Source organism: Protomyctophum bolini (genome assembly GCF_963924005.1).
Source record: "Protomyctophum bolini genome assembly, chromosome: 16".
Taxonomy (NCBI): Eukaryota; Metazoa; Chordata; class Actinopteri; order Myctophiformes; family Myctophidae; genus Protomyctophum; species Protomyctophum bolini.
Genome location: NC_137877.1, coordinates 34,652,165 through 34,709,664, shown reverse-complemented (window position 1 = coordinate 34,709,664; position 57,500 = coordinate 34,652,165). Strand labels below are relative to the sequence as shown.

Here is a 57,500-nt window from a genome sequence, read left to right as displayed (position 1 = left end):
TGGCTAAGTTTTAAATATGATAAAGGCTGTGCCAAATATATCAATGTGATAATTTGAGGTAGATTATGACTGTACACTAGTGCATTGGTTCTCAAAGTGGGGTCCGGGGACCCCCAGGGGTCCTTGAGTGAGTTCTAGGTGGTACCTAGCCCCTCTCGGAACCCCCTGGGTCAGCCCAATCCGAACCGAACCGGGCTGACCCGTAGGGTTCCTGGTCAAGCTAAGATTTTTCAATGCGATTGTTGGGACGCGGATATACACACACTCATCGTTTAGTCCATCGGCGCGGAATTAGGACGCTTTTTATTGTGTTTGTTTACGGATGTGCGAACTATAAGTACCTTACATACCTCTGATAAAATCTCCTGTGTCGCGGAAGCCGTTAAGTATTTTTAATCCATGTTTGATTAAAAATGTCGCTTTGATTTCTTCTTGTTTATTTACCGTTTATTGTACCGCCTCCCGATGTGCGGTTGGCTTTGCGGGCTATGTCCCTGCCTTTGATCTGCTCCGTCATAGCTGTAGCACCACTAGCTAGCCAGATAGGCGGTACATGAGGTGTCAATAAACAAGGTAGGAAGAAGCGACATTTTTAATCAATCATGGATTAAAAATACTTAACGGCTTCCGCGACACAGGAGATGTGTCGGTATGGTATGTAAGGTACTTATAGTTCGCACATTCGTAAGTCAATACATGAATAACCATGGTCAAAGCGCGCAGAAGTCCGTCTCATGGCGTGTTACATTGTATTTGTTTGTGCGTAACTGGCGACAGCCCCACTTGAAGCAGGACCCAATGCAGTAAAGTCATAAAAGTGTCAGACACTTTACTACATTCGGGTTCTGCTTGCGGGGCTAGGTGGTACCCAGCTAAAGGATAGTTAGGAACCAAATGGACCCTTATGGGGGATGTAACTCAGAGATTTGGTTCCATTTATACACTTGAGTTTAACAACATTGATTTGACAATATAAAATGTGGTCTCAGAAAACGGGGGTCCTTGGAATTAAAATGGTTGAGAATTACGTCAATCATTTTCTTTTCTTTTTTTATTTTTTATTTTACTATGTTTTATTTTGATTTGAGTTAGTGTTTGTAAACAATTGTAAGTATTGCCTATGTTAAATGTGTGTCTGTGTCCCCAGGAAGACTAGCTTTGTCAAGGCAAAAGCTAATGGGGATCCTTATAAACAATAAACAATAAACACTGCTTGAGTCATACAAATCTTCTCTTGTGGGGTCCCTGGCATTTGTTTTCAAATGGGGGTCAATTTGGGGGTCCTTGACATGAAAAGTTGGAGAACCACTGACTGCACTAGTGCATTGTCAAGTGCTGTCTGGAAACCACCAGGAATCTTTGATATATGGGTATTCCAGGGGGGGGGGGGGGGGTCCTATTAGTTGGTACAATACATTTGGCTAAATTAAGTGATGGTCCATAGCTTGGTTCATTATATTTGAGGGTCCTTGACTGGAAATGTTTTGACAAACAATGCACTATTGTGTCACTGTATCTGTCAATGATTTAAATTAATTTATGTGTTATCTTCCAAAATGATCATGCGTTGCACTTGTCATGTTGTGTTGCACAGAGAACGATGTGTTGTGGAACCACAAGGCAAAAGTCTACCAAAGGCGTGACCTGAGAGCCCGGGCCCTGGAATGCATTCGAGGAAGCAGCAGCTGGTGCCTTTCACAGGTAAGATCAGTACTTATGTCACTGCTGATCAACTTACTGTTGATCTGACCTCATCAAACCCTGTACACTCAAGACATGCTCCTTATTTCATGTTCAATGGGAAGTACAGAATTCATTCCATGTTGACATATCTGCCACATAAATGTGTCAAATAATGTCCTGAGATTAGTATTGAAAGAAAATGAAACATACTGGGGAATAGACTGACACCACGCTATACAGGAATGTCCACAAACGTTTCATGTTTTCCTGTTTAAAAAAGAAAGAAAAAAAGAGATGTATATACCTACCATGTATTTATCTGTAATGTTTTATTTTACCTGTTATTGTAAAGGGTTTTATTTTACTTACTTGAAGGAATTGTGTGAGTGTGAGTGATTGAGTGAGTAGATTGGGCACAGGCGTGGAGGGAGAGCAGAGCAGCACAGAGTGAAGAGAGGAGAAATGTTTGTGAAGATAAATTAACGTAACACACGTTATTTTATAAATTGACTAGATTAGTGAAAAAGTGTTGGACTGGTTGATGGACAGTGATTTCAACAAGGAGTTACAAGGATGTTTTCCAGCTTCACTGTGACTGCAATGTGTATGCTGTTAGCATGCTAGTTGGCTAAGCTAGTTGGACAGTGTATCATGATAGTGGGAGGAGGAGGTAGCCTGTTTAGCTAAAGCAGTCAACTCCTAAGCTACTAAACCTTCCTGAAGACTTGAGCTACTGCTCTAACCTTCCTCTGGCAACGTGGGACCTGCCACTCATCTCTTCTTCATCTCTGCCCAGCTAAGTCCATTGTTCACCATCCACCTGCATGTGTAGGCCCACTAGGCCGCACATGCATCAAAGACACAGTGCTCTCACAACAACAACACCACCATTCTCCTGAACTGTAAGTTGCCCTGACAGGAGTGAAGACATGTTTTTGGACAGCAGTATCAGGCCTGCAACGAGTACTAATTTTATTTTATTTTATTTTATTATTTTATTGTTTTTACATGCCGGCTTAGTTCATGTGTTAGATTTTTTGTTTTATAACTTTTTGGACTACCGGTACATTATTGAGCCAAAGCTATATTTGGTGTCACTTATTTTTGTTGTTTTGTTTAAAACTCATTTGTGTTCATGTGATGTTGTTATCGTGTTTATGTCAAGTCACTTTAGGCCTAGCCAGTGTCGGTCAACAAGGAAGCAGATGTATGCTGTATTGTGAACAATGAGGCTTAATACATTGTTTGTGTTGCAGTAATGCAGTTCCATGATGCGGAGGTCGAGTGGAGTTTCCAGAGTTTACCAGGGTGCTGAAATAAGCTGCTAAAAGACATGGACAAGTGAATGATCTCACCACCAAATAGGTGAGTGTTACTTCATCCTTAGTAGGAACCCCTTTAGGCCTGTCATGATTATGACGTTTTGCTGGCGATTAATTGTTGCTCAAATAATTGCAATTAATGATTCAATTGCACCATACTAACATTGCGAATAAAACTTTGTCTTTTTTAGACCACGAAAACAAAAAGGTCCACAATATTACAAATAATATGCATAATTCAATAACTTCATACCGTATACCTTAATAAAAAAAGCTCAGAACGTGTCACCTCGTGATGAGGTTTGAGCCTGTATAGATCAGCTATATTTCCACTACTTTTTAATGTTTGAAAATCTATGAAATGTTTTCAATATATTTGAAAACATTATGACGTTTATGATTAGTATCCCCGCATAAAAGTATTGCGATCTCAAATACCTGTGATTAGGCAATCACAGGGTACAGTATGTAATAATTGTGGCAGGCCTAATTTGTTGCTGGCTGTGGTGTATTGCTGTTGGATGCTAGCTGTGGTGTATTGCTGTTGGTGTTGGATGCTAGCTGTGGTGTGTTACTGTTGGATGCTGGCTGTGGTGTGTTACTGTTGGATGCTGGCTGTGGTGTGTTACTGTTGGATGCTAGCTGTGGTGTATTGCTGTTGGATGCTAGCTGTGGTGTATTGCTGCTGGATGTTGGCAGTTAAGTTGAAGGGGCTCGATCATGCATGATTAAACAACAGTCTTGTTTAATTTGCTATCGTTTTTGTACAAATTAATATAACGGGGACGGGTCATGTCCAGATGCTTGTACAGTGTTGTGATGTGAACATACTGTAACCGGGTCATGTTCAGGTGCTTGTACAGGTACAGTGTTGTGATGTGAACATACTGTAACAGGGTCATGTCCAGGTGCTTGTACACTACAGTTAAAGTGCTGAACCTGCGGTTCCTGAACATGCTGAACTCAGCCACCGTGAGTCGTCCCCTCAAAGGGAGCATCTCCCAGGGACACCAAGCATGATGAAATATACTGCTGCACTGTGTGTGAGAGAGATCAAGTCATAAGAACAAGTCACAAAAACTGTCTGTTTGGAGAAAAAAAATAAGTACTCTTTGGATAAATGAGTATTGTTCCACCGTCATTTGACACGTGATTTGTTTACATAACGCTCGGACCCCGGGGATAGCGCCCCCTAGCGGCAGTTATGTCAAACTTCAGTGCTCTAGAGAATATTTTATGATTGTGTAATTATGAAAAGGTTATTAACGTGTTTGAATGAATGACTTGTAGACAGAGCAGGTCCTTATAAACAACGTTGTCCGTTATTCCCTCATCTCCCAGAATAAAAACATAGATCTGTCTCAATGGCTCTGCATGGGTGCCCTTTGGGCAAAATATAGATTGAGCAATTTCAGATGAATCTGCGCCAAGTCGGTGGTGCAAAGGCCATATCCCATGTGACCGATATTCGTGCGAAGTTTGAATATTAAACAACTTCGGGGTGCTGTTGCAAATGCAAACGGAAAACCCACGGCTCTTGGGTTGTGTAGGATTGACTTGTCTTCTTCTTTACTGCTCACACTCGCACTCTTCTTGACCTTCCTATCATCTCATCATGTCTCTCAATTTCTCTCTCTCTCCTTCTGTGTTGTGCTAATCTGTGCTCAAATGTATCCGCTCTCTCTCTCTCTCTCTCTCTCTCTCTCTCTCTCTCTCTCTCTCTCTCTCTCTCTCTCTCTCTCTCTCTCTCCTCTCTCATATATATATATAGCATTGGCCTCAACAGAAGCCTCACATGCGCTTTCTGTCTATTTGTATTAAGCTTTTAATTTAAGATCTATCTCCCTCCATTTCTCTCTCCCTCTACACACATCTAAAGTTACAGAGAAGTCATGATGAAACATATTTTTCCCTGGTGATGAATGTGTGTTAGAGTCTCTATTGATATAAGACTAAGAAATGTCATAGATCTTTCATGGTGATCAAATCGTACATCACACAGATGAAATGTCACCTCAGGGATTATGACGAATAGGAATTTGACCCTGATACCACTCTCTTCTGTCCTCCCCGCTCACCTCCTCCAGAGATGGAAAGTACATTTAATCACTTTTAAGTACAATTGTGGGTGTCATTTTGGGATACTTTATACATTCTTCTCCACTACAACTCAGAGGCAAATAATGTACTGTTTACTCCATGTGAGAGCTTTAGCTCCTATATTGTTACTTTGCACATTTGGATCGTTAATACAAAACATACATTAAACACTTAAGCCATAGCTATTTCATACTTTGGTTATTTGGATATTCCCAATGACATTAAAAAACACCCAGTAAACATGTTGTTCTCTGGGTGAATAAATGCCCATAGTTTCCCATGTATTCCTCTTTTCACCCAGTGCTTGCTTGTAGATCAGCTATTTCTGAAAAGCGTTTGACACATTTTGGACAAATTTGAGTACTTTTTATGTTGGTACTAGAGTATAATCAGTATATGTTGGTGTACTTTAATCAAATAACATTTAACATTTGAGTGTACTTGTAACAGAGTAGTATTGGTACTTTTACTTAAGTAAAGACTTATTCCACCTCTCCTCTCCTCTTTTTTGTGCTTCTCTTATATTTGTGAATAAATTCCCCCGATGAACTTCGCCTTTCATCTCTCGCCTCAGTAGTGAGACTAGTGTTTATACATATATGTGACACTTTATACTAGCCTGTCTGTGTGCCTGCATACGTACATGCATTTTGACATAGTCTTTTAGGGTCTGTCCTGAGACTGCTATGGCAGAGTTCAATCCCTGACCAAGGTATATATTACCAAAGACTATAACAATTGTACCCAATGCCTCCCTGCTTCGTACTCGATACCAAGGTTTGGATTTAAATTAATTTAAATATTGTCATAATGCACTGTGTAGACTATTGTCTCCATGCATGCATTTAGAACAGTACTGTAAACAACTGTTGTCATAGCAACCATGACATTTGCATTTGTTGTGTATGTAACAACACTTTCAGGACAATATTGACATTCCATATGCACTTCATCTAACCCCAGTGTTGTCCCTAATTTATTGTGTCAACCCCAAATAAAAGGAAGGCAGGCAGACAGGCGCTCCTACACGCGCGCTCGCACACACACACACACACACCCATCACTCTAGTTTATCTTTCTTTCTGCTTCTATCACAATATCTCTTCTCACACCCTTTATTTTTCACTCTCTTCCTCCTCTCTCTCTCACACACACACACACACACACACACAGTCCTTCTGGGGATGAGCTCAGACTTACACCCTCATTTAGACTGAGACAAGGTGATAATTAAAGTCACAGCCTTGGTTCTGCTTGCATCTGTGGTGTGTGTGTGTGCACGTGCATTGGTCTGTGGCTCTGAGTGGATCAGTGGTGTGTGTGATGCATCTGTTCCGTTTTGAAGCCATCTGCAGAACCAGAACCAATCGTGCGTACACACAACGTCAGCACATGCACGCGGGAACAGAGACGCGCACGCACATACACATTCGTCAACATATATTCAAAACTAAATGCATAAATCACATGAAAACGCACCACTGTCACATCTGGTGACGCACACCCCTCCGTGAGTCACAACACAACATGATGGTCCTTGTGTCTCTCTTTTCAGAGTGAAAGCGGATCTGACTAGTTTCTCACTAACAGTCCACACTGTTATATGCAGGCCATCTGATGATCTGATGGGATTTGTGTATTCAGACATCGTCGACCTATATGCATTGGTTGCTGTGGAAACGATGCAACGCCATAGGCAAAATGAATGCTTGACTTAAACTCTGTTGATGGTGTCGCTGTCCCAAAGCAGCTGATCTAAGCTTGTAGATCGGCTATTTTTTGCAGAGCGACACCATTGGACCACAAACTATAAATCAGGCGTCAGCGTCTGAGTGTCCAGAGACTCCAGACTGAGACGACTTCTTTAGAAATCCGATGTGATTAGCAAAAATAAGTGGATTTGTTGCTGTTCAGACTTGGTGACAATCTGATTTCAATGTGAATTGGCCAAAAATCACATTATGGCCTCCAGTGTGAACATAGCCTAGCCCTAGAAGACAGATGCAGACAAATGAGCACACTCGAGAGACGAACCATGAAAAGAAAGAAAGAGAAACGCGTGACAAGGGTACAGAAACCGACCATACTTGTTCCTGTCACTGAAGACCAACACATGCATGACGACCACAAAGTACCCAGCAGGCTGCACATTATGTATAATATAGTGAGCCATTAAAACAGTAACACAGACATGCATGATGGCGTGTGTGTGTGCGTGCGTGCATGCGTGTGCACGCCAGCCCAACCATGCAGACATGTACAGTATGTGTAGACTGTGCACAGTAGGTGACACGAAAATATCTGAGCCAGCAAAAGAGAAAGTCAGGGACAAGGATAGGAGGGATGGAGGTAGAGGGAGAGGGGAGGTAGAGAGAATGGGGGAATAAAAAGGGATGAACTAAGGAAAAATGTGAGTAATGTCTTCTAACGGTATTGCTGGGTACTACAAATTCTTGTCTGTCCTGAGTACACTCTCACACATACTAATCTCTAGCTCGACCCCATGCTACACCTGTTTTTTGTGCTGGGTCACACTTGGTCCTGGGGGTTGGTGTGGGACTAGAACAACTATAAATGTCCTACCCTTTGGTTACCTTTGGGAATGTACTGTATAGATCTATGTTGAAGTGCAGTGCTGGGCAAATGATGGGCTATATTTATGAAATATAAAAATGTAAGGTTAGACCTTCCATCTTTATTGTACAGGCTGAAAATGTATACATTGCATTGCTGGGAGGATTGTGTTGATGCAGCGTGTTTGTTGCGACTGAGCTTGTAGATCTGCTGTCATTTTTGCATAGTAGTTAAAGGAGACATTCAGACAAACTCGTTTTACCTTTTTTCTTTTTTTTGTGTGATTTAACTTTATTATTTGTGTTTTTGTACTGAACACCAAAGCGAAAGAAAGGCTAGCATTAACTCTATAGTCAGGTGGGCATTCCGGGTCAATTTTCCACATTACTTTGTCCATCTAAAAGGCGTGATGTAAATGTTACCTGCATGTGTTTAAACCTGAGCCTGCCCTCACGGCCCAGACCACCAAACCAAAACAAAGCCAGTGGAAAGACGAGGAAAAAAACCCTCTTGGCCAATAATGATATTTAGAAATTCCTCCTCCATATTTTTCAATTTGACCCGGGCTGGACTAATGGAAATGTAAGCTGTATTTCAACATGGACGTGCCCTGAATACATAAAGGTTCTGTAAGTGATATATTTTGGTTTAAACAAAACCAAAAAGCTCTATATTGTGATAGTAATCATTGCTATACAGTGTTTGTTCAGTAACCACGGTTTCTCCCTTTAAGTGGTCAGAGGGGGGGCCCCTCCCCTGATACAGAAATACGTTTGGGAATCCATAACCGTTACGATATATCCCTGCATGGTGTCAATGATTTGGTGACTCCCGGCTTCATCTTCAAATTTGGGTGCCGTTTCAGCCCGATCTGAGCCTCATTGACTTCCATTTTCAGATTCAAGTTGCATATTTCAAAACATAGACTGTAAGACCTTTTAGCTCGAGACCCAAAAGAGAAATATGATACATATATCTCCCCGCGACCCAAAGTAGTGAACAGCTACAAGCTTGTACTTTCTACAACTTTCAATACAACTTTTCTTTTTAAGGAAAATAAATGAATTCTTAGGCTACTGCCAGAGCTACGCTGTAGTGGTTGAATTGTTCCTCCAGGCTAAAATGAGACGTTTGGGGCCTGCCCTTCAGTGTGTGTGTGTGTGTGTTTGTGTGTGTGTGTGTGCGCTAATCCCCTTATCCCTAAATTACTTTTCCTTTTTTACTATTTTGAAAAACATCTTTAAATAGTTACAGTAAAATATTTATAGTAAAAATGCTTTAAAAACAAGGCAAAGTAGTTTAGCATGGACGAAAATAGGGCCCCTGGTCTCTCCTACACACTGTCTCTCTCTCAGCTTTATACTCTGTCTCTCCTACACTGTCTCCCTCTCAGCTTTATACGGTCTGTCTCTCCTACACTGTCTCCCTCTCAGCTTTCCTACTGTCTGTCTCTCCTACACTGTCTCCCTCTCAGCTTTCCTACTCTCTGTCTCTCCTACACTGTCTCCCTCTCAGCTTTCCTACTGTCTGTCTCTCCTACACTGTCTCCCTCTCAGCTTTCCTACTCTCTGTCTCTCCTACACTGTCTCCCTCTCAGCTTTATACTGTCTGTCTCTCCTACACTGTCTCCCTCTCAGCTTTCTACTCTCTGTCTCTCCTACACTGTCTCCCTCTCAGCTTTCTACTCTCTGTCTCTCCTACACTGTCTCCCTCTCAGCTTTCTACTCTCTGTCTCTCCTACACTTTCTCCCTCTCAGCTTTCTACTCTCTGTCTCTCCTACACTGTCTCTCTCTCAGCTTTCTACTCTCTGTCTCTCCTACACTGTCTCTCTCTCAGCTGTCCTACTCTCTGTATCTCCTACACTGTCTCCCTCTCAGCTTTCTACTCTCTGTCTCTCCTACACTGTCTCCCTCTCAGCTTTCTACTCTCTGTCTCTCCTACACTGTCTCCCTCTCAGCTTTCCTACTCTCTGTCTCTCCTACACTGTCTCCCTCTCAGCTTTCCTACTCTCTGTCTCTCCTACACTGTCTCCCTCTCAGCTTTCCTACTTTCTGTCTCTCCTAAACTGTCTCCCTCTCAGCTTTCCTACTCTCTGTCTCTCCTACACTGTCTCCCTCTCAGCTTTCCTACTCTCTGTCTCTCCTACACTGTCTCCCTCTCAGCTTTCTACTCTCTGTCTCTTCTACACTGTCTCCCTCTCCATTATTTCTCTTTACTGAATAGGCATGTGTGTGCTGCTGTCTGATCCATTTAGTTGTGTAATCCTCTTCGGTAAACAGCGTGTCGTGTTCTCCTTTTTGATGAGACGATAATGCTTGTGAAATTGAAAGTAATCCTAAAAGCTTTTCATTCTTCTGCTTTGCATTCTCATCGCTCTCTGTATGTCGCTGTGACTCTTTCTGCTTCTCTCTTCTTCTCCCCTCTCCGAAAAACCGAACATAGACTCTAGGGAAAACAATCTGTTAGCCCTCCCTAACAATCGGAGGGGAAAGTGCCCTTATTGTTACTGATATTTGGCACAGGATATCCACTGGGTCCACAGGTTCAATATGTTTTCTCACCGGCTGCTGTATTTTACTGGCGGATTTAACTGCCGGGTTTTGAGAGAGAGCCGATCAAGGTTCAATGCATTGTCGAGGAGAGGGCCGCCCACATCGGCAGAAGGTCGACAGCAAAACGTGGATTAACAAAGTTGAGATATAGTTCAAATGTCTACTGTAATACACGGCCAATGTGGAGGCAAGTTCAAGATGATGAAGAGCTGCCTGCTCCATTTTAAAGCCAGGCAAAACAAAAAGTAAATTTCAATGTAAAAGTAAGTTTCAATGTAAAATAAGTTTCAATGCAATTATTTTTTTATTTAACCAAGATATATTTTTAAAGCACTAACTTACATAAACACATAAGATACTGTATCTTGCCGAACACTGGTCGCATGTAGAAAATGGCAGATACTGTATACTGTATACACTCACAACGTTTTGTGTCCTGCTATTGTTTGCCTGCAACGCGCTCTATTATGACGGAGCATAAATTAAGCCTGGCTAACACCGCCCTCTTCTTCATAATGTGCAATTTTGTCTCTGGTTGTTATGGCCCAGATGGGTCCAGAAAAGGATAGAAATTTGAAAATAGTTGTGGAAAGTGGGGACTTTTCTGGAAGATTGTGCTGGTGTGTTTAGGGTTAGGTTTAAGCTTAGAGTGTTTGCGTGTGTCTTCACGCCAGCGGTATGAGGTCACTGCCAGATGCCTGCAGGAGACGAGGAAAGGTCACACACTGCTGTCTGAAGTACTCTGCGCACACACACACTCTTGTCTCGCACCCACTCACTTGCACACGCACGCACGCACGCACACACGCGTGCACACACACACACACACACACACACACACACACACACACACACACACACACACACATACACACACCGGCTCCACAAAACCATTCCAATATACAGTGTAAGCGATACTGGCAGAGATTACAAACCACCAACTGAGCTCAGTTCTGCCTTTATTCTTTCTTGCTCAACACAATACAATCACAGTGTTCACTCTCAGAGTTAAATCAATAGCCTACTGAGGATTTCTTACTGCGTACTGCTTATTTAAATATTGAAAGCACTTGAGAAAGAATGCCAGTGATCAGTTTTCCCATTCTAAAGTAAAGCTGGTGCCTAATCACTATAATATAAGACATGAGGCACCAGTTAAATGGTGTCACGATACTGCTCAGGCACATTTAGGAGTCCTATTAGGACCCAACGATATGGCTCAGGCACAGTTAGGAGTCTTATTAGGACCCAACGATATGGCTCAGGCACAGTTAGGACTAGTCCTATTCGGACCCAACGATATGGCTCAGGCACAGTTAGGAGTCTTATTAGGACCCAACGATATGGCTCAGGCACAGTTAGGACTAGTCCTATTCGGACCCAACGATATGGCTCAGGCACAGTTAGGAGTCTTATTAGGACCCAACGATACGGCTCAGGCACTGTTAGGAGTCCTACTAGGACCCAACGATACGGCTCAGGCACAGTTAGGAGTCTTATTAGGACCCAATGATATGGCTCAGGCACAGTTAGGAGTCTTATTAGGACCCTTATTAGGACCCAACTGCAGAAATACTGGAGCCAAAGAGTTGTTGGAAACCCTAACTTTGCTTCTAAGAAGAATGTCATGAGTACAACTTCAAAGAAGGGCAAACACAGGAAATGACACAAAGTTTAAACTACAGGAGGTGAGCAGAATGAGGGGAAGAACACCCTGGGCAAAACGTGGGCAAGAAAGGGCATCAATGACAGGGAATTCAGGGGGACCGTCTGGGCAGGGATAGAGGTCATGATTGTTACGAAAAGGTGTCATGGTCTTATATTTTGTTAAAATAAGTATTAAATAGCTCTGTAACTTTCTGATAGTAATCATTAAGTGTTTGTTCAGTAACATATTGCATCTCTCCAGGTCTTTAGTGAACAGAAAATACATTACCAATTTGACCCAATCAGGAGAGAGAACTCGCACATCCAGGATACAGGATGAACAAGTACAATCTGAAGTGATGAAACAAGAAAGCAAAAAAAGAGAGCTTTGAATACTTAGCAACTTTCACTTGTAGTGGAGTGATATTTGACCAGGAGTATCTATACCTTGACTCAAGTAGCAGTCCAGTTGTGCTGTCCTGTCCGGTGTCCTCGCCTTTCACACAGCTGTAGTGCGTTCACAGCATGACACTAGTGAGCTAATCAAATGGTTTTATTGGACAAAAGAATGGCCTGTATCTGCTGTAAAGCAGAGCTGTGTGTTCCTTTATGCCCCGAGCCAACCTTGTCCTCCACACTGTTGAATAATTGATTGCACACCAGCGCATAACGGTCTCTCTCTACTCACTGTATTCTGCTGTAACCTAGAGCGCAGTGATTCATTCATTCTTCTGACTACACATACATCATGTCCTGCAATGAGCGAAGAGGGGAAGGGGATAACGTCACCGGATTTCTTTGTTTAAGTCGGATGTGTGTCTCAAGACTCGAGACCCCAATCGACACAGTACATCCTCTGTTAATTCAACTCTTAAGAGTGTACCAATGGAACCATTACGGACCCCCTGGAAACCCCTCAAGAACCCACCGGGGTCCCCTGTCCTCATGTTCAGAACCAGTGCTATAGGAGTCATTCCCCTGTGCGGCTCCGACTTCCCCGATGCAATTACGTCTCAACATGAGATCAATCCGGGAAGGGGGGCTCGTGTTTCCTGCAGAGCGCTGAGGACCCCCAGTCACTGCTGTTCTAGGCTCCTCTCTCCTCTGCCCGCATTCAGATAATTCAATCTCCCATCCCTGTTGTTTCGGAGGCCAAAAGGCCAACTCCTCTGGCACTGCTAATGCAATAGAGAGTGGTGTTGTGGGTGTTGTTTTTGGCTGTGGTGTGCCTGCGTGTGCACATACGAAAAAGCCCCACGCACACACACACATAAACTCTGCCACGCACGCACGCACACACTTCTATGCAACGTTACTTTCCACATACAATTCATTTGTCTGTCTTTCTGTAAAACATGCACACAGGCCCACGCACGCATGCACGCATGCGCACCCCCCTACATATCAAAGGACTCCATATTCACATGCAATTTCTTTATCTCTTTTCTTTCACACACACACACACACACACACACACACACACACACAGCAACAGGCCCACACACAGAGGCGCATGTTAAGACATTGAGGTTTGTGTGCGAGTGTAGTGTCCGTCCACTGGGAGCCGTTCCCTGGTCCTAACAGAAGCATGGCGGTCGTGGCTCTATTGTTCTGTTCGCCGTGGGCTTCCCCAGAGGGGCTGGACGGCCCCTGACTTATGGTCTGGTCTGCTGCCTTGCTCCCCACCACAGACAACCCATCATCATCCTCATTGTTCTCCCTACTGTCCTGGGACCGCCTGCTTTATGGCCTCTTATCAGTGTATATGAACACAGTAAACACAGTGAAGAAGACTCTTATCAGTGTGGCGCTATATGAACACAGTAAACACAGTGAAGAAGACATTTACTGTCCGTGCCGCTGCTGGCCATTTGGGTGCCCTAAGCCTAATATCTTCAGCAGGTATAGATTGGCTACACTTTATTTGACTCGCTGCCAGATCGGGCGGTGGAGGAGGGACCTCCACCATGTGGATCTGAGCAGATCCACATGGGCACGCAACTTGTGGAGGCGTGGACGTATTCCGTGATTATTTTGGCAGAGAAAATATCAGTATATATTGTAGGCTTATCTTACTGGCTATGGTGTTAAATAAAAAATAATTAATCATTTATGATGAATTACGATGGCCGTCTTGGCTCATTTTGGTGTCAACACCCCCACCCCCCACACTCTGCCATGCACGCAGACACTTCTATGCAACGTTACTTTCCACATACAATTTATTTTTGTCTGTCTTTCTGTGAAACACTTTACATTGGCAAGCTCACAACAATCTGCTACTTAAAAAAACAAGATTTTTAAACATGTTAACACAAATCTTGTATCCCTGGCACAACATATTTTGAAAGAAGAGATACAGAAAGTATATACATTTAAATAGGCCTGGCCTGGCACTCTCCTCCATCTGCAGTTTTGTGTGTGGGTGTGCGAGAGATGGTATACATGTGACAGGCTGCATTTTGGACCCAAATACTCGAAAATATACGATATATCCTGTCTTCCTTTGGAAGAGAACCACTGGCTAGACAGACAGACAGTTAGTCAATCAGACAGACATACAGAGACAGACTGGGTCTGGTGTTGGATCCATTTCCCCCTCTTGTGGACAGAACCACCGTGCATCCTGTTGTGCGACTGTGCGGGTGTGTCTGGCGCGCTGGAGTCCGACCAAACGCCTTCTGGCTGCAGGCCTGGTGTGTTTGTGAAGGAAGGGGTCAATGTGGGAGCCGCGGGCTCGCAGCACAGCGCTGCGCTGTGGCGAGAGAGAGAGAGAGAGAGAGAGAGAGAGAGAGCAGCTGCTCTCCACCGCTGGGAAGTGTGTTGTTTTCCAGCCAGGTTGCTGGCAAATTGTTCTGAGAATATGCTCCGCGTTCGTCCGCCCACTCTCCTTCTCCTCCCTCCTTACTATCTCCTCGCACTCACCCCCCCCCCCCCCCCCTCCCCGTTTCTCTCTGGGGTTGTTTCTTCCTTGCGAGGAGGCGTCGGGTCGGTGTAATGGTTGGACAGGCAGGGTTGTGACAGACAGTGGGAGGTATGAGGAGGGGAGGAGGCCGGTCTGGGAATCTGTGCAGGAGAGCAGATCACTTACAGTATATATGGAGAAGCCCTGTATACTTAGCTGTGTGACGAATCGTCATGCGTTACATTGCAACACTTGTGGATGTGCTATTTTCACTGCACCATTTCTGCCTCTGATGGCATGCAGAATAGGGATTCTATTGTTTGAAAATGTAGGCTCTATATACACACTGCGGGTGATGTGGCGAATATATTATATTAGGATGTATATTATATGTATAAGGACTTTAACACAGAATGTCACACATGGATATCATGCCGGAAGAGGCAGACACCGGTTGGGAACAAACTTGAATCTCCTCTAAAAACAAAGGATTGATTGTGTGGTGTGTGGCGTATTACTTATAACAGCAGTTGAGTGTTTTGTCATTACTGATTAGTCAAATAAAAAATGCCCATTAATTATACTTTACAACTTCCATGCTAATTGGTCTGCAGACAAGAATAATGAGCGCAATTACACAGTATATGAGAAGTACACTCAAGGTTAAACTGTTAAATATTGGCACCGGTGTGCCAAAATGTCACACAATATTACTCCCTTGCTTCTCAACTTCACTGGTCATATTGGGGGAGGGGGTCATTCCTCTGCTTTGTCCTCGTTCATTGTTATGGTTTCTTATGTTACGGCTTAATTCAATACATGCTTTTCCTTTTAAGAATGTTATGTTTAACCCATTTAGACGATTCTACAAATGTCTTCTACATTTTCTGAAAAACATTTTCATGTCAAGGACCCCCAAAATATATGCAATTGGCCCCCATCTAAAAATATGTTGTTCCAGGGATCTCCCCAGAAGCAAAGATTTAAGTTTCTCTGAAAGAATATACAGCTCCATCTCCATCTCAATGAATTAGAATATTTTGTAAAAGTTCATTTTCTTCTGTAATATAATTCAAAAATTGAACTTTCATATATTCTCAATTCATTGTGCATAAAGTGAGGTATTTAACTGGTTCATGGCCAAGGATGTGTTTTTTGACGTGCTATCAACAAATCCCTCAAGGCCAAGGACGTTGTGGACGTGGTAGACAATAATTCAAAAAAAAATTAATAAAATTATCATTTTTTTCCGATTTTTTTGCATTTTATTTTTTATTTTTATGTAATCTACTAAAAACCGGCCGAAATCCGCACTATCGTGCACGCGCGCCGTCTCTATGTGAATCGCGGCAAAAAATCGGACATTTTGAGATCTTCTGGGCCTTTTTTGAGCTTAATTTGAGTAAAATAAGAAAGAGCTAATGCTAGTTTAGCAATGCGGAAGAGTCAGGGTATCTTCTGAGATGTCAAACTTTCACTTGTTGTTTACACCCTTGAACAGGAAGTGATGTCAAGAGATTTGACTCTAACGGCATTTTCAGCATAATGGTGCGTTCCCGCCATCTGGTGGCAGTTTTGGGTGTTACAGTTAAACTGCCGGATTATATATATATAATTTATTTAGACCGCTGTTTTTTCTTTTTGCATGAAAATGACGAATTAAGAAATGGGGCATTGGCCAGCATTGGCCAGCTTTGGCGACTTTTTGAATGGCAATGGAAAAATGTGAGATATGACCACAATGGCATGAAATATCTCATTTTCAAGCTGCATGTCTCTACTTCACAATGAAAGAAAAATTATGACTCTAGCATATTCCATTGTTTAGTAATAAGCATTTTAATACACCTTGGTTTTCAGTGAACAGTGAAACCAAGTTGTACTAAAATGCTTATAAGTCAACGAAGGAACATGCTAGAGTCATAATTCCTTTTTCATTGTGAAGTAGAGACATGCAGCTTGGAAATGAGATATTTCATGCCATTGTGGTCATATCTCACATTTTTCTATTGTCATTCAAAAAGTCGCCAAATCTGGCCTAAGCCACAAAAAGATGTGATTTAAGGCTGGGAATAAGAGGGTTAAAACCTTTTTTTGTTTTAATCTGGATGATTATGGCGTACAGCTCAAAAATATAAACCTAATATAGAATATAAAGGTTTTTTTACTTTATTACAAATTACTTTAATTCAGGGACGCCATGAACAAACATATTTGACCTATGTTAATGTTATTGTTTCCAGGTGCATGCTCATTAAAATACGCAACAATGGGCATGCACAAATGATGTAACAGTTTCTCCAAATCAGTTTTACGTGGCTACCTGGTTTCACAGAAACAGATTCTTTTAAAGCTTTAGTTAGTGTTCAGGGCCTCGTTGTACCAATGCTTCATACAACTGCTATAGCTTTGCTCCTACTCCAATGTTTCATTGTTTTATACAGCCACTGTGTCAGTGCTCCCACTTCAATGCCCAATTGTTTCGACCCCGACAATGGCAGCTTGCAGCTATAGTTCTGTGTTATGTTCTACTTCTGATGCTTTAGTGGTTGGTGTTGAATTCCGGCGGCGTTAAGTGTTTCCCTTGCTTCTTTCTTCCCAAGAGACTCGTCAGATAAGCATTAGATTCACTTCAAACACGGATAACAAATTGGTGATTCAGTTTTAGTAACGGGAGACGACAGTTCCCCTCTCCTCTTCTGAGCATAATGACAATTGGATGTACAATATGGCATCCGGTCTCATCTGTTCCTCTACGCAATGGCTCAGATCGGCCACGACAAAACTTGAAGTGCGTCTCGTGGTTCCGCACAGATGGTACGCACAAACTGGCACACAAACCGAGCCTTGATGTCAGCTTTTGATTGTACACAAACCGTGCCTTGATGTCAGCTTTTGATTGTAAATTCTCTTGACACCCTGTTGAATGCATGTTATCATCGCCTGCATAGTCGCAGAGGAATCCACATTGAATATCGCACGCACGCACGCATGCACGCACAGAATGCATGCGTAGGGAGAGACACACACACAGTGACCTCCATTGACCTCTTTTGTCATGTTTCAAAAGCAGTTCTGTACAACAACTTCCTATTTATATTCAAGTTCAGCTCCCTCTCTGTATTCCTCTGTCTCCCTACCCCCCCATCTCTCTCTCTCTCTCTCTCTCTCTCTCTCTCTCTCATAGTGGCATAGTATCGTCCCTCCTGTAAAGTCTGTCACATTTTAATGAGACTCATCTTCCATTTCCATCCATTTCCATTCCAAAGCCGCTCAAACACATCCATCACACTGTGACACACTGTATGCCAGCGCATTTCAGTCGGATCTGAGGACACCTCAAAGTACAATTCACAGGCGCAGGGGCGGACACACACACACACACACACACACACACACACACACACACACACACACACACACTCTCACTCTATACCAGTAAGATGTCCTGAGGGCTATAAGCGACCTCGACCTAAAGGGTGCTGAAACAACAGGTCTGGGAAGGCCCATACTGTATATGGACCTTTTTTTCTTCATTTCTTTTAAAAGTATGTTTTCGGTCCGGGTAGCGTAAAATGTGTGCTAATTAGTAAGGCCAGGCGGGGCCTCGGGCCAGCCCAGGTAGGGCCGAGCCTTAATTTGCTGGCCTAGTTTTTACTCTAGTTTTTACCGGCTGACGGGCACGGCTGCTCTAATAACTTTGGGGCGGGCCCGTAGAATTTTAATGGACAGGTATCAGTCAAAAGGGAGACTTCGAAGAGGATGGACGGATGGGGAAGGATCAACATATGGAATGTCAGAACAGGTCAGCTCCATATTTTGGAGCTGACCTGTTCTGAGTACATGCAGTATATGGAGATCTAATGGTTTCATGAGGTCAGATCAACATGGTGTCTATGAGGTCAGATGTAGAGTTGCTGGCCGGCTTCATATGAAGATGTAGGTGATGATCTTGTCCATGTATGGCTATCCAGGGTTTGATGAGGTCAGTGTCGTGATCGTCATATATGGAGACGGCCATATAGGGAGCGTGTCACCTACGGTTGCAACAACACACTATAACACAATATTCCCTCTAAGCCTACTTTTTTAACCAAATAGACATAGGGATTTTAATCGAGTTCTGTTCTGTCTGTGATTTATTTAACCTTTAGTAAAAACACATTGAGACTGCGTCTCTTTTAGTGGGAACTGGCCCAGAGGCAGAAATAAAATTACACTTCCCTACTGCATCGTCAATGTTACATTTTGGCACAGCAAATAAAACACCATAATACACCTCAAAGTACCTATGAATAAATACAACACATCACCAAAGTCCTAATTTTTTAGTAGCAGGGCAAAATCCACAATATACAAAAACTGAACCGACATAATAAATATCTAGGCTAGTACATCCAAACATGTGCAGATGTTGGACTGTACATCTAAGATGAAGATGATGCTTTTGAAACTTCTCAAGGAAACTTTCAAAGCCAATTTCAGTCCGGACTGTAGATCGTTCCACGACCAAGGGCCAAGACATTTTTTACCCCCCTCGGATTTGAATGCAGCCAAGCATTTGACCTGAGGTTGAGACCATTTTGGACCAAGTCGAATTTGGTCGAATTTGGATGAAATGTAAGACGGCAGGTCACCCAGAATGGCTTTATAAATGAAAATATGCCAATGCTGCAGCCTGCGAGATGCCAATGAGAACCAACCGAGCATACAACGTACAGTGATGTGTTCTGAAAGGTGAATTAGTTATGAATCTCAGTGCAGCATGGTACAAGGGATCCAATTTGGCCAAGGTGGAGGAGCAGGCAAACCCATAAATGGTATCACCATAATCCAATTGGGACAGAAACGGACCAATGACCAGTTTTTTATGAGCTGAACAAGCAAATAAGCCTTCAATCTGTAGAAGAAACCCAGAGTGAATTTAAGCTTTTTGCACTAGGAATCAATGACATTTGAAATGAAGGTGTTTATCCAACCAAAAGCCAAGGTATTTGTAGCGCTCCACCCACTCGATGGGAGTTCCATCGAGAGTGGAGATGGTCACTGGAGCTGAAATAGCTTGTGGAGTGAACAACATAGCTTCAGTTTTATTGCCATTTAGCAATACTTTGCTCTTTATTAATCCATTCTGTCTGTGATAGAGAGAGAGAGAGAGAGAGACACACACACACACACACACACACACACACACACACACACACACAATGAAATTGGCGCAAATTGTGTATTTTTTCTATACCCAGAAGAGTCACCACAGCAACCCTGCACGGAGCATATAGTCATGTTTGTCCCCAAGTGGCCTCCTACGTAGGTGACCACACTGTTTACTGTCTGTCTGTCTCAACCCCCAGAACACATCAAACTGTCACTTTTTTTTGAGAGGAAAGAACGCACATTTTATTCTGCTCCACAGTATATATCACAGCTGTCTGCTGACGACTTAATTACAATCTGCAGAGAACAAACACAGATTGCGAAAGTTGCGTGTGCATGCCATGTTGTGGGCGTGTGTGTGTGCGCGTGAGAGTGTCACTCGTCATAGGAAATTTATGATCATCATTATTGTAATCTCTGTAACAATGAGGCTGTGTCAGTACTGCACTTATGAAACCTTGAATAGGTAGCCAGTCGTTTATTTTGTGCACACGCAGTGTTGGAAGACATATTGCAATTTCTTACTTCAGTAAAAGTAGCAATTAAAGTCAACAAATAGGGAATCCCTATCCGCCTTGGGGTGCCATATGTATTATGGTTTGATGTTTATTCATTTCATGATAAAAGTAACTGGCAGTGTAGCAAATTGACCATTATTTATTTGTTGGGTAAAATATTAACTAAATTCAATTCAAATTCAAATCATTTTTCCAAAGACTTTTAACTGAGACGGTATGAAAGACCATTGAAGCCCAATTCCTCAGAATGCCATGTTATCAGAAACCCATTCTTCAAAAAGCTGTATTCCCTAAACCGTTTGGTCGACCTAAGCAATTCGCATTGACCCCAGCAATCACCGCTTTCGTTCACAACTATTCTGATTTCATATTGTGAATTAAACACAAATAGATCAAAGATTAGAGCAATTTTCAAACTGAAGAACTCAACCCCAGCCTGCATGTGCAGCTATAGCCTTGCCCAGCCATGCAGCGTGATGTCTGGTCTAGACTAGGTGGCGGCCGGGTGCCGCTTGGTTCTCCCCTCCCTGGTAGAAAACGGTAGAGAACACTGACATCACCTCATTTTGGAGCCATGCCCCTCTGCACTGTAGTTCACTCCCACTCCTAGACCAGGAAATGTGGCTTGTTTTCCCAGACTTTTCTTTATCTTGTGAAAACGAAAAGCCTCAGTCTCTGCTATAGATCCGTGACTTCCTATTAGAACTATGCCAGGGGTTGAGGATGGGATGTGAAACCTCTGCACTTCAACCCTCAGCACTATAGAGCCGTGCTCGTAGTACGTTTACACTGGATGCTACACTATAGATGTCACACTCAAAACTACACCAAAATACAAAATGTACAATCTAGAAGAAATAACTTCAGGGTTTCTTTTGTAACTTTGAAGTACTTACGGTGCCTTTGGCACCGTAAGGTGCTAGGCTGTTCCCTTCCTCTAACTGCTGTATACATACAGTATGATACCGTGGCAGCTGTTAGGGAAAAAAAAGGGAAAAAAAGGTGAGAGAATGTTGATGGATATGCACATACATTATATTATGTTAACTTTCTTACTCCCTTATTAGTATTAGCCTAGTTAGTATTTTTTATTATTTTGGTCTTGTTTATCTTTTTTTTTTACAAGGAAGCCAGACTTTATTCTTATGTACACAAGAACCTTGAACCTTTACAGGAATTTATTCCCTGAACTGCCTGCACACACAAAGCAGTCACGCTACATTTACATTAGGTGTAAAAGTAAGGAAAAAGTATCTCCATTTATGTTTTTGTGCACTTTGGCGTGTGCGTGTGTGTCCCCCCCCCGATATGTCAGCTGTACTGTATGTAACGATGCTTTGCCGTCCATGCACATTGTAACTGGCTGCTCTCCCACTGTCAAACTGCACTGGCATGTAGTGTTTATGTCCTTTGTACAAGGTATTCCTGTATTTCTCATTATGTGGACATAAATAAACATTTCGTGTGTGTGTGTGTGTGTGTGTGTGTGTGTGTGTGTGTGTGTGTGTGTGTGTGCGCGTGTGTGCGTGTGTGCACGCGTGCGCGTCTACAAGTGAATACATATGAGTGTCTGCACATGTTGAAATATTCCACATTAGTAACACCACTCGATTGTGATTGACACAACAAAAGGAATAGGTCTACGCCCATCCCTACAGACAGAGAGAGCGAGCATGCCTGGGGCAACACACACACACACACACACACACACACACACACACACACACACACACACACACACACACACACACACACACACACACACAATGTACACATACAACACATACACTACTACTGTATGTCTGTGTGCCTGCTTGAATTTGTGTTTCTGTGCATGTGCACAGTGCACGTGTAGTTGTGAGAGGTTGTGCACGTGTATAGATTTGTGTGTGTGTGTGTGAGAAATATAGTTTATCCAATTACAATAGGTCACAGATCAAAGGAGATAAAAAATGCACGCACGCACGCACGAGCCACACCCTAATACAGGACAGCATATAATTACAGCTTCTGTCTGCATGTCTGGAAATAGCCAGTCAATTATCACAACACCATGCATTAGTATACCTACCTTCACATAAACGGACAGCAGATAACAAGTCCAATAAAAAGCATTTAATTAAAAGCATTTATTTTTTCATCTACTGTTCCTGAAATCACTGTTCAGTCATCCATGATATCACTTTGTTTAGAAGTGTGTAACAAAAGAATAATGATAATGTTTTTATCAGTGTTATTAAATACCGGTAGACTTTTTCAATTTCCAGGTTTTGCTCTGCCGTCTCATTTTGTTCTTTTGTGTTGTGCATTTATGGAACACTGACATATCGGTGATATATCGGCCATTATTATCAATTTTTTCCTTTTCCTCTTAAATGTTTTCATCCCACAATTTTTGTTCCAATTGCCTAAGCTGTAATCGTGGGCGCTACTCTCCCTCTGCCAACCTGGGGAGAGCCCCGAACTGAGCTTCAATGCATGAGGAGTGAGCAGGCAGCTTCTTATCTCCTGACAGGGGGACTTTCCCCAGTAGGTAATGTGTGGAAGGAAGTAAGGAACACGTTATTCCAACCACTTCCTTTCCCCGCCATCGGGCGCCCCGGCTCCTGCATGGGAGCCAGTATAGACACCTGGATTACATGCAAACTCCACACAGAAAGGCTCTTTCGCCAACCCCACCTGGGGTACTGGCACTGATGACATGGAGGAGAGAACACGCTCCCCAGTGCACACATGTCTGCAGAAGAAATCGAATCCGGGACCTTCTAGCTGTGAGGTGACAGCGCTACCGACTGCACCGTCACCATTGTGAAAGCTAGGAGGAGGCAATTGGCAACTCCAAATGACGCCCCTGCGCCTCGCATAGTGTTGCAGTGGCCTGCAAGACACTAAAGCCCAACTGCTTTGCTGGGTGCTGTTCAATAATTGTAATGTTATCCTGAGCTATTAACAAAAAATAACTTTTATATTCCTGACAGCGGTACACCATCTTTAAATAAAATGTATTTTGCGAGAGAGGGGTGTGTATGGTCTCCTGGCCTTTGAACCTCCAGAGGGAGGGACAGATCGGGGTGTGGTCACTAATCTAATTTCTTGGAAAGCTCTCGGCTCATCCATCAAGGCAGAAAGTATTTCCATCTGTTACTTTTTTCATCCTTTACCCCCCCTCCCCCCACACACACACACACACACACACACACACACACACACACACACACACACACACACACACACACACACACACACACACACACACACACACACACACACACACACACACACACACACACACACACACACACACACACACACACACACACACACTCACACACTCACACACACACACCACCACTCCAGACAAATGAGCCACCCTTTCTGTACCATTGTAGCCAAGTGGTTCCTGAGTTTTACAGTGTCTGTGACTTTCAGACGTGTTCGTCTAATGGACTTGGCGCGGCTGCCACCGCTTTTACATGCGCCTGTCAAAGAGCTCTCAGCAAAATGAACCGACATGACCAAATCTTTATTTGCATACAAAAGCACACAATCCTCCATAGACGAAAGAGCGGTAGCCTAAGAGACAGACTGGGCATAGAGTCGGGCATGACGCCTATATGTTCCCTATAGGTCTATATGTTAGTTTATAGAGTTAGGTGCAGCGGCAGCGTTGGATGTTAGTTTTGAGGGAACAGGGCTGAGGGAACATGGTGCTGCAGGAACTGTAACCCCCCCACTTTGTTTCTAACAATTACTCACCCTGTGAAAGGCTTGAATTCATGGAGAAGTTTGTTTTTGTTCCATTCATTCACTATACATGAAGTGTCCAAAAACAAAGAATATACTAGATGAATTGAAGTCAATATAGTTTCCAAGATTACCAACCTCAAATAAAAAAGATAATTATTTTCCTGTGGATCAGGACCCACAATGTAGATCTTGTTTTGTTTTCGTTAGATCTTGAACCACCAGGTCAGTCACCAAATTTGGCACGATTTCAGCCCAATCAGAGACCAATTGAATTCCATTCTGAAATGAAAGTTCAATTATATATAAAAAGATTAATAACAAAACAAGGGCTTTCACTATAGTCAGGTTTTCATCTGACAAAAAGTGGAGGTACTTCTGTGGCTGAGTGCATGCTTACAGTTTGGCACTGATCAGTCCAGTGGTTTGCAGAGAGAGAGAGAGAGAGACCATTCCATCCATGTGACTAAGCAGTTTGGACCACAGTTTTTATTTTATTTTCTTTCCAACACCATTTATTTCAGCCGTTTCCCTGGATGTGATAGAGATTGATGGACTCTAGGGCATGAGGCGCGTGTGTTAGCGTGCAGCAATGTGATGCTACGGAGGCAATGTGGGATTTAACACACTGGGTCCAGATATCCAGGAAAGGAAATGGGTTGTGGACTGGGGGGGCTGGGGGGGGCAGGCTTATTTATCAATTTGCTGTGTCTGTCGTTCTCCCATCTCCTCCATCTGAGGTCAAACGACTAAGAACTGCCCTGAGTCCAGCTAGCCGCTGAGAAGTCCAAGGTTCTACTCATTTTAGCAACAAGACAGACAGACAGTCGGACACGTCCTCTTTTTCTTATAAGAAACAGTTTTGTGGCCTTGTTGCTTTTACATTTTAGACATACCGTATAAATGGTCTGTCGATGTCCGCCAACTGAAAGCCTTGTCAGGAGGATTTACTTTGATCGTTATTTGAAGCTTGGAAAGGAAACTGATTTCTATTTACTGAAGGTGAACTGGCCAAGACATGGTCTCCAATTTAAGTAACTACAATGTCAGTGTACACTCCCAGCCTGCAATCCGTTGAACCACTTTAACCCTATTGTATACAGCCGATCAGCAAGCTCACAATGTGTTGCATCATGAGCTTGTAGATAAGCTTATGGAAAACAAAAAAATTTGTGTTATTGGTGTCACTCGCACCAAATCATTTCAGATGGCTGTGGCTTAATAATGTATCAATTTTGGTGTCATTGATATGAAAATGTTTGTTAACCACAGCTCCAGAGCAACCATAGTCCAGCGGGTAGACGAGTCAGAATCAATATTTAGTTTGTGTCTGTGTGCAGTTACTCTGTGTGTGCGCGCAGTGAGGCCTGACTTGGCCAGCCGGGGGATTTACAAACACTGATACAATTGGAGGCTTTAGAAGCTGACATTATTGATTTTCATTATCCGGTTTCATCGCTGTCACATGTCATCAACTCTAATGACATCAAAGCTCATCAGCTGGGAAAAATTGCAGAAATGGGAAACAGACTGCTGATCTGTGCACGTCCTTGCGTGTGCGGGTCCATTTGGTTCCATTTGTACACTCTCAGAGTTACAGTCCCATACGGGTACCTCATCAAGGAACCCATTCATTCACCCAAAAATATTTCTATAAAAATAGTGATAATAGCTGAACTACACTATAACGTGTCGCATAGTGACCTTGTAGATGTAGACTGGATTTTTTTCGCTGAATCTTTGCCCCAGAAAAGGGACAGAGGATTAATGTGGTTTAAAACCATACTACAGTATATGTCATGATATTACTATATCCACAATCCCAGACAATATCTCCCATATCAAGATACCAATATGATATCTGTGTGCATATTGCCCAGCCTACTGTATAGGTCATGCTATTTCTCAAGTTAAAACACATTGTCTCTCTCTATTACTCTCTCCAATTTCCTCTTCCATTATTCCATTATTTTCTCTGCCTTAGAGTGTGTGTGTGTGTGTGTGTGTGTGTGTGTGCGCGCGCAGAGTGATAACCCATCGAGGACATGGATGTGTAATTCCTCTTTTAATTCATTTATTTCCCAGATGGAGAACTCAGCTCGATTCCCTGGGCAAGGCTCTGCATATTAAAACATGCACACGTGCACAGTATACACACACACACACACACACACACACACACACACACACACACACACCTCCTCGGAGATTTTGGCTCCGTTTCATAATTACATGTAATGCTGCTTTAATCTGCTCCTCTAACTACAGTGATCCTGGCCTCGATTCTACTTAAAGGGAACATACACAAACACAATTCAAACATCTACAGTATCTATCTATCTATCTATCTATCTATCTATCTATCTATCTATCTATCTATCTATCTATCTATCTATCTATCTATCTATCTATCTATCTATCTATCTCATATTAACTAATAAATACACTCATACTACATTCATTCATTCATTCATTCATTCAATCGGGATGCAACAGTTAATTGAAGTAATCAATTTCATTAATTGAAAGAATAAGCAATTTTAAACCTTAGGCTCACCTCATGCTAGTGATTCTAATTGTGATTAGAATGTTATAATTGTGACAGGCCAACACTGTTCTTCCTTGAGTCCTCAGCAATGCCTGCCAAATGTGAATACAATATGGGATCAGCGTTTCATGGTATGAAAAGGGCAGACAGATATATTTCATAGACAAAACAAAATGCTTGTATAATCAGATCAATATGTTGTCTGTAGATGAACAGTATAAGGTTTATTTGTCATGAATAAGAACAATGGCAAAGAAATACAGTACAGTATGCCCTGACACCAGCTAATCGCCTAGAAGCAGTTAAAAGCAAAACAAACGAAAGAGGAAGGTTTAATTTAGTTCCGACCAAAGCAATCTGATTGGTTAAAATGAGCTCTCAAGCCATGCTTAAATGAGAATAATGCAGTCAGAGTCAGACTAGAATATTTTGTTTCCTTTTTCCTTTTCTTTTACTGAATGGGTTCCCAGATTGAAACGAGCATGACGGCACACCTGCAATATTACACTCGAGGCTTGCTTCATCGTGATTATTGGCACGGCAGTGATGCGGTCAGGAACGAGACGGAGCCGAATTCCACTGAAGAGCCAATAATGCACACCTTTTTTTCTCAATATTGCTACTGGCACAGCACTGATATATGACAGAGAGAGAGAGAGAGTGAGAGAGAGAGACAGAACGAGCCAGAACGGACTGCTCTGGAGTGTAACAATTTATAACAATGTGTTTGGAAAATATAGATACAGTGATTGGTTCGTGAATGTGAGCACATAAAGATTAACCAACATTTCCCTTGTAGTCTTTTCACCATGAAAAGCTTCAAAATGGTTTTCAGATCTCCAGTAATTAAGCTTCTAAAACAGGTGTTATGAACACCATGCAGCAGTGTGTGGCTGTGTTCCATCCCAGCTGCAGGTAGATCAATGAGACCATCATGCATTCAGTGTGGAGTGGAGCCGGCTAGCTGATGCAAGCCCAGTGCACTATTCAATGTATCATCATTATAGAAAAAACATTTGAAGTGTTTCTACTTGATCTGACAACCCTACCGTGTTGGGTGCACGTACAGGAGTTTCATGACAGCCTAGGCAAATCGATTGTTTTTCCTGTACAGGTTAAGAACTGGTGTCAAGCCTTATAGTCTTGCAGTGGCTAGACGATTAGATATTTAACGTCTGGCTGGGGCACAACCATTGAAAAGTGAGGACAAAAGGTGACAGACATATTCATTGAAAAGACACAGACCTCCTTAGACCAACCATGGAGCACTGACCGCTACAGCCCAGCCAATCAGAGGCTCGGCTGACATTTTCTCTGCCAAAGAAGTTGGGCCTTCACAGGTGTTACCAGTGATACTTAATTAAGACTCTGTCCCATTTAGGCCCCATCCAAACGGATAGTATTTTAGGTGCACTTGCAAAAGTTTTTAATCGTATTGCCGTTTCGTCCACACGGAACTGCCGTTATGGGTGACCGAACACGCTTATTTTGAAAACGGGTCCCAGAGTGAAGAAATCTGAAGACTCCCTTGCGTCTCCCTCCGTGTGTACAACAAATATGCATCTTTCCTGAACCGATGACGCCACAGGCAGCATGAACAACGTTCATGCTGCAGAAGCTACCGAGCGCGATAGGGCTCATGTACTGCTCCTATATGACCACTGTTAGCAACAATTGGACATGGAGAACTGCATTCCCTGTTTGTTATGGTTTATGTCGCATGAGTTGAATGTGCATGCTGCATGTCTTCTCTCTTTTTGTTGCTTTGTGGCAGCTTCACAGCACTACTTACAGGCCGGACATACTGTACTACAGGCATTTCCAGTGGTTGAGTAACTTGTGTTGGGTTCATGTGGACAACAGATTCCTTGAGACGATTCTGTGTGTACGGTAAACTTATTGAAAATGACATTTTTTTAAAACGTCTCCATGTGGACGTGGCCTAAGTGTACTTTCCAGTGACCTATACCAACATACACAATAATGCAACAACCTGACACTGTATGACAAGTTAATTAAACTTAATCTTGTAAATCTTTGGAGGAAATACAATTTCTTTCCAATATGGCTACCGTGCATATAGGGAATACTGTATGACATGAGATGATTTGAGAGGCTAAAGATGTCTACTAAGATGTCTTCACATCTGACTACTAAAACTTATACAGATAGCAACTTTAAATCCTGTTTTGGCATGTTTTGTGTAGCCGCACAATGCAAATCCACAATCCTCCAATCTTCTCAACCCAGCTGTGTGTGCAGAAGCAGTGCCAGGTGTTGTGCATTAGTGTTAGTGCTAGCCAGCGTTACAGGCCCCTCGTCGCCACAGAGGTGTGAACAGCCGCTCACAAATTAGCCGCCTTGCTCCCCTCATCCATCATCCCTTTTTCTTACTCTTTCTCCTGTTCTTTCATTCTTTCTTACTCTTCTCTAGTGGTTACTTCCTTCCTTTATTACAGTTTTTAAATTCGTATACCAGCTTTCCCAATCAGACCATATTAGCTCTCAATTCATGACCCCTCTATTGTTCACAGACTGCCTGTCTTGATTTATTCTCACTATTTGTAATTGCGCAACATTGGGTCCAAATATAAACCACACCAATGCATTGGTCCCGACGAGACCCTTTGGTGTGGTTTGGGCTTTAGAGTAATGTATGTCTCAAATCATTTATGATCATTTGCATACATTTGATGGACACATAACATTTTAAATGCTACTACATAGTAAAGTCTTAAAGTTCATCAAATCACCTTTATGGAGACAAAAGAAGGAATGTCACACCTGGCTTATACATGCAGTGCACTGTAACCTGGAACGGATTTACTGCCATTGCATAGTTGGAAGTATGTTTATTTTAGTTGTTTTCCCCAATTCACATTATTCTATATAATTGTAAGCTGTATTTCCAAAGCTGGTGGGTCAAACTAAACAAGTATACTAACAAACAAGTATCACATTTTGCAGCAATGATTCTCTTCTTTCATATGAAATGAAAAAATAATAATGACTGAAATTTGAATTGTAACCCCTTGGTTTTTGGGGTATTTGTCACTTTCATTTGGCATGTGGGCCGGCGTTGCGGACTACAGGCAAATGGTCTGTGGACCATAGATGTCTGCAGAGCATAGGTGTACCCTAAAACCTTCCTGCCTCTTTAAACTTGTTGAGCAGTCCGTCACCTTCTTTCAGGGTGAAGAACAGGGTGTGGCTTCTGTAATACTGTGGGTATAACTGGAGGTTCTGGATGACATTCTGGATGAGATGGGCCCGTGTCATCTCACAGCCGGGTGCGTCATATTCCAGGGCAGTGAAATGGACGTGGAGGTGGTAGTATGATGGCTGATAGTGGAGGTACACCCTCAGCTTCCAGGCTGGCAACCCGTATCGCTGGAATATGGCCTCCTCTCCCTTCTTAAGGATGTTCTTGAGAAGGGGAACATGCTCTGGGGTCAGGTCTCTGAGGCACTTGATGCCTTTCTGACGAGCTATTGCAACAAGGTACAAGTTGTCATTCTGCTTTTGGTCCCACTTGACGTCCGGTAGGAGCACAAAGCCAAGCTGCGGGTCTGGATCTTCACAAACGATGCGATCGGCCTCTGCCTTCTTCTCTAGAACATTGTACATCCACTGAATGCTAAAGCTCTGCTCCTCAATGCATGGCAGAGTGATGGCGTTGTAGTCCGCCTCTGTCTCCTCCACCAGAAACATCTCCCCACTCTGGTACTTCTTCATGTGTTCCTCTGTGGCGGGACACACCACTGTGGTCATGATCCTGTTGAGATGGGCAGGGGGCTGCAGCTGGTAAGTGCTACAGGTGTCATTCCTCATGTCCAGTTCCATCCTGGAACCTCTGAACAGCTCATCCAAGCTGTCCTTTGTGATGGGAGTCTTCTCCAGCAGGACCACTGCCGCCTGGTCTGCTATTGTTCCATGGACAAATATAGTCTTCTCCCGTGCACAATCTCTGAGAACGCGGGTTGTTTTAAAACCAGACAGGCTATCTCCATCTTCTTCAGGCAGTTCCATAAAATGATATTAAGCATTTGCTTTGAGAACCAGAATATTAAACACATTACTGTGTCAGGGACCCTGGATTTATAGCACTGATGATGACGTGGCTGGAGGTGACGACATGACCCGAGACGTAGGTAACTGGCCTGCGACTTCATACCTTCCAGCTTGCCTCATTTTCAATTTTCAATGAGTGCTTGTCTCTTGACGTCATTTCTGAAATGGGCTAGCGCCCCTCAAAAAAGAGCATGGAAAACATAATAGATTTGTAAGTTGTAACTGATAGGGCAACAACAGGGCTCGAGCCTGTTTCTGACAGCATGACTACCTTGTTATCAACGTTTATAAATGCATTTTCAATCTTTTTTTATGGCCATTCCCTTATATTAGGCAAGAATAAGCCTTGTGGAGGGAAGGTAGTGCGGCAAGATGGTGGTGGAGGCGCTTTACTAAATTTCATTATACATTTTTTTTATTCCGGAATATTGCAAAGCTGTGTACATATTCAATATTATTCAGTCATTCCAAGCCTAAATGGTTTACAAAAGAGTTATTATGAAGACTCTGGTGTGTGTAAAGAAGCTAGTCTCTTCAGTAGAGGTTTATGATAGATCCATCGCTCTCCATCCTTGTGAAACAGCCTCGGCTCCCACTGCTGTTCATTCTGCTTCCTCTCCAGAGCATCAAATCTCTGTTTATCCTCCAGTCGGCATTTGGCTACTGTCGCTGCGTTGATGTTCTTACGTTTCAAGTTCTGTGTCACATCTTTCCACAGACGGCGAGACTCGTATTCCAGCTGGTCCTCCAGCTTCCGGACCTTCTTCTTATTGATTCCCATTTTGTTGGTGTCTATGAACAAGGATTTCTCCCCAGATGCCCACTTGGCATGCATCACTCCATTCCACTCTCCCTCAATGGAGCAGAAAGACTTCTTATCCTTTGGTGCAAAGATCTCTGCAGCCACCTGGTGTTTCTTTCCACCGTAGAAAGGCTTGGTGTGGAACATAATGTTGGCACTGTAGCCTGTCCTGGAGCAGTAGATGGTACACTCCCCACCCAGCTCGAACCATGGGACTGTCAGGATTGACCTGCCATAACCATTAGGGAAAGTGAGAATGTAGTGTTCGTCATGTTCAAAACATGAAACACGGCCTTGGCCAATATTGTGGACACCTACAGATAGCGGTAGCCCGAGGAACTTGGACTTAGTCCAGATGTGAGCATTGAATTGAATCTTCTTATTGTAAGACTCTGCATAGAATGCAGAAACAGGTGGGTGGTGCGAGACCTGCTCTGCTACAAAACCCAAACTGTTGGGCAAAGACCACGGGATTGGACCATCTGATACTGTCTCCTTGGGCAGCGCAGGTTCCTCCGCCTCATTGGGTAGATCCCAGTGGCAGTAGAAGGCCTCTCCCAGGATGGGATTGAAGGGCTTCTTGGCTAATGAACTCTGCCTTCCAACATGGAAGGATGACAGATACCATTTCACCACCTGTACCATGCGCTCCTGGGGAGCCGGCTGCTCCGCGATACTTACAAATAATTCTGGATGTGCAAAGAAATCTGCATACATCTCTAATAAAGACCTCCTCTCCAAGATGAAGATTGGTAAGGCCACCGCTGCGAGGTCCATGCCGAGTCGGACCTGAGACAACAGGTGCATGACAATGCTCTTTTGCTCCCCCACTGACTCAAACTCCTCAGTGTCGTCATGGTCATCGTGGCTGTCATATGTGGTGCAGTTTGATTTGAATTTGCTGAGTGATGAAGCTGCGTCTGTGGTGTCTTTGGATAGGGGTGAGTTCAGTGATTCCTTGGTTTGGAGTTGTTTCAGCACTGTTTTCTCATCACCAAGGGGCAAGGTGGCTGGAGGCCCCGAAGGAGACCATTTGAGCCTTTCAGCTGCCTTGCCTCTTGGCACTGCTGTGTGAAGTGTTGAAGTGAGTTCTTGGGTGCTCAAACAAGATCCTTTGGGCCCACACGCCACCTGGTGTTTTGGGGAATTGTTGCTCCAGGAGAACTCGCCAGCATCATAGAACTCGTCCTCACTGGAGGAGTACAAGACATCTGGCACTGAGGGAGAGGGGATGGAGATGTGGGTGTGGAAGGTGGCGCTACTACTGGGACCTGACACAGCGCTAGAACGGTCTGTGAGTAGTGTGATCTGTGTTGGCATGGTTGTGTTGACTACAGTCATGTCCAGAGGAGGTTGGTTGATCACATTCACTGGGTTGATGTTTCTTAAAAGCCTGTTTGCGAGTGGCTGTTCGTTATTTGGATCCTTGGCAATTTGCACCAGTGCAATACATTGATTGATGGATTCTACCATACTGCAAGTTGTCTCCATCAAATTGTTAATCTTATTGCGTGACACATCCATACCGTCCTTGACCTTCTCAAAGAGCTTCAACTTGACAATCAGCATCTGCAAGTAGGCGTCTGCTTCGGCAAGCTTCTTCTCAAGGTCTTGAATGCTGGGGATAAATACAGTCTCTGCCTCCCTCAGCTGGAGGGTGTGATGGAGCATAGTTCCTTCTAAGGGGCTTATCCACCTATCTCGCTCGTCTGCATTTCGGGCTTGGAAATGGAACATCTTTTGGTCCACAGTGATGGTAAAAGTGCTGTCGTCCTCATCACCGATGCCGATCACAGCTCCCTTGAGACGTACGCAGCCTTTTCTGGCACCTCGCATCATCTTATCCTTTGATGTGTAGTATGACAGCAAGCCATCATTGTAGTCCAAAACAAACCACCGGTATTGCCAGCGGTTGACAACATTAGTCCACTTGCTTAGCAGCCCCTCCATCATGATGGAAATGTACAGTCTCTTTGAAAGTCTGAGCAGAGATAAGATGTGAGATTGACAGTGTCTGGGTTTAAAAACTCCGTCATCCACGTTCCAACCTCCCATATGATTGGCTGAGAGACGTGATTACGTCGCACCTGGGAACCTCACATGATTGGCTGAGAGACGTCATTACGTCACACCTGGTCTGCATATCTGGAGCAGACAGATCTATGGATCTACAAGTTTGTTTTTCTTAATTGTCATATATTATCTATAGGGCCCCTGCCCGGTGTCCATATATGGAGCTGGCTTGTTCTGACATCATTCTCACATCTGCATAGACTCCATATTTGAGCGTGCCTGACAAATAACTCCATATATGCATTGACATAAAAGGGACACAGACACATATCTGGCCTGGGTGGGGCATGCATTTCCAACATGCATCGTTCCAAGTATGCCAGTGCCCAACGGGCACCGCTGTCTACAGCGGTGCCCTAGTTCAATAAATTGTGGTACCCATGTTATTGGTTGAACGCGCATCTATGAATGGACCCTTATGGGTCCATTTGAAATGGTCGGGTCAAGTTTTAGAGTTAGAGTATCAGTGGTCTGACACTACCACAAATGGGACATTGCAAGTGTGGTTGCAATTTCCCACCTCGCTTAGTACAGTATGATGATAATGATGTATATCCCACATAATGTCACAAATAACAATAAATCAAACTCTAACCTCTTGAGTCTTAAATGTCGATCCGGTCAACACTAGATGATGTGAATTGTGAAATAACACAACAAATGTCAAATGGTCGAATTGGCGTGAGTACTGAGTACTTGTGAGGGGCGCTCTTGTCATCATACATCATCACATTCCGTGCTCAGCCAATCAAATCTCACATTTCGTGGTACACAGAGTCAGACAAAACAATTACAATCGGACATGTCAGTGTTGATTTTGTCGACTAAAATGTTACGGAGGGGCCAGTGGAGAAGAGATCCAGTGGAACTAATAATTAAAAGAAAAGTCATTTTATGTTTCGTTGCGCTCTGAAAATAGCAGCGCGACTAAAACTGAATCAAAATGTGCTCAACACTGGTCAGTGTACAGTATATTGTGTTATAAGGCATACTTTTCACAGAACTTTCTACTGAATGGAAAACAGGTGAGGTACTCCAACCACGGCCAGTTGATGGGGTGGACGTAGAACCATATCACGAGAATGACGAACAGGACAACGTAGACCACCAGGGATATTACGATGAGGAGGCGTTTCCGGTACTTGTCAAACGTCCCAAAGGTGACGTAGGGCAGGAAGGAAAAGGAGAGCAGCAGGCCACTGAGGAAGCCGAACACGTGGGCGATGTTGTCGATCCACGGCATCAGGCCACACAGGAAAAGGAAGGCGACGATGCACATCAGCTGCATGAAAGCCCGCCATGGCTTCTCCAGCATCTGCCAGCTTTGGAAGAGCTCTACGAAGAGGCACGCGAGAAGGCCAAACTGTGACCCTGCTGGTCCCACCTCGGCTATAGAGGGCATGAACTGTGCGGAGGCCAGGTTACCGGTTATGCCGCTAAGGATGTATATGATGGAGATACGCACCCACCCTGCCAACTTCTCAAGGTCTCTCAGTATTGTCACCTGGAACACCACCGACACGAGACAGTGAAACAGTCCGGCGTGGAGGAAGAGCGAGAGTATGAGGCGATAGAACTGGTCAGGGACGTCGGGGGCGAGAAATGGTAACATGCCACATACATCATCTAGACAGTGGACTTGCGAGCAGAGTGTGGCCTCCTCATGGAAGTAACCATGCATAAAGGAGCAGTACTCTCTACTAGAGATCTCACACCTGCCCTTGGCTCCTATGCAACATGGCCTACCTATAATGTTACAGTCCATGTGGCTGTAGCCTGTGTTCTTTGCCTTGTGGGGGGATGTACACACTGGCCACTGGGTGATGTCATCAGGCCACCTGTGTGGCTCTGTCGAAGCAGGCTCTTCGCACACTCTAGGGTCCTGGTGACAGACGGCGCCAGAGGACCTGATGATGTCCACTGGCTCGTTGTGCCATTTCACAAAGGTGCCCAATATCCTCGAGCAGTCAGACCTGAGGGTCTGCACACAACCAGAGTTGTCATTCTGAACACAGCAGCCTGACTCTCTCTCCAGGCCCTTGGCCGTTTGGATCAGACTGACAGTCTGGGGGTCTTGGCGGATGCAAGGAGAGAACTTGGCCCCCAGGTGGATCAGGTCCTCAGAACTAGGTCCGATCCAGAAGTTTTCCTGCTGGGTGTAACTTACACTATCATAGTAGACTTTGTTCTTCCGTATTAGTTCCGTAGTAGAATGCTGGGCAAATCCGATGGGGGCAAAGCCATATGTGAAACAAGTAAGCAGGGTGATCAGTATGTGGACAAAGGTAATCCAATATGTAAAATAGGGCCTGTAACTGTGGTAGTCATCTAGCTGCTTTTGGACATTGCTGCTGACACTTTGATTATAGTGGCGCTTCATCCACTTTCCCACAACACCCATCCCATACCGACGCTTGTGCTTAGAGTCCGGTGGGTCACAACACCTATTCAGCAGGTTGCAGGTGGCTTGGATGCTCATGCGGGCAACAGACTCCTGCATGCGTTTGGGTTTATGGTTATAACCAGCGTCCTGGCGGTTGACAGTGGACTGTGAACTGCCCACCAAGGTGACTGAAGCCACCTGAGTGGGGTCTGTTTCTGCATGTGGGGTCTGCGCAGGATGACCCTCCCTTTCATCGGGCCCCTTCCTGGCCAGAGGCTCTACGATCCTGGGCACCTTGTGTGCTGTTGGTGAGTCCAGGCCCTGATCGGTGCTGGTGAACATCTCAGGCTCTCTGTATTGGGCCTTGAGCTTTCCAAAGCGCTTGTTACAGTGAAGCCGGCTCTTCCTCTGCCACAACTCAAAGTCGTCTCCAACGCCAAACCACTGGGCTGTGCTCATGAGAGCACTCTTGTAGAATGTCCTCAGACGTACAGCCCAGTGGATCGGTGTTGGGGGGGACTGTGCCGGCGGGAGGCTAGCCACGTGGCTGGCATCGTTCTTCGGAGGTGGACTCACTGGCTGTTCAGCAGGGCCGTGGTCAGCTTCGTCTTGCTGCTCTTTTTGAGGAGGAATACTTATGACAAAGGTTGGTGGCTTCTTTCGGCTGTCTCCCTGGCTGTCCTCCTCCTCTGCTTGTGTTAACATCTAGTCAGATGTCTAATATCCACAGTCGAAACGGCTTCCGTTTTGCCTGATTCCACTACAGGTTAGCTGTTGTTCTGAACAGGAACTAGCTCTGCAAGGGTGAACTTAACCGTTGCCGGCTGACCTCATGCTCCAGGTATTGCTGTCATACCCAGAGGAATATGTCTTACAGTGAGTGACTACAGATCTGACACAATATGAACAGGTGACTACCAGCGAGTTTGTCTGGTCTATATATGGACATATGTCATCTTGTCTATGACGTCAGTCATCCTCCAATGTAGAAATAAATACTTAAAAATAAGACATTTCAAATAGTCGGGGTTGATCGCACTAAAAAACTATTTCAGTAAGCCTGGACAGCTGACCTATCTGTCTTGGCACTTGAGCTAAAATGCTCAAACCTTTGCTGTGTGTCACTCCCTGTCTCTCTCTCTCCATTTACTGTATATACTGTATATACTATCAAAGGCAGAAAAAAATCCAAAAAGATATCTTAAAAAGAAAAAAAAAGTCTTATTGTATAGACTTGTTCTTCCGTACTCGTTCTGTATAGTAGTAGAATGCTGTGCAAACCCAATGGGGGCAAAGTCAAAAGTAGGGCCTGTAACTGGTAGTCATCTAGCTGATTTTGGAGATTGATGCGGACACTGCGTTGATGGTGGCGGTTCATTTCCCACCCCATACTGACACTTGAGCTTCGAGTCCATGCAATGGGCCGCTACACCCCATCAGCAGGTTGAGGTGGCTCCCGCCTATGGTTGGCAACAGTTATAACCAGACCACCTGAGTGGCATGTGGGTTCTGTGGGAATACATGCTTCTCATCAGGCCCCTGCCCGACCAGAAGGGTCCAAGATCTTGGGCATCTTGTGTGCTGTTGGTGAGTCCAGACCCTGATCGATGCTGGCGAACATTTCAGGCCCTCTGTATTGGCTCTTGAGCTTGCCAAAGCGCTGACTACAGTGATTCCGGCTCTTCCTCTGCCACGGCTCAAAGTCGTCTCCAGCGCCAAACCACTGGGCTGTGCTCCTGAGAGCACTCTTACAGAATGTCCTCAGGCGTACAGCCCAGTGGATCGGTGTTGGAGAGGACTCTGGCGGCAGGAGGCTAGCCCTGTGGCTGACATCGCTCTTCAGAGATGGACTCACTGGCTGTTTAGCAGGGCCATGGTCAGCTTGAGGAGGAATAGCTATGACCAAGCTGGCGGGCTTCCTGATTAGCAGTCGGCTGTCTCCCTGGCTGTCCTCCTCCTCTGCTCTTAGTAATGACATCTTGTCGGAAATAGTGTGTAGTATCCACAGGAGAAACGGCTTCTGTTTTGCCCGATTTTAACCAGTGATGCTCCATGAATCGCTGTCGTGTGACCAGTTATACCGGGCCCGACACAATACAAACATGTGACTGCCAGCTGAAGTCCATGAGTTTGTCTGGTCTATATATGGAAGTCAAGTCATCAGTGACGTCGGTACACATTCAGTTGTATGGAATTGTATGGAATATTAAAGAAATAATTACTTCTTGCATCTAGAACACTTCCATTTATTGATTGCCGAGGGGAGGCTGTACGACTTCTCCCCGGTGGAGAACGCACACAGGAACTTTTGCGCTTGCGTGCGTGCGCGAGCGCACACACACACACACACACACACCAGGATATGCAAAATTACTCTTGCATGATTTGTCAAATGTAAAAAGACATTAAGGGTTTTATCACTGATATTAATTACATTAAATTTGAAATAAAACCTAATCCTTGGTTTAGCCTTAAACAATATATTAATTTAATCCTTGTCGGTGTAACCCACACTTTAGGGTAGAAACACCTGTATTTGAAAAAGAATACAAGAGAAAATATTGTCAACTGTGTGTGTGTGTGTGTGTGTGTGTGTGTGTATGTGTGTGTGTGTGTGTGTGTGCTCGTACATGCGTGCGCCATGCTGACATGTTTAATACTTGATTTAGTGCAGGACAATAGAGAGAGAGACAGGAAACAGAGGGCAGACAGGGGAGGGGGAAGGACATGTGACACAGGTCTCCAGACAAAACTGCAGAATTACCAGGGATTATGTGGTCGATGCATGCTCCCAATGGGGCTCTGCAAGTTTATTTTAGCTGTGTGTGTGTGATTGCTAGTCGCTAACACTTTCACTTATCTGTCTTATCTTCATGCATGTTTGTGTGCTGTGCGTCCAGGCATTCTGATACTGTTAGGTCCGTTCTGAATTATTTGTCGCACAGTCGCACACACGCACTCACAGCAGCATGCAGTGAATTGTGTCTTTCCTTGTGAAAGGCAAAGTGCATTACTGCTGGATCAATAAACTGAAGATTCAGAGATGGACGTCTGGGTTTCAGATCCGGTGAGCAGAGAGGAAGAGTTCTGCTGCTAATGGAGCGCACATTACACACACACACACACACACACACACACGCACACGCACACAAAACACACACACACACACACACACACACACACACACACACACACAGTATGCAATCACATAAATACATGGATCCCGGCACACGTGCAGGAAGACAAATTCATGCATGCAGGCAGACAGGCACTCACATGCACTTTCTCATGCACACGTACAGCTAAACACATGCAGGAGGCAGAGAGAGGTATGGGTTAGAAACACAGATGCGTGAGTGTGTGCGAATTAGCACATTTGCATGTAGACAGTGGAGTTGGTGTAAAAACATTACATTTGATCATGCACGAGATTCATTTTTAATGTATTTGTCATATCATGTAGTTCTGTGTGTGTGTGTGTGTGTGTGTGTGTGTGTGTGTGTGTGTGTGTGTGTGCCTAAAGTGTTCCAGCTGCATGAAGGAGTTTGCATTCTCTTCAGTCCTCACCTCCAGGCAGACTCACATTGTTTTCACACGTTAACACATTCATATCTCTCTCTCTCTCTCTCTCTCTCTCTCTCTCTCTCTCTCTCTCTCTCTCTCTCTCTCTCTCTCTCTCTCTCTCTCTCTCTCTCTCTCTCTCTCTCTCTCTCCCTGGCCCGGGGCGGACCACCTGTGCTGTTTATATCTGGTTGTGAACGTAAATCAGTGATCGTTGGAATTAATGTCTCTGTGTGAGTGTGCGTGTGTTTACAAGAGAATGTGCGGGTGCAATACAGTGTGTGTGTATAGTATTAGTGCGCGTGCGAGCGTGTGTGCGTGCGACCTTAATTGTGCCCTTGCCAGTTAATCTCTGGTAATCCACTCATTGCTTTTATAGGGGTCTAACACTTAATGCATGGTTTAATCGATTATAATTAACAATAATTCATTTTAATCAAATTGATGACATTGCAACACTGACACGCAAGCAAGTATGAATCAGACGTCGGCATGGAAAAGGTTTCATCCCTGTTTCTCTCCACATATTCCTCATCGGCCCATTCTCCAAACCTTTGATGGTACGCTCTGTGCTGTAAATTCTGTCGCTGTTTGTTTATCTCACATTGCTCTCATAAACACTGTCAAAGCCAGATGAGATAAGTAATGACATAAAGGAAGACATTAGATCAGCGAGTGTCTTTGTGAATCTCACAAAGCGCTGGACCGATTGGGCACACATATTTCTTGTGCAGACTGCCAGTAGGCCACAACTGTATACATCGGTCCACTACCTTTTTCCACACATGGTTTATACTTTTTTAAATATTTCATTTAGCATGGCTCTGTGTTGTTAAGAGGCCCCTATGCAAGTGTGAGGCAGATCGTCCCAGATTAGCTGCTTTCTCAAGGACCCTTTAACACGTTTTCTGGGCGGCCCAAAGTGTGAACTGGCAACCTTCTGATTCCCAGACGGCCTCTCTACCCACTCAGCCCTCTAACTCCATCCCCTAAACCTAATCCGTAAATGTCCACTCCCATCCCTGCCGACAACTTGAATATTTTAGTCCTTGTAATATTAGCAATAAAACAAACTTTTATTAGCTCATGAAGTCCCCATGAAGTACCAGTCTCCAGTTTTTCTGGTTTTACTATCCTTGAGGGGTATTGGTCCCCATGTCCCCGCCCGCATGCACACACACACGCACGCACACACACACACACACACACACACACACACACACACACACACACACACACATACACACACGTTGGTTTCTCAAGGTGTTTCTTTGTGTTTGTGTCACTTTCAGACTGAAGGATTAGATTGTCAGTAATTCATCACTAGTCACTACACCTCAATGCTGCTCTCTCTCTCTATCTCTCTCTCTCTCTCTCATTGTCTCTGTTGACATTGTGCCATGATCGGAATTAATCTTTATGCCAAAACGGGTACGTTGTGCTGCCTGCTCTGCAGCGTACCATGCCAATTTATTTTTTGAATTAAAAGGAAAGGACATCTCTGAGTGCTGCTTTTCTCTTTTAGAGATTATTTTGGTAATTCATCTTTTTGTAGGCCTATTGACATTTATGTATCATTCATCATTCTCTGCAACAAGAGAGGCGCGTGTTTGCGTACGTGTGTGCGTTTTGCATGCGTCTATGAGTTTCCCAGGCTGGTCAGTAACTCTTGTCCGTTAGCATTGAGAGGACTTGGCGTGTTGATTGGAGCCGACGGACAACAATGTAACGCTGCATGGCTCTCTGACCGCGCTGTTGTACAACGCTGACCCGTACCAAACACACCCATTAGCATGTGTGTTTGCCACGCTGCTCCGCCACGATCCCCTCTGCGTGTCTACGGCGCGAGAGCGACCCCGGGGTTGCAACACTTAATAACAATTGTCAATTTTAATGAAGAACAGCCCTATCACACTACTTAAATGAACACGATCCAAGGCTATGCACGATAAAGGCGGCTTGACCGCGAGCCAGGGTAATTATGTTTATTGAATTGTGGGTAATGCGGTTCAGTGAGGTTAAGGTGTGTGTGTGTGTGGGTAGACCGCGTGTCTCATCTTATTTCTTAAGTGAACGGGTCACGCGACCAGTGTGTGTGCGCCCTTCCATGGTGTTACAATAAACAAAACAAAACCTTCATTAACCGTTTCCGTCCGTAGGACGTAGCCACACCTCCTAGGGAATCCAACCAACACATGCATTGGACGTGTGTACACGTCCTAGTGCATCCTCAATGATATCAGGCGAGGGGAGAATATTCTGAATTCTTTCCTTTTTTTATAGTCGGACACTCGGCCACCGTAGAGCAAAGCCGTGGTCATATTAGCTTACCGTTCACTTAGCTGTTAGGGTGGCAGAAATAAGGCCTCGTCTCTCCTAATCCAGGGCGCTCTCCGTGGTTTTGATCTGATGGATATACTAAGCGCTTCATTTCTGACTTGAACATGCCTCTCGTTCATAATAGGAACGCTTTTTGGATCATGTATCGTAGATGGATTAAATCGATGTGTTCGATGAACAGAGAGAAACTAATCCTGGGGCTTCCGTTCTGAGAAAGCAAGGCTGGGATTTGCGGTTAGTGACACATTCATTCATGCTACACTGATGTTCTTTTTCTCCTCTGAACACCTTAGCCTTGTCACTGACAAAATAGCTGAAGATATTCTATTTGATCTGGCGATCCGTTAACAATACCAATGTTGTTGTGCAGCTGTTTCCAACAGAAGTTATGTCAAAAAAAAATCCCCCTTTAATCAATATAGCCGCTTAAAAAATGACAGGGCTCCAACGAGAAGAAATCACCCCCTGTCAGGATGATAGTCTAAAACAAATTCTAGCGATTTACAGATGCTATTATATATCGTAATACATTGTTGGGGGATTGTCAACTGCATTTTTGAAATATGAGGGTGAGATTTTGAGCTAATAGTGGGCTTGTATAGCATTTTGTTGAAATAAACCCCTCTATTTTCCCTCGGAGTGACATTTTAGAATTGTGCTCCATGAAAAGTACTGACAGCGCAGATTTCCTAATAGATTTGTGTGTGTGTGTGTGTGTGTGTGTGTGTGTGTGTGTGTGTGTGTGTGTGTGTGTGTGTGTGTGTGTGTGTGTGTGTGTGAGAGACAGTCAGCAGGCACATATCAGGAGGGATTGTAAACCTATCAGCACAATATAAGCCTCAAGCCAAGAGTCCCTGCCAAACAGTCCTTGCACACACAAACTGCATGCGCACACACCTACATACACACCATTTATATACAGGTAGCACCTACTAAGGCACCTCGCTGTGTGTTACTGTATACTATTACTTTCTTTATTTACATGTTTACTCATACCTATAGTTGGTAGTGCTGGTCCGGAGCAGGCCGGTCATCTGATGGTGACACCTCAAGGTTTTTGCGTCGTTTGCGTCACACCCTTTTGCATCATACATGGGCGGGGGGTCATTTGTGTTGTGTCATTCGGGTCATTTGCTATGATCTTTGGGCACCGGCCACCGGTCTTGACTTCCTCCCCACTGTATACTACACATAAGCCCACACACTCTCAGAGATTTGTGGACTTCATAAGATATGAATGTATAATTGTGGCAGTGCATCTGGGACTTTATCTCTGTTGGAACCAGATAGGTGTTGGCCTCCTATGGGTTCACCAAGAAGTGTTTGGCGATGAGCTTTGACTTGCGGCATGTGAACGTGTTGTCCGCCTGCAGCAAGGAGGCGGTTTGGCTGCACGGCATGTCAGACCTAGACCAGGCCTTGGTACTGGCAACGTATCCCCAGAAAATCTGTCAGAGATACGTCTGGACGGACATCAGAACTTGTCCTCTGCCTGTCAAGAGACGGACGTGATGTCTGCCATGGCGGACAGACAGGCCATGTGATCCGAGAGGCGGACGGATGGCTGGATACATAAATAAGAGACATCTGGGTTCGATTTGTACACATTTTCTTAATACATAAATAATGTTTAACCATTTAAGCCCCTGTTTACTAAATTAGACAAGAACTTGCGAAAATAGCAGATCTACTAACTAGCTCACAAGGTGTCGCGATGACAGGTGTTATGAGCGTGTATAGATCGACTATCTTCATTTTTTTTAAGTAACAAATTAAGATAACTTGCCCTGCCCTGCTTCATCACACAAAAGTGTGGCAGTAAAGTATTGAAAAGAGCAGATCTACTCGCAAGGTGTTGAGAGCTTGTAAATCAGCTATTTTCACAATTTTTTAATATTTTAAAATAATATAAAAGGAATGATTTCCACCCGACGGCGGCTATATTATACTTTGGCTCCATATTTCTGCCAGTGAGATTATATTGGTCTGAAATGTTCGCTTTGTTATATTCCAGTAGGCTAATTGACATTGGCTGTAATGTATTCATAGACCTGAAAATGATGTACATTAGCTAATGGTAAAAATGACCGACACAGCGTTCAGATCAAATTATTTGTATAATAGAGCTGTTAATAGCGGCACATGGTGATAAATCATTTACAATCATTTCTTTTTTTACACTGTGTGTGTGTGTGTGTGTGTGTGTGTGTGTGTGTGTGTGTGTGTGTGTCCAAACTTTGTATTCACTCCACCAAGTAGGCCATCGATGGCTGATGTCATAGCTCACAGCCATCACAAGCTGGTCACATTAAGTCTGAGATCCACATGGGAGACACAATAGCGTTTCTATGTGGATGCCGAGATTAAACATCATTTCCTAGTTTCGGCTACGCGCCGCTCCACACCTGAGCACTGATGGACCCCTGGGACCTATAATGAGCACGGGTTTCTACCGCTGGAGCTGAACGCTTCCAGCAGGACAGCTGGAGGTTAAGTGCCTTGCTCAAGGGCGTGTCGAGGGCGCTTGTCGTGGGAGTAGAGACGTTATCCTGCCGTATAGGAAACGGTAACCAAAACTATCACATCTTCTAATACACTGCAGAGTGGTTATATGAACCACTTCTTCTAATACACTGCAGAGTGGTTATGAACCTAAATGCCCTAAATACAATCAAGTACTTGATTAAATTGATTATATACATTGCAAAACGATTCGATACCGATTATTTCAATTGCAAAACGATAAGATACGATGATACGTTTATCGATATACTTCATTATTATTAAAAATAAATAAATCTATATTTCGATACAGTTACTATATCATTACAACCCTTAAGACCATAAATACAATTTCCAGTAAATGTTTCACTGCAAATTCAACCTGTATGAACGAGGCATCAAGATATGAATAGTCTCATACCAATTATTCCTGCATGCACATGCATTGTCGGATCTTTTATTCGTCACAATCCCAGTGTTTTAAAGCCCATAATAGGGTCTGGAGATTACAAGTGGTTAATGTGTAATTATCATAAACACAGGCTCTTGTAATGTACCATTTGGTTTGCTTTCATAAACAAGCAAGCCACGTTTTTGGTCATTTGCTATTTGGGAATTTTAGATTTATGTCACTGAGCAGTGAGCACACCGTCATTAGTGCTGTAGGTTATTCGGTTCGATTCCCACTGCACTTACCCACGCTAAGAAATAACACTTCCCTCATGACGCTGTAAAGGTCTTTAGCGTAACTGCGTATTACAACCACGGCCATGTGTCGTCCAAAACAGGGGGACATTACGGTTTTCTTTTTTTTTCTCCACGTGAAACCCCTGTTGTTTGGTTCATTAGATAAGACCTGATAAATGCAGCCGGAGCGAGAGCTGCAGTGTTAATTGCATTTTGGCCCTGGCTTCTTCTACCAGCAGCATATGCTTTTGGGCCTTTTAGTGAAGTTATAAAAGTGTGTTATTTGTTTCCTGGCGTGAAGCGTTTGCGGCGTACAGTAAATAACATTGATCCTGTAATCGCATGGAGCCGGAGCCGCTCCCTCCCCGGTTCGATTGTGTTAAAGGACGGGGTAATGTTCTAGCGCAGCTGCCAAGTGCACTGGCTAATGACATCTAAGGCATTACTACTGCATCAACCGTTAGCCCTCGCAAAGAAATTAGTGCCTACAGATGCCAGTTGGCTATCCGGTACAAAATAGTGACATGCCACATGGATTGAAACCCACTGGGAGTCAGCGGGTCCAACATGAATTGTCGCCGCAGCCGGTGAATAGAGCGGACAGCCTTTCAATTTCAATCCCATCATGTTTTTTTTTTAAACCCCCCCGTTGGCTAACCGCTACGGAGCAGAAGGGAGTTCTGTAGCTCAGGTGTTCGCTCAGTGAGTGTGGGATCATGTAGTCTTAACCCAGCCGCTCAGGCCTCAGGCAGGGGGCTAGAGTTGAGAGTCCTTCCCAGCATGGAGGCCCATCGGTGGGGATTACCTCCATCTCTCACCCCCTGCTGAGGGGCACCACATTATGGATCCGTGATACAGTCAGCGGCTGCCCTGTGGAGAGGGGGATAGTATGTCGAGAATGGAGTATGCACGCGTACACACACGTGAACATATCTCATTTGTCTCATCGCTAGACAAGCATGAGGCATAATGACAGAGGTCTAATGGTAATCACTCATTTTCTCGCTCATCTTCACCATTAGCAATGGGGAGCAAGCGAGGATAATTGCTCATAACTAACGGCACGCTAATTACCAGTGTAACATCACGTTCGTTTTGGTGAATCTAAAGATGGCTGCTGGGCAGGTGGCACACAGCAGCAACTCACACAACCTGCAGGAACAAACCAACACTTCTGTTTGTTTACTCTACTTTCCACTCATCCATCTCTCTCTCTCTCTCTCTCTCTCTCTCGTTCTTCTCACTTTCTTTCACTCATATAAGATCACCTTTCCATCTCTGTGTCCCACACTATCATCCATTATTCATTAAAACAGTCCTCTATACTATCATAGCTCTAGGGGGCCATGTGCATTTTGAGCTGCCAGTGTCTTTCTGCCTTGCATTTCTATAGTAAACATGCATTAGGAACGCTCCTCTTCCCAGCACGTTTATTGCAGCGCTCTGTGCAGTGGTACAACTTAGGGAGAGGAGCGTGTCAATGTCTAAAATCGAGGAAGATGCAGGACAATATAGATCAGAGGAGAGCCTGTCCGAACCCATCTCATACACCTTCTCCTGACCTACACCTTCTGCTGATCTTCATCCAGATCTGCCACACTATATTGCCATGCCATTAGAAACCTTGTTCTGAAGTACCATTGGTCTGACACAGGGAAGTCTAGATTTGAAGGCTGCCTTTCTATTTCAGGAAATGATAAAACTTGTGAAACCGTGCTGTATACAGTGTACATACGAAGTCTGGTGCTGATCGGTCCAGTGGTTTGCGAGATTAGCGCCTCCAGACAAACACACAGGCACCCAGACTGACCCTGCTGTAGCCTCCTGCAGAGCAACGCTGTCGGAAAACTAGCAAACAAAACAATTGTGCTTTCTGTGTAACCCCTATAGTCTATCTCACTATGTGTTGTGCCTTAAGTTAAAACCCCTATTTAACCCCTCTCTCTCTCTCTCTCTCTCTCTCTCTCTCTCTGACCATCAGATATCCATTTCCTCCCAACCACCATACGTACCTCCTAGCTGGAAATAAGATTTCCCACAATCTAAAAGCTGAGGTCACCCTGAGGAATGATTATTTCTTTCACAGCCAATCAGAGAGCAATTTAGACCTGGGGGGACGAGGATGATTGGCCAATCAGTGGTGATAAAAAGTTGACGCACGCAGTGAGTAAAGAGCGGGATCTGTGGTGAGACTTGGGGTGAATTACCATCTGAACGACTGACGCATTTAGCCCTTGAACAGTTGATTTCTGCCTTCATGTTAATGCATGTTGTTTAGGCAGTGGCTCAGATGTCTGAGAATGACTCACTGATTGGCAGTGGTGAGAAGGAACATGTAGCCATGTACACTTAAAATTATTCTGCTGTAATTTGCTTCTGTGGCGAGGCAGACGTTAAGGAATGAGTCACAGCCTTTCAGTGGAGACGCAAAGAAATGCAACCAATGTTTTTTTTTACAATGAACTACACATTGAAGGTATGGCCAGGTCTGGCCAGGCCCACCCCGAAAACCCTGAGACCCTATCTGAGATGTGACTTGTTTCACAGTATGATTCAGTCTATAGACCTATTATGGTCGGGTCCATCTTGAACCGGGTCTCTAAAGGTTTGACTAAGAGGCCACAAGCTTTGGCGAAATCCAAAGAAAAACAAAAAAATAACGAAATCTTTAAACAGAATCACAAGTGTAACTCAGCGCCCGCCCTGCTGTGTGTGTCCAGATGGGGAAAGCTCATTTAACGGTCAGTTTGGCTAATGCAATAATAGGCGTGGAGGAGGACTGCGTAATGACCACCTCGCTGGGCTCATTCAAGCAAGCAGAGCTTTTCTAGTCTGACCCTAATAAGAAATCTCAAGGCCATAGGAGACAGCAGAGCGGTAATTGCATATTTCTTCCCCGCTACCTCGGCTCAGCCACATTGTACAATGTGAGAAATGAGAAATCAAATGGAATGGAGGAGGTGGAGGTATTATTTAACAAAAGGAATGAGAGGGCCATGCCTGGCTGAGCATGTATTGGGAGGGATAGCACTACTTCTGTGTTTTTCCTCACCTCTGGTCCTTTTGCATGCAATTACCATTGCATTAAAGGGCAGTAGACGTGCACGGGCATATATGTGTGCGTGTGTGTTTGCCATGTGTGCTTATCAGATGATTGAGAATAAGGTTCATTTGACCATGCATGACCAGTAGTCATGTCCGTCCGTCTGTCCGTCCGTCCGTCCACAAATGGCACATGGTCTGATTGAATGTGCTTCACATTATGTTTTACAGATAATACATGTGCAGATTCAGATTGTAACATGTCAAATATCCATGTTAGCTCACACACCTCAATTCATCACTATAGCTATCTTCTTGATTTGCACTATCTCGTGTTTGCCTACTTGCAGCACATCCTATCAGAGGTTGTCTCATGACAGCCCTGACAGCCTGTCAGAGCCTGGCTGTCACAAATGTAATGTACTCTTCTGGTGAACACTTGGGCATGGCCTTTTCTGCCCAGTCTAAGTTAAGTCAAATGTGCCTGTGTTTGACTGATTTGAACTGTTTGATGAAGTGAGACAAAATGATGGTATAATTGGAATTAACTATACCTTTGAAAATCAGACTGATGTTTGATTGAGTTGATTTGAGTGTTTATGTTCCATGTAACTGTCTAGCAACTTGTAGCAAGTCATTTGTGCTGAACAAATAAACAGGGACGCTGCATGGGTTTTATGAAAGCATGTAACCATTAGGTTTGACACAGACGTTTCACTGGTTTTAGACTTGGTCACACCGCTACATTAGAAACAAAAACAAATATCTCCACCCTTGAAGAAAATATAACGGAAATGAAGTAGATCCTCATGCCCCATGTTAAAATCACAATGTTGACAGGTATGCAGATAATGCGGTAGGCCTATGCTTGCAACAAAGTCTACTGTAGGCTACAGTTGGCAGTCCTTACATTCCTTACTCCCGTGCACTTTGAGTGAGAATCAGCTATTTACTTTATTAACGTCCGTTTATGCTGATCTACAAGTTGTGAAGCACACGATCCACTGATCACTCGATCCATAGGTTTACACTATATAACATTTGACGAATTAGACCCTTAATTCCTCACCCAGGAGTCAGCCCAGCTGAGTCATATCAAAACTTGACAATTGTAACTCTCTCCTTACTGGCCTACCGGCATGCACACTTAAAGTAATGCTCTCCAATTGATTCAGAATGCTGCAGCTTGCTTGGTCTTCAACCAGCCCAAATTCTCACGTATCCCCCTTCTCCGCTCCCTCCATTGGCTCTCGGTCGCTGCCTACACAGAGTACAAAACTCTGATGCTGGCCTTCAAAGCAACCAAAGATATGGCACTCCCATATCTTCCAAACACTACTGTATGTAATGCACTTCCCATTGCATCCAGAACTGCAGACTCACTCCCAATCTTCCGCCATAGTCTCCATCTTAGCCCGTAGCACTTGCCTACGGGCTAGTGCTCAATTTATGTAACTTAGATGTGTATGTAGACATAGCACTCTATAGTGTACTGTATATGTATTGTTTCATTATATAGATATTCCACTGAATGGAAGAAAACGTCAATCTTGTCGTTAACAACATCCCTTTGCTATTTCCCCTGACTGTCTTCAGCAACACTACGCCCACGTATACCTGCCTGGATCCACAGGGTCGCACAACGCTCCTCAGGTGAATAGACGCTGTGGCCTTTCTATGTGTCGTAGAAAGAAAGGTCAACGCAATTCAACTCTCGATGCGAGCGGGCGTGTTCGTGCGACAAGCACAGATGTGACAGTTTCACAAGATTGTGCCATTGTACCACCACCTGAATGCCTGCCTCAATGAAAATAAATGTGCTAGGCGTGTCAGTCACGTCCTGGTGAAAAGCCATATAGGCATCTCTTGTAGCTTCAAGGCGCATGCTTTCATTGAAAATGAATAGATGACTATATACAGCATAAAGGCCCCTTAAAGGAGAAGTTGACCCCTGGCCTTGTATTGGGCTCTCACAGGAGTCACTTAAGTGGGCTGTATTTTGCGTGTCTTAAGTACCAGGTCTTATTCCCTAACTTGAGTAAACTAAAGACCTGGAGGCGTGATCAATGCCATTTGGCTATTCTGAGTGGCCAAAGAGCATTGATCACGCCTCCAGGTCTTTAGTTTACTCAAGTTAGTAATAAGAATAAGACCTGGTACTTAAGACACAATACGGCCACTGTGTGATAATGGTCTTTCATATCAAGGTGTTCCATTTCTGCATCATTCAAAGTACTGTTTAGTTTTTATCTATGGCGAGATTGGCATTTTTACAAATAAACCTATATGGTTCAGTCAGTCATGAACATCTTCACAGAGGTGAAGCATCTGTTGAAATCAGTAAATGGCTCTTAAAGCATTGTCGTCTTTGCTTGCCAAATACAGATGCAAGTGAGTGAGACAGACGGAAAGAGAGGTGGAGAGAAAGAAAGTGCAGGATTTAATGAGTCAGCTGGGAAGAGGAGATGAGAGCATCAATGTATCCTATAATGTAACTTCCATTTCCTGAAAAATAACAGTTCTGGACATTAAGGCTTCTGCCCGACAGCAACGATATACTGTACAAAAGTAAGTCCTGCATATGCAGAAAAAAGAAAATAAGGAAAACTAGATAAAGTGACCCTCGGGGCACAGGGCTTCACCAGGGCAGGTCAGGTTGTGGCCTCTTGGTGGCGCTATAATAGGCCAGTGTGAAAAGGGTGACATTTTATTTTCTTCTTACGCCTTGGAAAGTCTGTGAAAGATTTCTCCTGGTGGCGCTATAACAGGCCGTTCTGAAAGTTTTGGGGCAGAGGTTCATCGTTGGCACACACACTAGTGTTTGCCTACGCACATACAGTAAATATAATGTGAATGCTGGTGCTCAGAGATCAGTACAAGTGGAGGCGCAATGTTTATTTTGAACTTGAACGCAGAAAGCAAGATGAGCGTATCAACAGCCCACTGCTCCTGCAGGTTACGGGAAGTGCCAGGGTGGACGTTTTTACCTGGATTGGGTCAGCATATCAACAATGCTGCCACCAGTGCTGCAACGTCACCTTGCTGAAGGCGATCAGTCGACTGGAACGTTTGCAGCATTTCACCGCATCTTGCACTTTTTGAACTTAATAAGAATTAAATAGGCTCATATCTCACATGAGAAATCTGACATCATGGCCGAGAATTTAGTTTTAGTGCAGTCATTCACTTCATGAACTATACTTAAACCTTTACTGACCTATGATTGAATCATGACCTCAATCTTAGCTTCCGAATCTGTCTGTCTGTCTGTCTGTCTTACAGCTCCCTCTCAGCTGTGCTACTCTCTCTCTCTCTCTCTCCTTCACGGTCTCCCTCTCAGCTCCCTGTCTGTCTCTCCTACACTGTCTTCCTCTCAGTTCCATGCTCTCAATTAAGTGAACTAGAACTTGACCGACCTTTGGCCGGTCTCACTCTAGCGCCCCACCATGCCATCCAGGTGGCCATTTGTCCGGGTGGCCACTCATCCAGGTGCCCAGTTGTCAAGGTGGCCCCTCAGCCAGGTGCCCAGTCTTCCAGGTGCCCAGTTGTGCAGGTGCCCAGTCGTCCAGGTGGCCATATGTCCCTAGGTGCCATACAAATAGGTGGTCATACAAATGCAAACTTTATAGTAAATATGCAAGTTGGAAACCTGCAATGTAGTGCAGATGATTTCCTATGGCTTGCAGTATTGTTTGTGCATGGAGAGATGTGTGCTAACGGAGTGGTTTGGTAGGAGAGGTGCTCTAGGCAAGCACATTGAGGAAAGGAAAAGATAATAATGGAAATGCAAATGATCAGTGTTTGAATTCAATATCTGCGTCGTGAGCTTAAGTAGCGCTTGGCTATTTTCGGTACATATATATCGAGTTGGTTAAACGAGACTCAATTTGCAATGTATCATCAGAAACAAAGTTGTTTGCCCAGACATATTCAGATAATGAGCCTGTATCAGAACAACATGTGTAATTGCAATGGCTTCAGTTTGCCAGCAACACTAGATAGGGATTTCAGATCAAAATGGCCGCCCGCCATGAACAGTATAGGCTACATTATAGGAGCAGAGCTGGCTTTGACACAACGTGTTCTCTATTGTTGCCTCTGCATTCTCCTCCTGTCATTATTTCTGTGGAAATGCCAGAGGATTTTTAATTACAGCCTATAAAAAAATATCTTTGAGCGGAGCTATCCCCCTTACAGTTTACCCCCGACTCTCATCCCCATGTTGCCTCATTCCCTTTAGCTCGCCTCCTTACTCCCTTCTGTATAAAAGGTTGGGGGACACCTCCTCTCCCACCTTATCCCTGCCTCCTCTCTCTCTCTCTCTCTCTCTCTCTCTAATTTCAGCTCGCTGACTGTCTTGTCATTTGAAGCCAATTGCATGCTTTAGCCTGGCTCAAGCAATTACATCCCCCCCCCCCCCCTTTTGTGTGTGAGCACGATAGCTTTCAGGGTTCTGCAGCATCAAGTGAAATGTGGGGGCCTCTGCCATCGCTTTGGGTTTTTCCAGTTCTTCTTTTCTTTTATTTTCCCCCTTTCCTCGCATGGCTGAATTCAATGTTTTTACGCTCTCCATGAATGCAAATGTCTTCTAATGGGGGCAGAGAACACAGAGCTGCAGGAAACGGTTTAGAGCGACCAGCACAAGCTGGCGCGGAACGTGGCAAACAGATCGGCATGCGTCGATGAGCCCTGGAGTTCAGTCACTATATTCACTACTGATGGAGAGGAATTACTCTCTCTCACTCTCTCACTCTCTCTCTCTCTCACTCACTCACCTAAAATGCTCAAAATAGAGCCGGCAAGATGTGTGTCAAGTGGTTGAGCAAGTGATTCTGGTTGTTACTTTCAAGATCACTCCTTGTCGCCAAGCGATACTCCCACACCACTACAAACCACTACCATTTTAAAGTTAAAACATCGCCTATAGGGCATAGGGCATCGGTTCCATAGTTATGAACAACTGGTCAGATGGGTGGGGCCTTCATCACACAGCTCTCCCTAACGCCCTTCATCAAGGTTGCGTAGGTCCATGGAAATGGGTTTTGGTTTCCATTGTGCTTTGTCATCTCAACGGATCAAAGCATCTGTTGAAGTGTTAAATAGCTGCGGCATGTGTGGGGAGATTTTAGTTCAGCCTGTTTACGCTCCAATTTGTACTTCTGCCAGTCTAACAATGCAGGCGCAGAAAAAAGAAGCGCAACCATTACAGTGTTGTTTCAGTACAGAAATGTCAGTGCTATGTAGCGAGACCAAAACTGTATTTATTTATTTAAAAAAACTTTCTGCACGGTTGACAGACAGTGGAAATGTATTTTGGCTGATTTTGGATAAGGTTAATCAAGCATAAACAGCCCAGGAAAAAGAACCTGTTAATTTATACATTTGTAACTGAAATGATTCAACACCGACATCCATAAGTTAACACCAACACCCATACATACAAACTAATTAACATCCATTTGTACAGTAAGTGTGAGAATTTACAGAGGGTCCATTTTGGTTACATTTGTTAGACTCTCGGAGTTAAATTATCCCTGAGGGTTTGTACTGCATGTACAGCGTGTCAGGCGTGATGTGCCAGAAGGCGTCTCAGACAATTTCACAGTCCAAACACCCTGCAATCCCGCTGCTGACAGAGCCTGAGCGTGCAGGGACGGCAGGCCACTTGGTTCGAAGCCCACTCAAACAAGACTGAACCTAATGAGCTGGACTGGGTAAACCAGAGCCTGATTGTGGGCTGTTGTTGTAGTCAGGGAGCCAGAGAGGAGAAGAGGAAGGATGCAGTGGTATGAAGCAACTAAGCACTTTTACTCAAGTACTGTACTTAAGTACAGTTTTGAGGATTTTTTTACTTTACTGGAGTATTTTCAAATGTCAGTACTTTTACTGCTACGCTACTACAGTATAGCATTTAAGCTGCCCTGAGAGTATAATTCAAAAACTGCATCAATTTCAAGTCGTGCGATTTGTCACACACTTTACCACAGTGAAATGTTGTACTCCGCATTTGACCAATCTCTTGGAGCGGTGAGCCGCAGCCAAGGAGCGGTGAGCTGCAGCCGTGCCACGCTCGGGAATCATTTGATTAGTGGATTTGACATCGTTGTATGTATAACATTTACGCTGCTCTGAGAGCAGCATTCAAAAGCTGCCAAATTGGCATTTAGGCTTCCCTGAGAGCAGCATTCAATAGCTGCCCTCGGAGCAGCAAATGAACATGGTTGTACGTACATTTTGAATTCCGGATTTTTACTTGTAAAATAGTATTTCGACATTGCAGCATTGATACTTTTACCTAAGTAAAACGTGTGAGTGCTTTTTCCACCACTGACTGGACAGAGAAGAAGGATGGTTAAAGAGAAGACAGAATAGGAGAGAGGAGGGGGGTGAAGGAATGAAGACAGGATAGGAGAGAGAGGAGAGGAGGGCGGTGGAGGAATGAAGCGGTGCTGAGGAGGAGAGTTTGTTTATGTGGAAGAATTGGTTTTGGAGAGATTATGGTAAGGAGAATTTGGGGGAGGCGGTTGCTATGGTATCCAGGGTTTTACTGCTCAGTCTTGTGTGATGAGTCGAGTATGATATTATTACATCATATGCACGCGCACACGCACGCAAATCACTGTTATACAACTGTACACACACACATGAATGTAAATGTCTACATATACACAAAGCACTCATACAAACACAAATATATAAAGTAGCCTATTTAAAAGTACACAGACGCAAATGAAATAAATACATACAATAAAATATTAAAACAAAAATATCGCCTCATGACACGTTATGAGCTTGTAGATCTGCATTGTTCTTGATACAGGGCTCTAGGTTTTTAGGCTTGTTCATCTATTGGTATAAAAAGGCGTTTTGTCTTCATGAAGATAGTTCCATAGTTGCATAGTTATCTCCGCCAGGCCGAAGGGCATGGCTGAGCTTGATTTGCTCTGTACAGTATGTGTCTTTTTGTCTGTCGTTATGTCTGTGTATATTGGCTTGATCGCAGCCAAACTGTGCGCACACACTCCCTGGATGCCAGAGCAGAACCTCTGGCCCAAATGTTTCACACAAGCCTGTTATAACGTCATCAGGAGGCGATTTTTGCAATACACGTTTATTTTTATACAGTACTACAGATTTTGTCCAACCACCACGCAAATTGGTGCTCAGTATATCTAGTCATTCAACGAAAAAAAAAAGTCTTTCAGAAATTCATCTCCTCAGAGTGCTCAAACCTGTGTTCCGAGGAGCACTTTCTCAAGTTTCCATATAGTTCCATATGAATGCTGGTATGTTGGACACAGATATGATGGAACAACACCAGACTGAAGGATACATTAACATCCACGTTCTGCTACATTACCAGCACATCATCCTTACCACGTCGTCTCTGTCTGGCGGAGCAAACCTTGTATGTCCAAAACCATTCCTTTATTCTTTGGTATTATTTAAAGAAACGTTTAGTGAAAATAGCTGCTCTACAAGCTCACAACGTGGTGCATTGCAACTAGGGATGGCCACCGACAGCCGTTAGCCGTTAGCCGTTTATTAATTTGTTTACCGACAACACTAACGGCTAATGGTTCACCGATAAAAAAATATATATTTTATTTTGAAGCGCCGAGAGCGGGCACCGCGGCCAAAACACCAAGCACACACACACACACACACACACCCCCTCTTTCCACCTTTACTGTCAGTGCAACCACGCATGTGCCGTGACTTACTTCCCCCAAAACAAAAACACCAACGCAACTGCATGAAGTACTAGTGGACTGTGGAAGCAGGAGGGAAAAAGAAAAAAAGACGAAAACACACACAGCATTGCGCGCCCGCAGATCTGCCCTTCATGCAACGAACGTTGGTTCCTTAAACGGCAGATCTGTCGTTTTATGGATCATAGAACGAACGTACCGGTATGCTGTTAGCTTGTTGCTAACGGGACCCCCCCCCCCCTCTCTCTCTCTGACGTTCTCTCTCTCTCGCTCGCGCGCGCGCGTTAGAGACACGTCTTTCTGTATTTCTCTCTCTCTCTCTCTCTCTAATCCTTCCTGAACGGTCCGCGATACATATGTGCGGATAGAAGACTGTAGCCTTCGCACTAGTGCACTGATTGACAGCAGGCCGCGTGTAAACGGTGTATTTGTCTATTTTTAATGCGCAAAACAGCGCTTTTTTTTCCTTAACGGCTAACGGTTAATTAGCCGGCAAGTCCTGGCGGTAACCGGTTAATACAATCTTTCCATTTGGCCATCCCTAATTGCAACATGTTGTGAGCTTTCAGATCTGCTATTTCCGCTACTTTTGTGCAACGCTTTTGTGTGACGTTAATGAAAAAAAATTAAAACGTTGAAAAATTCAGATACAAGGTTTCTGCCCGGCAGCAACGATGTCTGACTGTACTTACACAACACATGCACAGTAGCAGTCACAGCACACACACACACACACACACACACACACACGCACACTTTGATATATACACACACACACGTGCATGTGTGCACACATAGAGTGAACAGAAGATATGAGATAACTCCTGACAGCTCTGTTGGTCTGATAATTAATTCACATGAGGGTTTGGGGTGTGTGTGAGTACGTGCATACTGTAAGTGCTATGGTGTGTAAGTGCTATGTCGTCTATGTCGGGTGGAAACCAAATGTGTTACGTTTCAGGATTCCAATTCAAGATTTGCAAAAAATAGCAGATGTACAAGCTGCAAAACACCTCGCTTCGTACCACTTTTCGAGTGTGCAGATCTGCTCATTTTGATACTTTTGTGTGACACTGTGTGACTGTAGTATTATCAAGTAGGGGGCCAATTGACGGAAAAACACAAGTTAAAATATGGAGATAAGAGGTTTCTGTCCGACAGCAACAATATCTTTCATAGAGCAATGAATGTTTTTTTTTCCTGGCCCATGGTCCGTGTAGCGGTGTGAAATCCAGTTTACATGCACACTGACCGCACTGTTCACCGGCTGAAGTCAAGCATGTAAGATGTAAATTGGATCCGCAGCGAAGCAGAATGTTTGAGTGTTGTCATGCAGTGAGAAGTTAAGGCCTATATACAGTAACGCTTGGGTTTGGACAGCCTTTCTGAACTATAGAGATATAGGACAATAACTATTATTATCCTTTATCCGGTCAAAAATACATGAAAAGAAAACGCTCACAATAATCATGCTGAAGTTGTCCTTCATCATTCATTGAACCTGAGATGGATCTGAACTTGGACTATTTATTTTCTTCTCTAAAAATAGCATGTTTATAAACTCACAATGCGTCAC

General features: G+C 44.0%; 3 protein-coding genes across 3 annotated transcripts; all 3 read right to left on the bottom strand.

Annotated features, from left to right (window-relative positions):
• Nucleotides 1-29,889: 29,889 nt before the first annotated feature.
• LOC308330925 (m7GpppX diphosphatase-like) lies at nucleotides 29,890-30,780 on the bottom strand (the record flags this gene model as incomplete). Its single annotated transcript, XM_080785995.1, has 1 exon — nucleotides 29,890-30,780. The coding sequence occupies one exon, from the start codon at nucleotides 30,778-30,780 to the stop codon at nucleotides 29,890-29,892; it is 891 nt and encodes a 296-aa protein (XP_080642121.1).
• A 538-nt stretch (nucleotides 30,781-31,318) lies between these two features.
• LOC308330924 (oxysterol-binding protein-related protein 9-like) lies at nucleotides 31,319-33,577 on the bottom strand (the record flags this gene model as incomplete). The annotated part of the gene is made up of 1 exon (XM_080785994.1): nucleotides 31,319-33,577. One exon carries the CDS (start codon nucleotides 33,575-33,577, stop codon nucleotides 31,319-31,321), a length of 2,259 nt encoding a protein of 752 aa, XP_080642120.1.
• Nucleotides 33,578-34,676: 1,099 nt separating this feature from the next.
• LOC308330923 (inactive rhomboid protein 2-like) lies at nucleotides 34,677-36,785 on the bottom strand (the record flags this gene model as incomplete). The annotated part of the gene is made up of 1 exon (XM_080785993.1): nucleotides 34,677-36,785. The coding sequence occupies one exon, from the start codon at nucleotides 36,783-36,785 to the stop codon at nucleotides 34,677-34,679; it is 2,109 nt and encodes a 702-aa protein (XP_080642119.1).
• Nucleotides 36,786-57,500: the final 20,715 nt, after the last annotated feature.